Source organism: Micropterus salmoides, unplaced genomic scaffold (assembly GCF_014851395.1).
Source record: "Micropterus salmoides isolate LMB-PRFRI ecotype aquatic unplaced genomic scaffold, ASM1485139v1 Ms_hic_scaffold_10, whole genome shotgun sequence".
Lineage (NCBI taxonomy): Eukaryota > Metazoa > Chordata > Actinopteri > Centrarchiformes > Centrarchidae > Micropterus > Micropterus salmoides.
In genome coordinates this window covers 16,748,183-16,812,997 of record NW_024040041.1, presented here as the reverse complement: position 1 = coordinate 16,812,997, position 64,815 = coordinate 16,748,183, and the positions used below count along the sequence as shown (strand labels likewise).

The 64,815-nt window shown below is 40.3% G+C and overlaps 5 protein-coding genes across 6 annotated transcripts in view; 4 read left to right on the top strand and 1 right to left on the bottom strand.

Annotated features, from left to right (window-relative positions):
• pvalb8 (parvalbumin 8) overlaps positions 1–448 on the top strand; it is a 2,731-nt gene extending 2,283 nt beyond the window's left edge. Inside the window, exon 5 of the mRNA XM_038737509.1 lies at positions 157–448. Coding sequence (XP_038593437.1) covers positions 157–182 — 26 coding nt within the window. The 3' untranslated portion in view covers positions 183–448. The remainder of the gene's footprint in view (positions 1–156) is intronic.
• Positions 449–19,472: 19,024 nt separating this feature from the next.
• On the top strand, positions 19,473–23,481 carry aimp2 (aminoacyl tRNA synthetase complex interacting multifunctional protein 2). Of its 2 annotated transcripts, none has more exons than XM_038699456.1 (4): positions 19,473–19,627; positions 21,080–21,298; positions 21,659–21,893; positions 22,608–23,481. In XM_038699456.1, exons 1-4 carry the CDS (start codon positions 19,613–19,615, stop codon positions 22,994–22,996), a joined length of 858 nt encoding a protein of 285 aa, XP_038555384.1. In that variant the 5' UTR covers positions 19,473–19,612; the 3' UTR covers positions 22,997–23,481. The 2 variants fall into 2 exon arrangements, with proteins under 2 accessions (XP_038555384.1, XP_038555375.1); XM_038699447.1 differs by having other exon boundaries at positions 19,481–19,741.
• A 1,524-nt stretch (positions 23,482–25,005) lies between these two features.
• zgc:161969 (uncharacterized protein LOC569044 homolog) lies at positions 25,006–27,804 on the bottom strand. The gene is made up of 2 exons (XM_038699436.1): positions 27,471–27,804; positions 25,006–27,150 (listed from the first exon to the last, which is right to left on the bottom strand). Exons 1-2 carry the CDS (start codon positions 27,660–27,662, stop codon positions 25,423–25,425), a joined length of 1,920 nt encoding a protein of 639 aa, XP_038555364.1. The 5' UTR covers positions 27,663–27,804; the 3' UTR covers positions 25,006–25,422.
• A 2,853-nt stretch (positions 27,805–30,657) lies between these two features.
• cacng4b (calcium channel, voltage-dependent, gamma subunit 4b) lies at positions 30,658–45,088 on the top strand. The gene is made up of 4 exons (XM_038699428.1): positions 30,658–31,282; positions 40,179–40,262; positions 41,736–41,876; positions 42,330–45,088. The coding sequence occupies exons 1-4, from the start codon at positions 31,060–31,062 to the stop codon at positions 42,854–42,856; spliced, it is 975 nt and encodes a 324-aa protein (XP_038555356.1). The 5' UTR covers positions 30,658–31,059; the 3' UTR covers positions 42,857–45,088.
• A 4,392-nt stretch (positions 45,089–49,480) lies between these two features.
• cacng1b (calcium channel, voltage-dependent, gamma subunit 1b) lies at positions 49,481–63,553 on the top strand. The gene is made up of 4 exons (XM_038699421.1): positions 49,481–50,036; positions 58,106–58,180; positions 59,946–60,083; positions 60,490–63,553. The coding sequence occupies exons 1-4, from the start codon at positions 49,796–49,798 to the stop codon at positions 60,720–60,722; spliced, it is 687 nt and encodes a 228-aa protein (XP_038555349.1). The 5' UTR covers positions 49,481–49,795; the 3' UTR covers positions 60,723–63,553.
• Positions 63,554–64,815: the final 1,262 nt, after the last annotated feature.

Below are 64,815 nucleotides of genomic sequence, written 5' to 3'. Positions count from 1 at the left end.
CACAATGCTGTCTCTCTCTCTTTCTTTCCATTGATTTCATATCTTCATTGGTTCTATATATCAAATAAAAATATTTTTACGTTGAGGCAGGTGAGGCAGGTGTCAGACAGATGAGGTAAATAACCATCTGACTTATGCTGTTTTTTTTCTCCACAGAGTTCCAGGCCATGGTCTTGTCCTAAACAACTGGACTCCATGTCAACTTAATCTGACTCCCCGAACCCACCCCTATTCCACTGCTTCAAAGGCTCTCGCATAGTCATTTTCCATCTAGTTAGATGAAACCTTTACTATATTTTTTTATTTTGCAAGACTCTCTCTGGTCCATGGACATACATCATCATGTTTTTCTTCTCTTTCTTTTTCATATGTTTTAGACAGATTGTAAAGCTGTATTTCCCAATTAAATGCACAATTTACCAAATTACTGAGAAAATAAAATAATAAAATCCAAGTCCTGTGGCTCTTTTCATTATTTCTATTCAAGTGGACATTTTTGTATACTGTATGGTAGCCAAGGCAGCATCGAAATGTATCGTATGCACAAGATGGTCTAATTAACCCTTAGGAAGTGGGAATCCATTTATGCACAACATACTGGTCCAGGTGCGCCATATGCATATAACAAAAACTAACTCAGTGGTATATGAGGCAAGGTCACGTATATGAGAAGTGAGACATGTCCTGAAAACACAGAGTTTCTCATTGAGGTGTACAACATATGCAGTATAGGTGTGTGTGTGTGTGTGTGTGTGTGTGTGTGTGTGTGTGTGTGTGTGTGTGTGTGTGTGTGTGTGAGAGTGTGAGTTTATACAGTCATAGAGCTAGCGCTGGGAAAAAGCAGAGGTTGTGACCTTGATGACCACCTGAGTGTCACTGCGGCTGCATCGAGTGACACCTGACCTCAGCTTTGTAAATAAACCCAGCTGAACCTTAGTGCTGCTCATGATAGGGCAACAAACACACACACACACACACACACACACACACACACAAATCTAATCAGACACAGACGGCCATCCACGCAAACACACATAAATCTCAAGTATGCATATTGTAGGAGATGCAAACTCTGCAGAATGCTATAGCTGTAAATGCTAGCCTTACACGTATTACTTTGCCAGGTCTCCTTGACAGCTCAGGATGGCTTGCTTGGACGATATCAAGGAAGAATGATTTTATTACGCTCAGGCACAGAAAGAAGATTGACCGTCTCTTTCACTGCACTTAAGGGATTCATGGGATTAAAATTAACAACTACCTCACGATTCACCCTCTCACTAGAGGCACCAAAATACAGAGTGCCACACGTTCTTCCAGTTACTCTCATTTCAATTACCTGTATTTTACATGGAGAACCTGACCATTACAGCAGACACCTGCTACTCAGAACTATGGGGCATACCCTGTTATTAGCATGAGGTCGTGGTCAAGTGTAGGATGAGCCGTCATACCTATTGCTGTTTGATTCGGACCGTGTGCTGTAATAATGATAGAGGTTTTAAGAGTGTTCTTACTGTCTGTTAGAAGCCTGTGTTCCTCTTAAATTTCACTGTCAATATAAAGTGACATAAATATGATGAAGCCACTATGGTACCATTTCAGAGAATATCAGTCAAGGGCATTTCTGTACCTAAATGACAGACAAAAACGTAAATCATTTCTAAGTGCCGAAACGTGACTAAAGCCAGAGACATTCACAATGTTTCATAAGAAATTCACAAAAAAAATGTTTTGTTCAAAAAGGTTTTTTTAACCCCAATGAACCACTACATAGTTTGAATGAACTTGGTTGTTTTACTTCAAGTTTGCCCCATTATGAGCTAAACCAAAAACTGCCTTTTATTATAAACACAACCTTCCTCTTGCCTGAACTTTGCTTTTTCACTTATGTGACTATTACAGTGTATTAATCAAATACATTAACAGACAATAAAATGTTGTCTATCAAAACATTGGGCATGCACAGAAATATACACCAGTAATTAAATCATCTGTTTCTGAGCCTCACCTCTGCAGTGGAGGAGTGAAAATGGGAGCGAGGGGGCGCGGTGCTGAAAGTGGGACAAGGTTGGGGAAGCCAGTAGGTAACACAAGCCAGGGGACACACAATGGAGGCGTGAACCCTGTGGGTCAGGAGACGCGAGTGGCAAACAGGAAGGAAATGTGAGCCAACAGGTTGACACTGACTGCTGGATGTGTAGCTGTGGGACAGCAGTACAAGATAATGTGACAAGCAGATTACCCGGAGTCAAGGGCAGAGGGAGGGAAAGAGGGAGAGAAAGACCGTAGTTCTGCTTCTCACTGGGAGACCGCAGCTCTGACAGGCCAATAATGTCCGACAGTCCTGTTGGGCTGAGAATGTGAGAGTAATGACAAACATCAGTTGTTGCACTGCAAGGTGAACATGGAGGAGGTCTTAATATGGTGTCACAAAACTGCCTTAAAAAGATGTCTCTATTGTCTGTTATGGGCTAAAATAGCAATTCAAAGCATTATTTCGTACTTTTTATTCTGTTGATGGAAAAATTGTGTCATTTCGAGCAGGGTAAATTTATATAATGTAGTAAATCATGCACTTTAATAATGCAATTTCTGAGATAATTAAAAGGGGTCATGAGAAATAAATACATATTGGGGATGAGGAATATTCCTTAACCTGTTATCTATTAGAGGAACTGTACTCAGAAAAATAATGGTTCTTAAATGGTTCTTCAAAAAGCTTTCTGGTTCTACAAAGAGCCATCACCATTTGAAAACCCTCTTTATTTAGGGGATGGTTCTTCATATACTATATGTGGTTCTAAAGGTACTAAAGTACTAAAGGTTTTTATAGTCAATAGAATGAAATTAGGGCTGCAACCAACAATTCTTTTCATTATGGATTTGCAGATCTTCAGATTATTTTCTTAATTAATTGTTTAGTCTATGAAACATCAGAAAACAGTGAAAAATCACAATTTCCAAATTCCCAATTGACATCTTGACATATATTGTTCTGCCTGATCAACAGTCCAGAACCTTAAATATTAAATGTATTTAATAGGCTACCTGAAATGCAAGAAATTCTTACATTTGACAGTTTTGCTTAAAAATGACTTAAACAATTATCAAAATAGTTGTTGATTAATTTTCAGTTGTTGGAGCTCTACTGTATGTGAAATGTAAAACTGTACCTCTGAATTGTTTGGGGTGGTTGTTTGATAGTGGAAAGAAACACACACAATAAAATAAATACAATAAATATCAAGCATGAGTGTATGACTAGCTAATGTGTTCTATGAGGTCCACTTGTTATATTTTTCAGTTACACTGATTATAATTTCAAAAATGTTCTTTTTCTCCCTCACAAATTCATACACACGCACACGTGCAGATAGACACACCTTCTAGTCTGAGATACGTTGCAGAAGAACTAGCTTACACTATGCCAGTCCTCGTAACTGAGGCCAGCACATACACTGAAAGTGACAGACTACTTCCTCAACCCACAACCTCTTGGCAACAGCGAGTTGCAGTCATCATACCTTGGCTCGGACCAGCATTTCCTTCCTGCTTCTGAAGTTGTATGAACTAACACCTTGGTTCCTGGGGCAGGGAGGTGCACACCTACCAAACCGTTTTTTCCTGGGATTTTCCCGTACTTCAAGGCCATCTCCCAGCACCCTCCTGTTTGTTGTTTCTTACGGGAAAAACCCATAATTTGCATGGCCCTCAAACTTTATCATGAATCACTGTCATACACAGATTCACGTTTTGGATGTGAGTCTGACACAAGTTGCCAGATTGTCTTTGAAACACAATCTATCCACCTCATCCACCTGGCAACTGGCACCATGACCCTCTCTGTGCACACACTTCTCAGATTCGACGGGACAGTGTTCCACCTGAAAAAATCTAAATACAGCTGCAAATTTAAGCATAGTTGGACTGGACAGTTCAAACTAAACTTTGATCACACTTAAAATAAAATTGTAATATAGTATTTTAATAAATACATTGCTGTGAAATACACTTTCAGTTGAAATTGAGTGTAATTGCAAAAGTCCACTTTTTGATTCTTGTTTACAAATGTATTTATTGTATAGTATTATATGCATATTTAGTGTGTAAAACTCAAAAAGCATAATAATGTACCACAGCACACTTAAAACAAAATTTAAATGTTTTATTATTGCATTGTTAAAAACATACTTTGAAAATGCTTCAAAGTTACACATAATTTAAATATAGATGTTGTGGAGAAAATAAACTAATATATTGAAAGAGCTTTAAAAGTACTACGAACTACTTTTTATTACTATAAGTAGATTTTATTTGAGTAAGTTACAACATTCTGTAATTATACTTGAAGAACATGTTCTGATATTTTACAATACCAATATCTTATTAAAAAAAGTACTATTTTAGTCTACAACAAGTACAAGTACGCTTCAAAGATGTTTTTAATTGTGCAAATCAACTCATTCTACTGATAAACGTTACCAGATAAATAATTCGGAGAACTAAACAACAAACAAAAAGAACATTTTGTCTTTAAAACTTTATGCACATTTATTGAGAAGAAATTTACTTCAGCATTATGGAAGATTTGAGGTCATGGTTTAGTTTATTAGATCACTTGTTTATTTTTTTTTTATTAATTCTGCCATTATTCCTTAAAATCTCCAAATCAGAAGACACATTTTCTACTGAATGACTGATGTGTGTGATGTTTACAAGATGAAACTTGGAATGACATCTCATTCAAATTAGTAATCAAGAGAAAATGGCTGCTTTAAATGAGGGTTAAATGTACTTCACAACAGATTCTTGCCACTGTTGATAAAAATGTTACCATACAGTAAAGACTCGAATATCACCCCATATAGCATGTAATAGGGCTGAACGATTAAACAAAATCTCTTTTAAATCGCAATATGGCCTATTGCAATCGATCAAATCGCAGGAGGTGCAATATTTGTTGAAGGTCAAATTTGTGTCAAAATACCATTTTAAATTAAATATTGTCGTGCTGCAGAGATATCCTGGCCTCCACATGATAATCTAGGGACTTAAGAAAACATCAACAAAACACACCATAATTCATTTCAAAATGTGTTTCAATGAAAATGAGAATAATTATGTATAAATGATAATTCCCCAAATCACATTGCTATTGCAAAATCAGTCAGAATAATCGCAATTAGATATTGTTTCAAAATTGTTCAGCACTAGCATGCAATAATCATTAGTCCATTTCAACATTGTTTGGCAGTGGAATAACATAGATTCAGGCTCCTAAGAAAGTGCGCATGCACCGCAAATACATTGTTGGTGTCAGAGACTTCAATCACAAATGTAGAGGAAATATTCAAGATAATATTTCCACAAAGCTTTCCTTCAAAAACAAAAAGAGATGTTTCCCGTACTTCTTCTTCAGAGAGCCATTTGAGACAGGCAGTGCATTAAGCAGGCATACAACCTCCACTCAGATGCTTTCCAGTAATGTTTTGTCATCGATTGACCTTGGTGCCCTTGTGACCTCTACAGGGGGGTTAATAGCAAGCAACTCCATTTCTATGCTGTTGGTTTTTGTGCCCAAGTAGTCTTTGTCATGGTGATTCGTGTCTAGAGATGCAAGCTGCCTAGTGGTCCCTAAGCAGACATTTTGTTTGTGCTCACCAATCATAAGGTTAAAGTTCTCAAGTTCCATTAGAGGGGATTATTTGCTTCAAACTCACCCTGCCTATATTTTGGACAGGCCTTTAATTCCTTTCGCACAAATCTCTTGCTCAGCAAAGATGGGAAATAGGCCACTAATTGTTTATTTCAACCAGTATTAATATTACTTGTATAACAATTTGACTTTTTTAGTGTCTCTTGTATACACATAATGGTAAATCTGAATTGTTTACATAAATTGAACTAAACGATTAACATGTCCTTCTTGGAAATTGATAACTCCCTACAAGCCGGACCGATGCCTGAGATCCTCTGGCAAAGCTCTACTAATGGTTCCAAAGTCTCGTCTTGTCACTAAAGGTGACCGAGCCTTTGCTGTTCGGGCCCCTCAGCTGTGGAACTCCCTGCCCGGAGATCTTAGGCAGGCAAACTCAGTGGCCTCTATTAAATCTCTTCTCAAATCTCACTATTATCGTATGTCGTTTTTATAAACTTGAATTATTGCTGTTATCGTATTTTTTAATGCTGATTTTATTGTTGATTTTTAATTTAATTTTCATTTAGTTTGTTTCAATGTACAGCACTTTGTAACTTGGTTTTGAAAAGTGCCATACAAATAAAGTTATTATTATTATTATTTACAAAAGTTATTTGCAAAAATTATTTACATTGATATTTTTATGCACAATTTAAGCAGCTTAGAACAAGCTCAAGCAAGTGACTCTGTAGGCTTTAAGAGGTTTTACACATCTAAAGAAGTTCAGTAAAAACCAGACCAGACGTCTAATAGAGACCTGTGTTTATTTGTCAAAACAAGCAGCCACACCAGGCCAGGAAAAGGGACAGGAGTCTAACTGGCACTAGGTTTGAAAGTTTTACAGTAGTTTTTTATGTTACAAACCTACCAAGCTGTTCATGTTGATTATGTCCTGGAAGTATCATATTTGACGGACTGGAATGCTCATCTGTAATGCATCCATGTCCAATTGGTGTAAGAGGAATCTTAAAAGAGAGGAACGGATGATGAGGGTTTGTGTGTGGCCTATATACTGCTATAATTAGGTTTACAGTTATCAGAGCAAATGTTGCCTATTAATCAATCATTGTTATTACAGTTTAATATTTACACAATTAACCACAACTTCAGTTATGCTAAGGAACCTATCTAAGTGTGTTTTCAACTATTACTAAATAATACTTTATGCTACTTTCCTTTTTATAGGCAGTTGATTCAGGAACATCACTGCATTTGTGAATAGAAACCTTGTATCTTTTGTCTAGTTTGCAGAGGTACAGCAATTAGATCAAATACAAAAGTAACTTGTAGTAAGATCATTTTTGCTAACTACCGTAACATTACATTGATATAACTTTAATACTTGGCTAGTAGTGGCAGAACTATAACAGTTGTCCATAACTGCATTTAATTTGCTCTATATAGACGATTTTGATGGACAGAGGGTGCCCTACTGATGTCCACACACACTTATTCAGGTGCAGTCAAACCACAACAGGCCAGTAAGTGGATACTTGATTCTCACATGGGGTGGTGATGGCGCAATGGATAAGATACATGCCTTTGGTGTGAGAGACCTGGGTTCGATTCCCATAGTGACCCATCCACCAATGCGTCTCTGAGCAAAACACTTAATCCCTCGTTGCTCCAGAGGAATGCGACCTCTGAAATATAATGCAATTGTAAGTCGCTTTGGATAAAAGTGTCAGCTAAATGTAGTAATGTTGTGAATTTTTCTTAGTAGGCCTTATTCAGGTAACAGGTAAGATATGCCCAGGAACAGGTCAGTCTTGGGGTCACTAGCAGACCCCAGCAGTTGCTCCCTGAAATTCCCAGCCATAGTTCTTTGCCTTGTCTTGTCGAGATGACGACAGCTTGACCGATATGGAGACAGTCAGGCATCAGGCCAGCAGATAACAGTGTTCTCTTGGAATCATTCACATTTACAGACTCACAGTCTCCGATGGGAAGCAAAGACATGAAACCACTGGCTGTTCAGATTTAGGCCAGTTAAAGATAGCCTTGCAGGGAAAGACACTAAGGAAAAAGCAGAAAATAAATATTTCAGACCAAAGAAGGTTTCTTTATGGTGTTAAACTCTATAAACTGATGCCCAGGTCTCCTCGGCCAAGTTTCAATAAGTCATCACGAGTCTCCGAGAACTTCTTTAACATGCCTGACACCTGGCTAACAATAATTTTCACAATAGTTACACTAATCCTTTGTTAGAAAGACAATTATGTAAAGCTTGGTTCTCAGTCTGCAGTTTATGGTCACATACACTCTAAATCTTCTGCAATTTCTGACTAACCCCTGTGCATTTTAAAAAAAAATTGCTCTTTAATCACAGATATAATTCCTATGTCATTTTATTCTCTTTTCTTCTTCTGTGCTCCTTTGGCCTTTTATCTACCTTGTCTGGTTATACTTCCTTTTGTATTGCACTTCATAACATTGTTAAGAAATTTGCTTTATAAATGAAAGTGTATACTACTACTAATACTAATAATAATAATAGTACTACTACTACTACTACTAGTACTTCTACTACTACTACTACTACTACTACTAGTACTTCTACTACTACTACTACTACTACTACTACTAATAATAATAATAATATACCATACCATTTATTATTATTTGCCAAAAGAATAAAATCAAGTCACTTTACTTGCTTATGATTCCTCATACAGGAAATTCTAGCTGTTTTCTCCTGGTATCATCCATGTTGATGGCTTAATGGGTTGTTTAGCTTGTATGTGTACACTGTGTAACCACATGACCAGCTGCTTGATTAACATTTGGCGCTAATCCCCAAAGTATTTCTCGTCAGTTTTAGAATAACAGACGCATTCATGGAAGAAGTACTAAATATACAAAATACAGTTTAAAAAGAAAAAGATGAAACTTTGATTTGCTTGATTTTTTGTTGTTGTTTGATTTGACAAAGAGCCAAAACTTTTTAACTAAAGGGAGATTGTTCGATTGTTTTATGTGATATTTTTTAAGATTTAAGATTTGTTATTGCCCTCAGAATATTCTTTGTTCTAAAAACAAATAACACTTTTTAAAATGTTTTTTAGGCTAAGGAGTCTTCTTTTAACATGGTGTCAACTCATGGACTCATGAGCAGCATTATTTCTAGCACAAGTAAAACACAACACTTTGTGTGTATGGTCCATGCTTCTCGAACAGCCTGCCAGAGGAGCTGAGAGCATCACAGTCTGCAAACACCTTAAAATAAATCCTAAGATCCATTTTATTTGAATCTATCCTCTACTACTGCTGCACTAGTCTTTCTGTTAACCCATGTTTCTAATTTACTACATTATTATTATTTCCTTATATTACTGTTTATTTTCACTGTATTATCGTATTTTCATTGTATTGTTATATTTAATTTTATTGTTAAGCACCTTGTAAGGCAAGGCAAGTCAAGGCAAGGCAAGTTTATTTGTATAGCACATTTCAACAACAAGGTAATTCAAAGTGCTTTACATAAAACATAAAAGCAACTCACTCTCTTTATCTTTTCACTCAATTACCTACTCATTTCTCACCGTGTAAATATTTAATTAAAAGCAATGGTAAAAAGCTAAAAACAAAGAAAAAGAAAACAGGACAGTAAAAGTTACAGTGCAGTGTAAGTTATCAATCTACTAGTTAAAGGCAGTGGTAAAAATAAAAATCTCAAATATTTAATTAAAAGCAATGGTAAAAAGAAAAGTCTTAAGTCTTAATTTAAAAGAACTGACAGTTTCAGCAGACCTGCAGTTCTCTGGGAGTTTGTTCCAGATATATGGAGCATAATAACTGAATGCTGCTTCTCCTTGTTTAGTTTTGACTCTGGGGACAGAAAGCAGACCTGCCCCAGACGACCTGAGAGGTCTGGATGGTTCATGACGAAGCAGAAGATCAGAAATGTATTTTGGCCCTAAACCATTTAGTGCTTTATAAACTAACAGCAGGATTTTGAAATCAATTCTTTGACATACAGGAAGCCAATGTATAGACCTCACAACTGGAGTGATGTGATCCATTTTTTTGGTCTTATTGAGGACTCGAGCAGCGTTCTGAATCAGCTGCAGCTGTCTGATGGATTTCTTAGGGAGCCCTGTAAGGACGCTGTTACAGTAGTCGAGTCGACTGAAGATAAATGCATGGATATGTTTTTCCAGGTCTTGCTGAAACATAAGTCCTTTAATCCTTGATATATTCTTCAGGTGATAGTAGGCTGACTTTGTAATTGTCTTAATGTGGCTCCTGAAATTCAGGTCTGAGTCCATGACTACACCAAGATTTCTGGCTTGATTTATGGTTCTTAACATTACAGATTGAAGTCGAGCACTGACTTTCAATCGTTCCTCCCTGGCTCCAAAAACAATAACTTCAGTTTTATCTTTGTTCAGTTGAAGAAAATTCCGGCACATCCAATTGTCTACCTGCTCAATACAGTTACTCAGCACCCGTATGGGATCATAGTCCTCTGGTGAAATGGTTATGTAAGTAGGTAGGTGTTGTTTTTCATAATCTGAGCCAGTGGAAGCATGTAAATGTTAAACAAAAGAGGCCCCAGAATGGAGCCTTGGGGTACTCCACGTCATTTTTGTCAGCTCAGATGTATGATTACCTATTGACAAAAAGTAGTCCCTGTCCTTTAAGTAGGATTCAAACCATTTTAGTACTGTGTCAGAAAGTCCAACCCAGTTTTCTAGTCTGTCTAGTAATATGTTGTGGTCAACCATGTCGAATGCAGCACTGAGATCCGATAATACTAAGACTGAAATTCTGCCACTGTCAGTGTTTAAATGGATGTCATTGAAGACCTTAACAAGAGCCGTCCCAGTGCTGTGGTGTGGTCGAAAACCTGACTGGAAGACATCAAAACAGTTATTTAGTGCCAAGAAAGCACTAAGCTGTTGAAAAACAGCCTTTTCAATGATTTTACTTAAAAATGGGAGATTTGATATGGACCTATAATTGGTCATTAGTGAACTGTCTAGATTGCTTTTTTTTAAGAGTGGCTTAATGACTGCAGTTTTCAGGGCCTGTGGGGAAAAAACCTGAGAGGAGAGACATGTTGACAATTTGTAGAAGATCTGAGGCCATGCATTTACAAAGATTTTTGAAAAAACCTGTTGGCAGAATATCAAGGCAACATGAAGAGGATTTCAGATGTTGTATTATGTCCTCCAGTGTTTTTATTGTTAATAGAATCAAAATGTCTCATGCTATATGAATTGTTTTTAAGTGGACACAGGGACAAGACATATCCTGTAACTGATATGGAGGCACTGATTGCTTGTCTAATTGTTTGAATTTTGTCTGTGAAGAAGGAGGCAAATTCATTGCAGGCCCTGGTGGATAGAAGTTCAGAGGCTCCAGACACAGGAGGGTTGGTTAGCCTGTCGACAGTAGCAAACAGGGCACGTGCACTATTAGTGTTTTTGGTGATGATGTCAGAGAAGAAGGACCGCCTTGCATTTCTCAGTTCTAAATGATGAATGCGAAGTCTCTCTTTATAGATGTCGTAATGAACCTGGAGATTTGTTTTCCGCCACCAGCAAAACCAGCTTTTTGACACTCTCTTTTTTGAGTTGTAACCAGTGTGGCATTTCTCCATGGAGATCTTCTCTTACCAGAGACCACCTTCACCTTGGCTGGTGCAATGGCATCATTAACATTTGTAATTTTAGAACTGAAATTATCTACAAGCTCATTCACTGAGACCCATGAGAGGGCAGGTGTCGAGGAGAAAGCCTCAATAAATTTTTCACTAGTGTTTTCAGTGATATGCTGTTTTGTGATCACCTCTGTTTGTACATTTGTGTGCACGCAGATAGTACTTTCAAAGAAAACACAGGAATGATCAGAGAGAGCAACATCAGTCACCACAACCTTGGAAATGTCCAGACCCTTGGAGATGACTAAATCCAAAGTGTGCCCCTTATTGTGTGTGGGCGCCTTCACATGTTGGGTCAGTCCATAATTATCAAGAACACAACAAAGTTCTTTAATCCCTCTGTCCTGGAGGTTGTCAACATGGATGTTAAAATCACCAACAATAACCACACAGTCAAAGTCAATACAGATTATAGACAGCAGTTCACCAAAGTCATCAAAACAATTTTATTTTTTAATTTAAGTATTTAGAGGGCCTGTAGATATTTAGAAAAATAGCTTGAGAAGAGTATAGTAACTTTGCAGAAAAGGTGCTGTATAAATGATTAAATTTGTAAACATCCAAATCTCATAAAGTACAGCTGTAAGCATTGAATGTGTTGTGTCAGGATCCATTGAGCCCAACACCCACACCATCACCCTGAACAGCAGTGACGGAGAGCCACTGAGTGACTGCACTTAAGTGAATGTCCAGATGGATGGGCACAAAATGATAATGGGAAATGGAGCGGTTGACATTTCCTTGGCTGTGAGTGTTGGCTGTATTGGCAATACATCAGATTTACAGTGTTGCCTACTCAGGTCAGCTGGAGAACATTATCATTTTTGGAGGTATATATCTTGAACTACCAGAGTAACAATAGCTGTGCAAATGCACTTCATGTCCCTTTAGTATGTCACTTTAAATGGAGTTAGGCGTTTGTAAGCCCGAAAGATACTGAGAGCAGGTTCTTGGTGCAGCACTTTCAAGTACAATATAATTGTTTTTTGGACATATGAAGCTGTCTGACAGTTGCCACTTTTTACATCTTTGTCTCTTTTCTAGATGGTTTCTTCTTTTAACTTTGAAGGTTTGCACATATGAATTTGTATGCATTTGTTCAGGTTTTTACAGGTCTTGAAAATAAATGTTTTAAGTTTCCTCCAAAAGATGTTATTTTATAGTATTTTCTTGCCTGCTGTAGACACTAATACCAGATACAAAAGTGTGTCCGAAGGAGGCTATTAAATCCTTTATTGTGGAGTACTGGGAGTTCAAGATCACGTCTTGGCTATGTTCCTGTTTTTCATCATGTGTTCATGCTTTGGCTGGTATGATGACGGTGGGAAATGGGTATTAAATTACAGTATGTGGCATGTAAAAGGTCCAAAGGTGGTTTAACTTGGAACCTTACAGAAGCCTGGTTGTTGCAAAGCTTTCACGTTTTGTGTGACAATGTGTCTGTTAAGTGCATTGTTTCTTGATTTTTAGTAGGATCCACAAGTTAATTTAAGGTTTTAGGGGTAAATTTTCACCCTCATAGTTATTGATGTTGTGTTTGTGTCTTGCCAACAGGTCCATTGGACGTACTCTGTGCTCCTCTGAAGCTGACCTTTTTAATACCTTTCTTGTTTGTAATGAAGTGTTGATAAACATCCATAAACTATGCTCAAGTACTTGTTTTTCAACCTTGCCATAATAATTTGATTTAAAACGCTCAAAAAAACATATATTCTGAAAAATTAATAAAGAACCATTTAAAAGAGGTTCTTTACGGAACCAGTTAGGTCCAAAAAGGACCATTGAAAATGGTTCCTTTAAAGAACCTTCTTTGGAAAACCATTTTTGATGGGCCTTTGAGGAACCTTTGGGGGTTCTTTAAGGATTCACTTGCAGAAGTTCTTTAAAGAACCTCTTTCTAGAAGGTAATTTGTGGAACAAATAATGGCATCACTTTGAATCCATGTTTTGTTCCAGTTGGCACCTTTAGTGTATTTGTGAGTGGTGATGGGCAGTGAGAGTGTTATTTTGTATTATAATAATAGAGAGAGGACAAAAAATAAAAGTATTCTGTAGAGTAGAGTTGCAGTGGTAGTAATTATAGTAGTAGCGGCAGTAGTTACCTTGAAATGTTAGGATGCAGCATTGGGTAACAAACAAAGGATTAACTACTAGAGGAGGTAAAGTAAGAAAGTAAACTTAACATAAATTAACCTTTATATTAAAACTGCGACTGCGAAGACTGCACCATGTAATTTGTCTTTATAAGTGCTGAAGGATTTACACATACTGTGGGCCTAGCCCGCTTGTCTGCTTGGAACTTCAATAATTGATGCCTTTGCTTCATTGTCACCAAAAACTCATAACAAGAAAGGAGTGTCAGGCTCACCTTACTGATTAGGTCTGTGTGAAACTTTAATGTGACGCACATCTTCAACTGATAACAAATTGTGCTTGAGCAAACAAGGTAACGGGAAGCTGAACTGTTTGGACGTCTGCTGTGCATTCCCGTGTCTGCCATGACAAACACACCGTTCATATTTTGACTCGTTCCTAGACTTTTGGAGCCTGGAGGTATCAGAGATGTTGCTACCTGATAGTCTGAACAGTGAGGAACATCGTAAAAGATTTAACTGGCGTGTTAGGATGACTGAATGGGCTTTGTGAGCTCTGCGCAGGAACTCTATCCATAATGCAGGGGATGGCAGCATTGCCTCTGTTCCCCAACAAACAAAAGTCCTGAGCCTCTACTTATGATGTCTGTGTGCAGCTTCCATTCATTAATGAATGATAGGCCATGCACATATCAATGGCCCCTCCAGATACACACAGAGCCTTCGTGGAAGTCTATTTCTCCCCTGGCAATTGATGCGTTTTATACATTGAGCTGTGTCCACACCAATGCAAGTTTGCAATTTAAACTAGAAGCCACACCCTGCTTAAACCCCTGAGCAGCTGTTACACGTGCTGACTCAACCTCAGATGGAGTAATGCTTTCGTGAAGCTGTGAACAGGTACTTTGCAGACTTTTCCAAATGAGAAGGCACAATCAGTTAAAGATGGCGACAGGACATCCAGAACAAACTCTGACTGGGTGACTGAAGGAGGCAAACTGTCTGGTTGGAGAATGTTTGTGTCTATGTGGCGTTTGGTCGGTAAACACTTTACAACATCCACAAAATGTCAAGTTAGATACACAGAGTCAACTAAAAAGCACTTTGATAAGCTTGGATTACACCCATAGTGCATTCAAAAATTCAGACATTACTTACAAGCGTCTGCGTGTGAAAACATGGTTTACGTCACATCACAGTTTTTTTTGCACTAGTGTATTTGCTTTGTTTTGTCCTTTTATGCTTGTTCACCAGCTTTTCATGATGGTATATTTTACAGGATAAACAACAAATGAGGATAAACCCCTTACAGCTGTACAGATAAGTGTAAAACCAACAAATCCTCGAGTATCAACATCATCCTATCCCAGCACACACACAGACTACATACTTCACATGTGCAGGGATATGATCGATTCCTTTTCCCTTTTCTAATCACTTAATGCACCTTAACTATGCATTGAAAACTCTGATATTAATCTTCAAAGTTAGTGAGATTCAATAACTGCACTGAACCTGTGTACCACATACATATGCTTACTTTGAAAATTTCTTGGCTCTGATCTGTTGCCATTCCCAGTCAAGAAAAAGAACGCACATAACCCACGGTAAAACTGCTAATTGTTGTGTTTTTGTGAGTTAAATAAAAAACATATAACATGTTAATTAGTAAGCTTTAGAGGTGCTGGTAGGCCAATTTTCTACTTTTGGACAGCTGTTTCCCCCTGTTTCCAGTCTTTCCAGGCTTAGTTAACCAGCTTCTGACTGTACATTTAACGGACAGGTATGAGAATAATAGCAGTCTTCACATTTAACTCTCTGCCAGAGAGCAAAAAAGTTTCCTAAAATGTAAATGTAAACTATTCCTTTACGGCACAGTAAGCAACTCAAAGCAAAGTATCCATTGCCCTCTATCAGTTCACACACTCTTTAACTGTCAGTGACCCAGTAAGACTGTCTCTGAGCACCTACATGGCCTATGTCACCCCCACCCTATACCCATGCTACCTACACCTTGACAGACTCCATGTCCCTTGTTCCTACATGATTTAAAGAACTACTGTGAACTGTCAGGTTTCAGCTTCCTCTGTAGTCTCAGTTTCACGCTTAGGTCTTAGTCTGGCCATCAGATCTGCCTATTACCTCAGCAGAGTTGCCGGTTGATGTCAGGCGAGACACAAGAAAACAAGAAGTAGACAGACTACATGAGTCATACGGTTCAAAACTCCACTGTGGACTAATTGTCATGGTAGACTATGGAAAAGTTCACTTATATTCCTGCTGCACAGCACAATGCTCTTGTACACTCGCACATGCACACATGGCTACCCATGCAAGCTCAAACACAAGGTTTAAAAAAACATCACAGTTACATACATACAGTACAGTATATATATATGTGTGTTTAAAGTCAAAAAACAAACTACCACACACTGATCTGACTTTACTACCTTTATTGTGAGCAATGCGTTTCGCCCATTGCTTCTTCAGGCTCACAAAGTGAAATTACAATAAAACTTACAGGTTTGCCACGTAGACCCTGTGCAGGTCATGTGACCAGCACAATCCATTTTTCAATGACACCTTTCTCATGTATATACAATCTATAAAATCAACATCTTATACAAAGTCTTATAATATAAACGGCAAGAATGTAATAATTATCCAAACAGATCAACAAACATCAAAACAAAATATATATATATATATTATATATATATATATATATATATATATATATATATATATATATATATATATGTATATATATATATATTTATATATTAAAAATTAAACATACATAGGTGACAAGAATTACAACATTACAGGAACTCATAAGTATCTTAAGGCAAAATAGCCTGACGTTCCTACCTCTATCAGATATCCCTACAAGGGAGGGTAGGACATTTAGTATCTTAACTTTCTCTGAAGGAAAAACCCACCTCAAAGATTGACATATAATAATCAACATCACAGGAATGGGCTCAAATCTAGTGTCTCATTCAGTCCATGAGGTTCAATTGTTATCAATTTATGAATCCAAAAAGCTTCCCTTCTCAAAAGTTGGTTAATCAAGTTACCCCCTCTTGGATTAGGACTCAATCTTTCAATGCCAATAAATTTAATGTTGCCAGGGTTTTTCTCTCTATAATGTCTAGCAATGGCATAATCCATGTTCCCATTTCTAATGGGAGCCTTATGCTCTTTTAAAAGATGCGGTAGATAAAAGGTGGATTACTAAGAAACAGTATGACTTTTTGAAAATTGAATAGCCTCTCACTCCTGTGTTTTATTTATTGCCTAAGATACGTAAAAGTTTATTAAATCCTCCTGGCAGACCTATCGTGGCCAGCAGGAATTCTTTATCAGACAGTGCCTTCATATGTGGCTGACACTGTGAACTTTTATCTTGAAGCCCAAAAAGATACACTTCCAGGGGAATTGCTTATGACACTCACTAAGTTTATTTTGAAGTCTAATTATTTTATGTTTGATAACAAGTACTATTTGCAATTTCAAGGTACAAGGATGGGTTCACCATTTGCCCCTAATTAGGCTAATTTGTTCATGGGCTTGTGGGAAGACAGACATAGTTTCAATAATAACCTCTCTGTAAACAACATCTCGTTCTTTAAAAGATATATTGATGATATCCTCATGGTGTTTAAAGGTTCTGAGGATGAACTTAGGGGATTTAGTGAATACATCAAACACTTATCCAACTCTGCATTTCACTATGGTACACAGCCTGACAAAAGTTCAATTTCTGAATCTTTCGATCACAGACAACTAGAGACATCTATTTATCGAAAAGGAACCGACAAGCACTTATTGACCAGGCTGTGGAAGAAACCAATAGAAAATATAGGAAAGAATTATTGAAGCCTTCCCCTAAACCTGTTGAAAACAGAACAACATTTGTGTCAGAATATTGTACTATCTCTAGACAAGTTAAACAGATCATAAATAAACACTATGAGAATGTGACCTAAATTTGAACCATTTAGCAGTGTCTAGACCTCGTTTTTGCTTCAGGAGAGGCAGAAATGTCAGAGATTTTTTTGTCAGGTCCATGTATAAAGAACCCACTCAAACTAATTAGCTTTTACTATAGCTTTATGGGAACTATAGCTGTGGCAAACGTGCACATTGTTCAAACACATCTGACACAAAAACATTTAACCATCCACATTCAGGAAAGAAATACAACAAAAATGAATTCATTAATTGTCTGTCTACCCATGTTGTCTATATATAGATGGTCTACATAGCACACCTGTAAGTGTTTTTGTAATTTCACTGTGTGAGCCTGAAGAAGCAATGTGCTTCAATTGCTCACAATAAAGGTAGTGAAGTCAGATCAGTGTGCGGTTTGCTTTTTGACTTTACACACACATATATATATGTATATATGTATATATATACTGTACTGTATGTATGTAACTGTGACATTTTTTTAAACCTTGTGTTTGAGCTTGCATGGGTACCCACGTGTGCATGTGCGAGTGGATGTGTGAGCATTGTGCTGTGGCCAGCACAATGCTCTTGTAAAGTCAAATCAGTGTGCGGCAGTTTGTTTTTTGACTTCTCATAGACTCATCCTGCTATCTACCAGCACCTGATTGTTGTTGCTGTGCTTGGGGGAATTTCTTTTTACATATATATGTATTTGACAATTTTATTACCAAGCACCTGCTCATAAAAGGGCTATGAGGTTAGAAACAGCTTGCTAAAACTGCGCTTGAGAAGTTGACTGTGTATTTTTTAAATGCAAAAAGACTAGAATTTCACATTCCTTATTTTTGGTCAAACTGTTGCACAAGGCTGAGCTCATTTTACAGCACGTTGTGGGGAACCGTGGATCCATGCTTGATTCACTGCAAACATTTTAAATGGATTAACTAATTTCATCAAAATGTAAATCCACACTGAATGACAGAAACCGGCAGCAGCACTGCTCTCTGTGGGTTGAAGATTTCACTAACTTTGCACTTCTGACCACGCCCTGTTCCTTGACGTCACCGCAGGTATGCTGCCCTAATAGGAGATGTAAAAGACCTCACAAGATGTTTTCTCTTGTATCAAAGACAAGAAATCTTACATTGAACTGCATGTGGTCACTTGTAATGAAAGCAAACATTTTGATCACTAGCAAGGACCATACCATAGAACAAATATTCACTATCTGCAAATACAACAAATACAATTATTTCACAACATTCAAATGGTCAGCTAAACCTTAGTTTGCATCATCATCAGTTAATCAGGTCTGTCTTTGTAAAGTTATGGTTAAGTTCACAAGTTCACACCAGTGTGCAGTGGTGGAATGTAACCAAGTAGCGTACAGTTAATCAAGTACTGCAGTTTTTTGATTACTTTAGTTACTTTGCAGCTTCAGATTATTCATGCGAACTATAATCAACTAATAGATTATTAAGGTTTAAGCCATCTGGTACTAAATAAAGTTATTGAAAGTATGAAAGTAAGTGAAGTTAAGTCCCAATTTTAGCACATGCAACCTACACATTAATGTATCAATAATTATGATGAAATAATTCTGCATATGAGTGCTTTTACTTTTGGTACTTTAAGTAGGCTATGTTTTTATTATATTGTTGTACTTTTACTTACGTAAGATTTTTAATGCATGACTTTTACTTGCCGCGACCCTGTACGCAGGATAAGCGGTTGACGATGGATGGACTTTTACTTGTGACAGAGTATTTCATCTGAGTACTTATACCGCCAGCCCTCTGCCGACAGCTGACCTCCTCTATTGCGTTTGCAAAGATGGGCCGTGAGAAATGATGCTGTTGCGTCCTCTAGTGCAATCTGAGGTGGTACATGCAGAGAGACGTGTGGTGGCATGTAATGCGATTGTGAATGTGTGAACATTAAAGCAAAAACTAAATTAAAAACTCATCTCCTCTACAATTTAATAATCTAACATGCAGATCTATTCTCTGTCTATCTTTTATCTATTACTTCAAGTCGTCTTTAACTTTCACCGGATGTGACGTCACTGCGGCCTCTTTCCTGTGTGGCCGGGAGCTGCTGTTAGCTGCTGCTGCACCCCAGAGGACCCCTGTGTAGCGGGATTTTGTTTTTGTTTTTAACTGTTTGTCTCTGACAGTCCGCTAACTGTCCTCCACCATGCCCATGTACCAGGTAAAGCCCGTCTGTGGTGGTCACATAAAGACTGATTTACCAACCTGCATGTACAAGTTACCAAATATCCACGCGCAGCAAGGGAACAGCTGCCCCTCTGAACACGCTCTTCAGGTAACTGTTGACCCATTTCATTTCGACATAGTTTATTTTTTCAACTAGTTGGCTTGTATTTGGCTCTCGTTGTTGCGCGCAGGTCGTCTTGTTTCTCACGCACTGATACACGCGCACGGTGTTTTAGCATTAGCTGTCTTTAGCCGAGCTAGCTGGCTAACTTATTAGCTTGTCAGGACAATGAGTAACGTTACTTCTGGCTGATGCTACAATTACTAATTACACGTCTCGGCCATCAACATTTAAAGGTTATTAAACGATATAAAGTGCCGACACCATTTAAGTTACGCTATTTTGTCTCCCCCACAACTTGATGCATTAACTGTTAATAATCGTTATTAATAGCAAATCAAAGTATAAGTCATGATGGTGGGACTGTGCATGGGAGACCCTTAATGTTACTCCATTTGCGCAGTACTGGTATGTAACAGTTAACTGTTTACTCAAGCCCTGAACTCAAATACAGTTTTAAAAGTACTTGTCCTTTACTTGAGTAGTAGCTGTGCAGTGGTGCTTTACCTTGTCCAACTGCAACTGTAAAATGCACATTAATGCATTGGCAATATTAATGCAGTATATAATACTAATAGTACAACTCTCAAAGAAGATATTTTTCTGTGTTGAACACATTTTCTTTTGATACTTTGTGTACATTTTATTAATGTTGCTACTAATAGTGGAGTATTTTTTTACGCAGTGTGATGTTGCTACTTTGATGGAAGTATGTGGATACTTCCTGGGGTAGATTTTGTGGAACATATCGCCAGTATATAACCTAATCTGATGGTTTAGTCTGTCCGCTGAAGCAAAATGGATGACGGTTAAAGTAACTTCAGTATTTATCTCTGCGATGCTGCTTTTTTATAAGGAATTCTAAGGCTATATTTTGCAAGGCAGGAAGCATAAGAGACCTGTTATGACAAGGGCTTGTTGATGGCTCAATCAAAGGTACTGACAGAAATTGTTAGTCTAACACACACTGTACACCCTCCACCCACTTTGTGCCCAACATGATCCTGTTCTAAATGTGTCTGTTAATGTGTGGTAACGGGTATTACTCGGGGTTTTCAGAAGTAATACTTTGTACCATTTGTTTTTCGGAAAGCATTAAAACTTTCACTTTGGATCAAACTTTGAACTGGGGCCTGGGGTGTGTTTTAATCGACTGTTTTATAACTTTAAAAACACTTCCTCGAGAAAGTGGTACGTACCGAAGTCCAACCGGGTGGCGGGTGTGCAGACTGTTAATATGTTAAATATGTTCTCAGTACTGTCTCTGTGCAAGGTCAGTTAAATGTGGTTTCAGCCAAACTGAGCGATCCCTCTCTGTCTCCCCAGAATGGCGAGGTGGACCCAGCGGTCAAAGCACTGGAGGCCCGGCAGGATGAAATCATGAGAAAACTGTACGAGCTGAAAGCAGCTGTCGAGGGCCTGGCCAAGACGGTGACCACCCCAGATGCTGATCTTGACCTGACAGTAAGCAGCAGCCTCTCCTCCCAATGCTCCAGCTCCACAAATTTCAAAGGTGTCGCAGAGCTGGACACACTACTGGGCAAGGTGAGAAATATGGTGGGAAGAGTGCCACTCTGCCTCCAGGCATCAGCACAAGTGGAAACTGTATTTATTAGCGAGGCTAGATTTTATCCTACATCAACCATCTACTAGTGGTCACTGCAGTTTCTCTGTGGCAGTAGCAGTCTGTAGATGTTTTCCTGATCACACCCTGTTATTACAAGTTATAAATACTATGCAAACATGCAGAACCTGCTAATGTTGGGAGTCGTCTTAAAGCAGATATGAGGGTGTGGACTGATTACAGTCTATTTGTTAAGCTTAGTAATGGTAGACAAATGTAATACTATTTTTATTTTGGACGCTGCACCTATTTACCTCCTTTTCTCTTGTTTATGCCACAAGGACCTCGGTGCTCTCCGCGACATCGTCATAAACGCCAACCCGGCTAAGCCACCCCTGTCCCTGCTGGTGCTCCACAGCCTGCTGTGTCAGCGCTATCGGGTGCTCTCCACCGTCCATGTCCACTCCTCGGTTGACAGTGTGCCGTCACAGCTCCTGTCCTGCCTCGGCCCACGACACGCAAACAGCTATGCCCGCCAGATGTTCCAGCTGGGATTCACCCTCATATGGAAAAATGGTAAGGAACAGTGAGAAAGGCAGTGTGTGTTGGGGGGTATGGGCAGAAGACGAGGAGTGTAGGAAGACTCAAAGTGAGGCGGAAGAGAGGATTTTATCCTTGTGTACTTGTTTAGGGAGTGCAACAAATGCATTCTTGCACTAATGTGTACTAACAGTTGCATGCACAGAGCGCTTTTTAAATCAAATCAGAAGGCAAAATTTAGTATGTCTGTGCTCTACCTATACCAGTTTTTATTTGCCGGTGCCAGGCAGTCCTGATACAACCATGCTGTTTAATTTAGATGTCATTTCTTGTGAAAGTGTGTAGGCGGTTTGCTTCTTTTTCTGAGATTATAAAACTAATTACAACACCTATTGCCCTGCCAAAATTGTTACAACAAATTATAACAGCTGCAGTCACACAAAGCCATTTGAGTAGGTGGCTTTTAATGAGTGTGATTAAACCAGAATGTCTTTCTTTTTTTTTTTTTTTTTTGTAATATGCCAGTAATTTAATTATAAAGAATAAATCTTTGCAGCCTTTTAATTTGCCAAAAATCATGTTAAGGTTTTTTAATTACATAAAGTCAAATATAAATTTGTGTCATTGTGTTTTAGGAGTGCTTTTTATATCCATTGCAAGCTTTGTATACATGATATCATATTGACACGATCTTGATGTTGTAATTACTTGTTTACCATGAGACATGTTTATATTTTGAACAATCCACAGTCCCCAAACTGCAGATGAAGTTCAGCGTCCAGAACATGTGTCCCATCGAGGGCGAGGCCAACGTGGCGCGCTTCCTCTTCAAGCTGCTCGCTCCCTACCCCAGTGATCCTGCTCTCGCCACGCTGGTGGACAGCTGGGTGGACATAGCTTTCTTCCAGCTGGCAGAGGGCAGCGCCAAGGAGCAGGCCACCGTCCTGCGGGCCCTCAACTCCACTCTGGGCCGCCACCCCTGGCTGGCCGGGCCAGAGTTCTCCCTGGCCGACATTGCCTGCTATTGCTGCGTGCTGCAAAGTGGCTCGGCCTCCTCAGCTCCCGCTCATGTCCAGCGCTGGATCAAGTCCTGTGAGAACCTGGGACACTTCAGCTCTGCCAAGCTGCTTCTGCAGTGACTGGGGCTGTCCAGACTCCAGAGGAGTTTCTTACCCAAGCAAAGTGAGAGAAGGGCATTAGAATATTAAACTATCCCAGCCATGTCTAGAGCACCTTCTAATGCTTCCTTCCTTAGTGTACTATATCACTGAACTGACAAAGACTCCGTTGAAGCAAAATGGATGACGGTTAAAGTAACTTAAGTATTTATCTCCGTGATGCTGCTTTGTATAAGAGATTCTAAGGCTATATTTTGCAAGGCAGGAAGCATAAGAGGCCTGTTAAGACAAGGGCTTGGTGATGGCTTAATCAAAGGTACTGACAGAAGTTGTTAGTCTAACACACACTGTACACCTTCCACCCACTTTGTGCCTAACATGATCCTGTTCTAAATGTGTCTGTTAATGTGTGGTAACGGGTATTACTCGGGGTTTTCAGAAGTAATACTTTGTACCATTTGTTTTTCAGAAATCATTAAAACTTTCACTTTGGATCAAACTTTGAACTGGGGCCTGGGGTGTGTTTTATTCGACTGTTTTATAACTTTAAAAACACTTTCCTCAAGAAAGTGGTACGTACCGAAGTCCAACTGGGTGGCGGGATTGTCATTTATAAACTGACAACATATTGTCATCCATTGACTTGTTTCACCTGCTGGTCTTATCCCCACGCAGCTGTACCTAATCCCACCATACATGAAGTGGAAAGCAGGGATACACAAGAACGCACACCTTTTAGAAAATCTCTGCTCCACCTGGCTTGTAAAAAATAAAGAGGAGGTAATCACCTATAAATTATAACATTACACTGAGGGGGAAGTCCTCATTCAGACTCTTTGGCTTCAGTGTTTGTAATTTATATCTCCAAAACACCTCGTCTTTGTGAGAGCAGATCAAGGTCAGATTTTTGCATTCCAGCTGAAACGATGTCACTTAAAGAACTTATTTTATATACAACATTTAATACTTCCTGACCCTTATTCACTCGGTGTGAAAGTAGTGAAAAAAATCTAAGCCCATATAAAAACCTTAATTTAAACATTTTCATTACATGTTCTCACAGATACGGAGCTATAGTTTTCTAAATGTAATACGGAAAACTCAACCAGATTATCTTAAAAGCTACAAATTGTTTGTGTCCACGATCTTAAAGTACTTTTTAAACTTCAAATGTGATTTAGTCATGCAGCAGTTGGTGACGTATATTAAAGCATGTGTAATGTAGTTGCTGCAGCTTTTTTTGTCCGACACCAGCCTGCTGTTCGCTATTTCCTTGTTTACTCTATTTTTTACTGCCTCATCCTGTTCAACGCTGTGCAATTTCCATCTAGAATTGTATTCTTTTGTAATGTGACAATTGCATTTTCTGCAGCAATACTTTAGCTACGCACATTTACTGTGTTCTTTCCCTGGAATCAGTTGTCCAAGCAGCAGTTTGTCCTCATCAGCTTATGCGTTGTTGAATAGAATCCCAAGACCCTGTCTTAGTAGATCTTGGTGGATCAGTTTCACAGCAATCCACTGATGGGAGTTTAATTTCTCTGCCTTTCTGGCAGTTGCAGGCAAGATCATTTACACATAACGAGAATATATACAAATGGAGTCATACATACTATGTTGAAATGAAAGAAAAGCAAATCCCTGGGGTTTTCACACTCTCACTGGAAGGGTTTCGCATCTTCAGAAAAGTCATATTTTCGACAGCTCAGGTCCAGACAGACTATGTGCGTGTGTATTTGTATGCTCTGACAGCCTACTGTTGGCTGCCTGCCAAGACGAAAGCTCTTAACTGACATCTGGGCACATGGTGAGGAAAACACTGGGGACTCGGCAGCACTGGAAATATTGGTGTTTGTGTACCGTCTCCTTACACACACACACATTCTCAGGCTACTTTGAAACAGTAATCAGTATCTGTTGATGCAGTCGGGGCTGCATGCAAATAAGGCAGCCTATCCCGCGCCGTCGCTAATCCAATTACATTTGCTTTCAAAATGGTTTTCATGAAAAAAGGCGAGACACAGAAAAACTGGCTGTTTCCTTGTCTCTTTATATATGATATAAAACATACAGACAGGGAGATGCATTGTCATTGAAGAGCTGTAGAAAAAAAAAAAACTACCTTAAATAAAAGACAATCACTTCAGTTTAACCCTGTGGCTACTTTAAATCACAACAATAGCACAGATAGAAATATGCTTTTGTCAGTATATTCAGTCCTTGAATGCCATTGTCCATGATTGTCAATTTGATATTTTCATTAGGCCATTCAGGAGCGGGAGATATAATGCCTACCAAAACAGGCAGGGGAGGAATATAAGAAAACAGATATCTCTAAAATTTGATTTTACTCAGCGGTTTTCTGTAAGGATGTTAGCACAATGTGGTTTGATTCTGAATCAATTAAAAGGCTGAGCGAGCGAGAGAGAGAGTCACTGTCAGTATATTCACTCAGGCACCAAATTGCACACGTTGCTGTTGTATCTCAAGAGCTGAATGCGTTCAAAGTAGTCGTCAGTCAGAAAGTTTCTCTGTGAGGTGACCAGGTTGCCTTTCTGACTGAAGAGACGCTGGACAGGAGCCGTGGACGGCAAGGTGGTGTTGTATTTTAGGAAAAGCTGCTTCACTCTGGGGAAGTCCTGCAGGCACTCCAGGCTCTTCCCTGTCCCTTCGACATACTTGCGGATCTCCTCCATCACTCCCCGCTGCTGGATCTGAATGGCAGGCTTCACTGGCCCGTAGCTGAAGAAGTCATCCTCAGATTCAATGGTAGACAAGTTGCGACTGGACTTTGCCTCGGTTGCATTACGCAGCGTCACGTTGCAGGGCTCCACCTGGGACGCCTCTGTGGCCAGCAGGGCGCACATCTCCTCCCTCTCAGACGCCGCAATCCACCACAGGCGAAACTGTGGAGTCGTCGCCGTCGCAATCTTTGCTTCTGTGCTGTCAAACAGCTCCTGGAACCGCACGTCAATTGCCACCACGATGGCGTTGACGACGTCGCCAAAGTAATTCGCTGCGTCTTTCTGCTCATTTAACTTGTTCTTCAGACTGAGTACGGTCGGGATGACCAGACCCAGGTAGCATTTCTGCTCCGCTTGGAAAAGTTCTAGTGCAAAAGCGAGCGGGTGGAACACGGTCACATATTCTTTCAGGAAGGCCATCTCCTCTGGCTGCATGCGCGGGACCTCCAGGCGGGCGCACAGCTCCGTCAGCTCTCGCTCACTGAGAGAGACAATCTTCTGCACAGCACAGTACTCCACATTCCAGCGTATGACAGCAGGGACAACAAGTGCCATCTTCCCTATCTCCTCTGCAGCATCCATACCGACCTGGAGATGGTGGCATTTGCTCCATATGGCGTACACCTTGGCCATCACGCTGTAATGTAGCTGGCACATGGGCCCTTGTGACACAGCCTGCCAAAAGTCCTCAGTGACAATCAGCTCGAGGGTGTGTGATGCACAGCGCTGCACAGTGGGCAGAAACAGCAGCATGTCCTGCTCCGGCTCCCCCTCGAGGACGGCGCTCACGTTCTCGTAGAACCCAATGTCGTCGTCGCTCTCCGTGCTGTCCACCGCAAACTCTTTGAACACGCTCATAAAGGGGCTGCCATTATCGGTGACCGTGGTCTGAACTTTGCTCTCAATATTGTACGCCACATGGATGTCATGTATCCGTCCGGCGATGGTGTCGTACGTGATCCTGCCCTGCAGCCGCGCGAACCCCAGAGCGGCGGATTTCCTCTCCAGAGAGCCTGGATCGATCCAGTGACAGGTCATCCCGAAGAAGCTTCTGTTGTTGGCTGTCCAAATGTCGGCTGTGGTGCACACGTACTGGATGTTGGCGAGTTTCGCCATCAGATCCTCCCGCATCCTGGAGAAACCCTGGTCCACCTTTGTAAACAAGGTCACCCTGTCCATGGACTTTAGCCCTTCAGTTAAGCCTGCAATCAGCCTCCTGAAGCCGGGTTGCTCTAGCACATAAAACGACTGGCAGTCTTCCACGATGAAGTTAAAAACTAGCTCATCGATCTTTGCCTGGGTCAAGCATTTGGAGATGATTTCTGCCTTGAGTTTCTTGAGCTGGCAGTGCCTGCTTTCCTCTCCATTGTGCTCTTCTCTCTTCCGTCCCCTCTTGGCATCAGGCCTGGCCTCACAGCCCAGGTGTGTTCTCTGAAAGGCAGAACATCCGACAAAGTTTCATGTTAGTTGCTGGAGGTGTGCCGTTTGTGTGTTCTGAGTTTTCATAAGTTTGCCAACTTCAACTGCAATGACAAAAAACCCCACAAAAAAACACCTGTGCAAAGTAAAATGATTGGGGCTTTTTTTTCCCAGCGACGTTGAACGTAAAAGAGCCTCCAGCGCCACGAGTACCATGCAGCTACAATGTAACGTTATTCATCAGCAGGACAGCTATTCATTCATGACTCTTTCAAACATTAAGCTGACGGGTACAGGAAATAATGCCAGGGAAACGACTTTCTGTAACTTACATCTAAATGCTTCTTTAGGTTTGATGTTGAGGTTTTCGACGTGGACAGCAGATTGACCCTCGGCAGACATAGATTACACTGGACGATGATATTTTTTCCTTGATCTGCCTTGTACGTGAAATGGTGGCGATATCGCCAAGTATGCATGGCCGATTTAGTCTCACCGTAGGTCTCATGCTGATCCACATCCATTTCGGACGCTATCTCTACTGTTACCGACGTCTTGAAATATAATAAAAGTAGCGTAATCCGATTTAGTAATCGTGATTACACGTAAAGTAACGATGGCGGTAGAGAAATCCTCATGAAAAGGGGCAGGCCTTTGTTCAGATGTTGCCCAGGAAACGAACAAGGAGCCAACACCGTCGTCACTGTTTTGTTTTGCACATGTGCATTGAGAGACTGCGAAAGCGACCAGAAAAGGCACGGTCGAGCACTACGCATGCGCCCTACACACGTGGGCGCCCACGCCGTCACGTCACGGTCCTGTCCTTGTGTTTTTTACTCGCATACATGGTAGTCGTACTTTTACCAGCATTTCCTTTTCCTCCAGTATTGCAGCGAGTTGGCGCCACCATCAGGGCTGCGGAAGGAAAAATGCCACAACCTTTTAATGGACACACAAAGCAGGCAGAAACCCTGCATTAAATGTTAAAGTACAGGAGTATTGACATCAAAATATACTTAAGGTAGCAAAAGTGAAAGTACTCATTGTGCAGAATGTGGTGATAATGGTGTTACAAGGGAGAAAGGAGGGAGTTACAAACTCAATTTCACTACTAACCTGTAATATTGTAAAAATAAATAAAAATGGAATAAACAGATGCAAGTTATGAAAGAATAATAGAACAATGTGTAGAGAAAGAACAATGTGGCAGATATGGGGGGGGGGGCATGATTATTAATGATGCAGCTGGGAAAGGTAGGGCTAATTTCAACTACTTTATAAACTGGTGGCTGTAGTTTAATCCATAATAATTCACCATAAACCACTACTTGATTTATATTTTGTATTAACAACCTGAATCTGCAAAGTAACTAGCAACTAATGATGTCAAATACCTGTGGTGGAGTAGAAAGTACAATATTGGCATCCAAATTGTAGTGGGGCATAAGTGTAGCATAAAGTGGAAATATTCAAGTAAAGTACCTCAAAATTGTACCTAAGTACAGTAGCTTGCAGTAAATGTAGTTACATAAAAACGCATCTGAGGGGCATATACAGAAATAAGCAAATTATAAATTAAGAAAAAAAAGTATCAACCATTGCTTTACATAATCGATAACATATGTAGATTCTAATAGCATAAAAAAAAATTAACTTTGCTTAGATGTTTCACTGTGCAGAATGATGCATGTGCACAGTTTGACACTAGGAGGCTGTTTTTCACATTCATCTGCTGACAGTTATCTGCACACCTTAAGTCTGAATTTAGCAAGAAGAAGTACGAGCTTTGCTTTGGGACATCACAACTAGTTTGGGAGCCAGTCGTGGTCCAGTATGTAACCTACACATGTGTGAGTGTGGAAATGTGAAACTTTCCACATATACTTGTGCACATACTTTATACTGAGTGTTTACTTACAATCAGGCAGGACACATAATTGTTTTATGGAAAACCCGTATTAGACACTATCATTCCAAGCATGTTAGGAGTATTTTCATCTTCAAATACGTCTGGAGGGGATCTTTAAAGATTTGAAGTACCTTACAGATTAAAATTGACACCCTAATTGTATTCATTAATTCATCTGGCAGCATGTGGGAACTTGGCTCTAAAAAAGAATTGTCCTAATCTCATACCACTCTTTCTTCCTGCTCAGACTACTTGCCATATAGTCCATATAATATTCGGGGGGGCAGTCTGTTAAGCCTTGGCTTGGAAACCGGTGGGTTGCCAGATTGAGTCTAGCATGACCCATGCCGAAGGTGCCCCCTGAGCAAGGCCCTGAACCCCGAACTGCTCCCCGGGCACCATGCGATGGCAGCCCACTGCTCCTAAATAGGATAGGTTAAATGCAGAGAACAAATATCCCCTTCCCCCTCCCTTTACAGAATTTCCCCCCGGGGATCAATAAAGTATTTCTGATTCTGATAATATGACATTGTATTATTATTACATAACATTAAGGCACATAAAACCCTGCGTCCATTACCTTTTTATTTTGTCCTGTCCTGAGGGCATTTCGTGTTTTAGCCTTATAAGAACAATGACAGTTGTAGACAGTTTCACTGAGTTGAAGCAAGGCCGTCTGAATGTTGTACAAGTTATCTCAGGTGGTTCGGTTTATTGAAAGCTTTTATCTGTGAATTGTTAGTTTTACACAAATTGCCAAAATTGGGTGAAATTAGCCAGTTAGCTGACCAGATTTCTACAGAAACGAGGCTAGCAGTAACATCAAGAGTTGTTTTTGTTTTTTTTATCAAGCCTGAGGCACTTTGCCAGTCGAAGCCATCCCCGCTGGTTTGACAACCTCCCATCTGGCTCAGAGATGCATTAAGTATGTCTCTAATTTGGTGTTCACATGGGCATGAGTGCTGTGTTTTTTTTTTTTGCATGTTTAATAAACCAATTTGTCAGCTCCATGATCAAAATCAGAAGTAGAGGGAGGGTTCATGTGAGTGTGTCTGTTATTCGCATTATTTTTATGAATCTCCTGAAACACACACTGACTTAGAACTGCTGAGCAACACGTGTCTGTATTTGTACATCTCTATCTATCTATCTATCTATTTATCTATCTATCAGGATCCCGGGCTCCTGTGACACTCACCAAGCATCTTATTGCTTTTTTAATGCTCTCTTCTGTGAGGGATTGGCTGTGTGGCATTAGTGCACCACAGAGAATGACCATTTGTGTCAAAGCTCTCATTATTTCCCACCTGCCCCCCATCTTCACAGCTGACTGAGTTTGGTAATATTCAGAGCTTCTGAATTCAGTGGGGAGTGTCCAAATATCTCAAATGAGAGAAAGAGGTTGTTTGTCTAATTACCCCCCCCCCCCCCCCCCCCTCCAAATATTCCACATGTTTTAAATGCATGTGACCCGAATGGAAATTGTAATGTCATACACATTTTTTTTTCTTTCTTTATTCAACAGCACATCTCTTTCATTGGTTAGATTTGGCGAGGGTGTGGTCTCACTTAAGAGCCATTGACGTAGTCCTCTTTTGCAATGGGTTTTAACAGGGGCGCAGTCTGTGTTGGGACAGAGAAAAGTGTTTGAGACAAAGATAACGGGTGGGAACCAGAAGCATGAACTGGTGAGAAGGTTTGAAGTACTCAGATTTGCTCCACGATGCTGCTGTCCTGTTGTTTTGCGAGCTCCGAGTCTGTGTGGAGCCTCTGGAGTGGGCACAACTGGTGTCCTCTCATATTCACAGCAGCCACCAGTTGGGTTTGAGCAGCAGGTGAACGTTTGAGACAATATTCCCACTTCTTCTTCCTCTTTCTCTGGGCTACACTTTTAGCAGAGGAGCAGCAGAAAGACTGTGGACGCACATAAGTATGACCAAAGGATCCGCGCCCTGACGCGCGCCGGTGAGTGCATGTTGGACCGGTGAGAGTGAGGACTAGTATGAAACGCCATGGCTTGGTGTGACCGCGGGGTTCAAACGCTGCTGGCCACCGTGGGGGCTTTCGCTGCCTTCAGCCTAATGACTATTGCCATCGGCACGGACTACTGGCTCTATTCGCGGGCGTACATCTGCAACACCACCAATGCCACCACAGACGAGACGCAATCGCAGCCCAAAACCAAAAAGGGCGACCTCACCCACTCCGGGCTATGGAGAATCTGCTGTATTGAAGGTAAGCCTGCTCCAACGCATGGCCGCCGTTAACATGTGCAAGCAAATGAAACATGGACTGCACGGTCCGGTGTTCTTTTCATACAACAAATAGTTTGAAATCTTTCTTGTTTTTTCCGAGGAGTCTTTTGTTGCTCAGTGCGCACGGACACTAGAGCGCACAAAAGGACTCAATACCTTTACGCGCGCCAAATGTCTCAATCGAAAGAGGGTGGCACAACAAGAAAATGATCATAGAGGTGGAACAACTTTTAGAGGTTACAAGTAGGCTAGGATGGAGAAAGCATTGATACGCATACCTACTGATTTTAAAACCGCTGATCTGCTGAAGTAGCTGATTAACGAGGGACAAGCGGCCGGTGTCCCGCCAAACGCTCATCTCAAGCTGTCTTCCAGCTGTTAGGTCTCATTGTTCAAGCATGGGCCTACACAGTAAAAACGGCTGTGTTATAGTCTGCGAAGGAAGGCGATGCCGAGCCGGCGCGTCTGAGCCCATTCACCTTTAAGCCGGTAGCTGCCAGGAAATGCGCGCGCGATTAGTCCACTTTCATTCATGTCTTCATTGTATCCGATGCTGTTGCTTGGCAACATCCTTGAAATTGCTATGGAAACATGCCCGGTGATTTAAAAATAGATGACTCTTGAGTTCACGTCCTGTCCAAGCGAAATGGAAAGAAAAACATTTTATTTGGTAATAGAACATGAGGTAAACATCATCTTTTCATCCTCTTGGAAGGTGTTTTTAGATAATTATGATGTTTGAAACGGAGGTGCGCTGACAGTGACGTCTTACTTCAGAGGCAGACGGAAACTAATTCACCTCTTGACTTCTCACCTCAGCTATCAATGAATTAGTCGGTGGGATTAGATGGATATGTTCAAGTATCAATCGTCTGTTGTGACTCAGAGATAGAAATATATTTGCAAATAAATAAAAATTACATATCTTACTGCAGAATTTGTTTAGAGACGTTTTGAAAAAACACCAACAGACTAAATGTATTTGCACTGCTGGCATCACATACAAAAAAAATCACTCACATACTTTGATTTGTCAAAGAATGTGCCTGCCAATCTGTCTATATATAATTTATGAGGGCTTATAGTTTGAACCCCTATCTTAAAAACATTAATTTAGCTTTTATAAACAGCAGAATTAAGAAGGACTTTGGTTAACTCAGACAGGCACTTGTGGCAAATGTATATAGGGCCACATGAAGAGGTGTCCAACCCAAACACAGCGCACAAGGCAGGTACAATGGAGCTACCATGAAATGTGACACAAAAATTTCTGGAGAGATTATTGCTGATATTATGTATTGTCTTTTGAATGTATTGTCTTTTTTTTATTGATGCCATGATGTTTAGCCTATTTATTTATGAAAAGGCATCAGAGTCTGTTTCTTTTCCCCAAAAGCAGCTGAATATTTTACACTTTGCCCCCTAAAAAGGAACAAAAAGAGATGCTTTTATTGCCTTTGTCAAATCAGTTTTGTTTTTGGACCAGGTGCTTTTCACTATTTAGCAGTTTATTCTAAAGATTAGCTTGCTTTCATTCACACTTGTAAAGACTTAATGTCACCAGAGCCCACATACAGGAAGTGATTCAGCTGCCATCAATGATTACTGTCTCTGGGCTTGTCCTGTGGTGAGGACGGACGCTTCAGACACATGAGAAGGACATCCCGGTGTGTTATGACTCTTGAAATTTATCATGTCATGCTTGGGTGGGCACCTGTCTATGATGTGGACAGACACAGTCTGCATTATATATCCCACGAGAACACTAAGAACTGAAAATGAATTACAAATGCCAGCCAACTATTATGTCAAGCATGATTTCCCATCTTTGAAGTAAATAACTGTACTGAGTGTAGAGACTGAATTGATGTTGATATGGTTGGGGACAAAGACCGGCTCTGTGCAGTGAGACTTCTTTTTAAAAGCGTAATTTGGACAAACAAAGGCCAGCCTATCATATCATTCTCTCCCGGTGCTAAAAGTTTCACTTCTGTGCCTCTACTTAAAACTACAAGATGCTGGACGGTGGCTCAGTTGTCATGGGGACTCATGAGTATAGAGGAGAAGACAAGGAAGGAAGACACACACAAACACAAACACACTCCCCTCCACAAACACACATCCAACCGGTCATAATGACAAACACACTGGGTTATTGACGGGGACAGCTCTGTGTGTATCACAGCTGCTGGGGTACATCACCACGTTTGGCTGAACAGACTGCAGCGACAACATGTCTTTCTCTCAGCGATACATCGGCTGTAACACACATAGCAGCCACTCTTCAGCCCCTCACTCTTCTCCTCTCCCTATAGTGAGTGCGTTCACCGGGCTTCTTCAGCAGGCCTGCGTGACCTTTAAGGAGCAGGCAGGGTCATATGCTACTTTACAGTAAGGTAGTATGACTACCCTCATTTGTGGACCTCCCCCCAGTGTTTGTTTTCCCACATGAATGTTGCGAGGCCAGGATAGCTCTGAGTGTGCCTAATTTGCATCACAATCGACATTGCATCAAAAGGCTGTTGCGTATGTCTGACACACGTAAATAAAAGCAACTCTGACAATGAGGAATAACATTATGACTAATCCAGTTAGCAGGTACATATTTACAGTAAACATCCTAGCTGGAGGTGGGTCGGCGTGAGCGGCGAGGCAGCTGAATTTCTTGGGGGGACAGTGTAAGCGTGCCTTTGTAAAGACGGGTTTGTTTAGGTGGGGTGGGGGTCACTTTGCCATTCCCGCCATGCGCCACAAGACTAATTAAAACGCGACCACTGAAAAGCTATGTGGGGGCACTAATTAGCAAGCAAACCCCAACTTCCACCTCAGCCACTCGGTCCTCCTCTGCTTGATTTGCACGCTCTCTTTACAGGTCTAACTCCTCCATTCTCATCATTCTTTTATCCGCCTCATGGCTTTCTCTTCTGCTATTCTGTTCTACTTTTTTAATTAACCCCCCCCGTCACCCCCTTTATAGCCTCAAACTCCCATCCCTTTTTGGATGCATTTCATTTCTCTTCCCTTCTCTTCCTAAATAAAGTTCCTTTGAGTTATATGCAAGTTATTAACATTTTCAGGAAATGGCTTTCTTACTGAGAGTCAGATGAGAAGATTCATGCCACTTTCATGTTTGTATGCTAAATGTGAAGCTACAACTAGCAGCTCGCTTCCTTATCTTAGCACAAAGACTACCTAGGTAAACAGCTATCATCTCTCTGTCCTAACGTTGCAAAAATCATTTTATTGGCACATAACATTTACAGTGGTGAACTGCCATTTTTGCACTTGGGTTTTTGTAGGGATTACACAAACATGATACTATGTGTTGCTGAGCTACCAATCTGGTAGACATATTTTGTTGACTTTGGACAGAGCCAGGCTAGCTGTTCCCACTTATTTCCAGTCTTTTTGCTAAGCTAAACTGATTAGCTGCTACCGTACAGATACAGGAGTGGTATCTAATCTTCTCACTTAAGTCTCGGCAAGACAGCAAATAGGTTTATTCCCAAAGTGTCAGACTTTTTATTCAAACACACAGTATGTCACATCAGAACAATAACAATAAAGAGCATAGAACTTCCTTCCTCACTCTCTGATGTATCCCGTGTTTTTCCAGAAGTTATTGCAACTAGAGGGGGTTAAGGAGAAATGACACCACTGACAGGCGACCAAATGAAATGCACCGTTACCTTGAATAAAATGACAAGGATAAAGGGATGTATTCTAAATCAGAGTACCAATCTGAAACCCTTTTCAAAAAAGGCAGGGATTTGTCCTTGCAGTTTTATAATAAACACAAACAACACTTGAAAGTAACAAAATCAGACTGGAAGTAAGAAACAGCAACAATCTATTTATATACATCTATGTTCATAAGTGAGACAATTTCAGGTTTTCAAGTTATGAAAGAGAGAACCAATAGGCTGCAATGCTATAGGCCTTTTGTCCAAATCAGTGCTCCAACAATAAAATCTTAGGCATCATGCTGAGAATCCAAATGCATTATATATGTACATTTTTATAAGTAAGTGACAATGCATAACAGTTTACATGGCACCCCATGTAGTGTGATGGTTTTCTTCCAACAACTTGGAAACACATGCACAATCTACCCAAGCAGAGCTGTGTTTGAAGAAATTACTGTCTGGTGACAATTTAATTAACCAACTGTCTGTCATATCAGCACCGAATCACTGACGTCTTTCGCCAAATTGCTTTTTTTTCACCCTCACTGGGAATGAAAACAAAAATTGGAGGGGTTTGTTTGATTACACAGATGCTTTTTTCTTCTGTTCTGGCGTTCCCTGCTTCCAAAGTAATAAATGTATGTGTCGCTGTGTGAGTTGTGTGCACAGTACATGTCTGCATTTGATATCAAGCCCCCAGTAACAGAGCTCAATCTGTTTACAGCTTCATAAAACCTAATCATCCCACCTGCTGTAAACCTCGAGGCGCTCTCCCTCATCAGTGTTCACACTCTCAACCCAACGTGGATTATAACAAAAGCAAAGGGTGCTGCTACTCTGTTTAGCTGTACACCTGATTTGTGCAGTATTACTGAAAGTATATCACCCCCCGGGGGCTATGCAGTTCTAGTGAAATGTAATATTAAAGTAACTTTTGATTAGTTTATTCATCAATCTATTTGCAGAGCTATTGAAGTGTTAAAATGCGGAAGTGGGGGCATCTGCCGTGTGTGTGCTATTGGTGTATTCCACTGAGGCTGCTTCCTTATTGGCTGAGCAATTCAAAATAATTATGATGTGCATCATCCTGTTGCCAGTAGCATCGCAGCTGTGACAGCTGCTCCCAGTGCAGAGTGTGTGTATGTTTGCATGCACACGTGTCTGTGTGCATGTGTCCAATGTGTTTACAATAAGCGGTGACAGATATGTGAAGGGGGAAGGGGTCTTGCCAGGTGGAGTGCCACTGCTTATTTGGTGGGTATTAGAAAACAAAAGACGTGAAAAGAATCCTTGGAGATTGTTTATGTAAATGAGCTTATTAAAGGCTAACAGGGGTTACCATGGAGAAGAGGAGCAGATTCTCAACATGGGGCTTTGCAACTCCGGGGAACCCATTATTTCCCAGTAATGTGTTGACTGTGTAAGATTAATTCTCAGTATGTCACAACACCAATCCTGTCCACAACAGTTTGTGGATAAGCATTTATTCGTTACACACATGCGTGGAACATGCGTGTGACCAGATGTATGTCTGTCTGGCCCAACCTTTGTCTCTGTCCTCCAACCTTCATTGTACGATCCACATTTTGCCCTTTAACGCTGCCTTTCCTGATTTCTCTCTTGGTGATTCCCTGCTCTCCTCTTTTGGGTGGGTCCCTCTTTAATGTGGCCTCCTATCTTGTTTTCATCCCCATCATTCCTCTTCTCCTTCCCTCCCAGCTAGTCAGTATAAAGACACATACACACACACACTCTCTCTCTCTCTCTCTCTCTCTCTCTCTCTCTCTCTCACACACACACACACACACACACACACACACAGTCTAAACGTAGACATTAAACTGATAACTGTCACTCATAAATTATGAGCCTCGAAGCCTCCACTTATAATCAGATTCCCAATCAGATGCAATAATGTCTTTTATTTCATCCATTCTCCATCAGACATGCACACGCACACACACACACGCACACACACACACACACACACACACACACACAGAGGAGACAAGACAGAGGCGTCAGACCGGCTGGAGTAGCTCAGATCTGGACGGGGGCAGAGGGTGGAGAATATTGTGTCAAAGTCAAAATGAATAGTAGTTCTGTGTTCACAGTTAAAGATGTGTTTTTTTCTGTGCAGTTTTTAAAAAAAGTGTAAAAGCAGTCTGACATTTCAGAAAAAAGATTTTGCGCTCTTCCATACTTACACTGACAAGTATACAGTGCACTATGAGTACCTGCATGGTAAACAGTAAATGTTGAGTGTGGCACACTGGACACTTCTCACCCTCAACGGTCGCCATCTTGGCTACGTTGTAGTGGATGGTCAAATTTGAAAATGGCAGAGGATGGTGCCGCTGTTGCGTTTGCTATAGTAGAACTAAGTAAAGATAAAAGCATATTCATTTTTTAATGAAATGTATTGAAGTGAGGTGAGCAAACAAGCCACCAGTGGGTTTAAAAGAAGAAGCAAAAGAAGAAGTGGTCAAATGTTGTGATGGCATTGTTTGATTTGATGCAACACTACCCTGTTCAGCACACAGTGTGCTACATGGATGTGTACTAACAGAGGTATCTGAAATGAGAGACAGCAGCACACAAACACGCTGTTACAACAATGCACATACAAAATCTGCCGCAAGCCCTGGCACTGCAGCATGATTTAGTATTTACAGAGAAATTACTAAGACATCAAAGGTGTCTGTATTTTTGTTATCTTCACAGTTCTCGATCTAACCACAAGAGCCACATGTGTTTTATTTCACACGGCACAAAGTCTCATAACGCTGCTTAAAATAGCCCATCACCCTTTTTTTTTTCCATCAGTGACAATAGACACAGAAACTTGTGCTCCATTTCCACTGACTGATTTGACACTAATTAATTTGATGTCCTTTATTAAGCACCAGACCTAGTTAATGGAAGCAAGCGTGCCCTTAAAAGCTGTGGCACAGACAGTGATGGTTGTTGACCCTTTGGCATCTGGGAAATGGAGTTGCCAGGTGTCTGTCAGTCTTCAGCACAGTCAGTCAGTGGGAAGGTTGAAATGTAGTGATAGGTTAGCTTTAATCTCTGTTGCCTGGTGGGTCATCAGACACGAAAAGAAGACTTATTGGGGCATTTTTTACTTGGGACTAGGAAAAGTCTTTGTTGCTTATGTAAAGCTTGACATGAGCCAATTGACGTTCCCTAAACCACTCCTCCCAAACAGTGATTGTCCAATCATAGCTAAGCAATCATAACTAGCCCCAGCAGGTTTGTCAAGCTTTGGATTTCTTCAATTTTAAAGGCAGTGTGCACAGGGCTGAAGATACTTGGCATCTAACATGTTTGGAGGGTGGTGGGTTTTTTTTTTTATCCCTTTCAAAACCAAAAACACAAGGGCAAAAAATGAGTACACCTAATTATCTAACTAGTTTGTGGCATTATAAGTTACATGAAAAAATGTCCCACTCACAACCTGCACATCCACTTTGTTAAACTCTGTATAAATGTTATGTTAGATGTTAAAAAGAGTCAGATACTGTACGTTTTTCTTTTCTCATACATATAATACCATAACTTACTAGTTCTACATCTGTCACACAATACAAGAGCAAAGCTGTTCCTTCCTATAAATGCCCTGCACATACAGCTGTAAATCAGTGTTTTAGCGCAATATCGTGTATGTAGCTGTCAAGCTCATATTACAGACCCTTGTTACAGAGTTGTTATTTTAATATGAGTCAGCCCACAGGAAGACACTGTTTTAAACCAACTCGTGGAGCTAACATTAGCTTAATTAGCATGGCTAGCTACAGCTGAGAAATCTGCCAGTTGCTGATGTCATTTTAGCAAAATCGGTTAGCAATGAGAAGCCTACATTTGTCCACCTTTATATGAAATCGAAGTCTCATTGCTTGACAGGCGTGGCAAAAGTAATTAAGGCTGGGGGAGCTTAGTGAATGGTCAATTGCTTTCCTTAATCTGGGATGCAGACAATATGCACATGAACACATAATGCACACAAAAAACATAGATATGCTCCATGTTAAAATATGTTAAAGAAATTAAGCCACAGCCCAGCACACCTTTAATTCCGTTGGTGAATGTTGTTGAGGGTATTTACAGCCCAAATGATGAATGAATAGGCAAAGAGCTCTCTGCATTACCACCCCTGCACGGAGCACAACCATTAACCCTACCACCATCCCCTTTCTCTCTAGACAAGGTGTTGTTTAAAATCCTGTTCAATTACAGCTACAGGTTTCTCTCTGCTTTAACCTCTCTGTCTCCATTCTCCTATTGTAACTCACTTGGGCATTGGTCTTTTGTTGTTCAGACCGGCTTCTTGTTCCTCTCAGCAATGAATCATTGACCTGAGCTGGATTTGGATACCCACCACAACCCATCAAATCCCTCTGGGCAATGCAATCGTAATCCCACCACTATATAGCGTATGCACTGATCCTCGAAACAAACAAACTACAACCTCCCCTAATTGGTTTTCTTCCTCTAGTATGTGTTCCTTGAGCTGTGATCTTTAGTTTGTGGGATTTTAAAGAGTTTAGGTCAAAGGTCTAAGTTTCATTTGTGGTTAGAGATGGGGTTAGGGTTAGGGTTAACAAGTTAATCCTAGAGAATATGTCGCTTTTGTCCAGTGTATTCCATCCAACAAAAGCTAAGGAAGAGTCCAAATACACCACTGAAAGAAAAAAGGGAAAATAGTAGAATATAACAATTTCCTGATTGTGGTATCCAATTGCCTGAATGGAGACAAAGTTCAGTTTTAATTAATCAGAAGGGCTGTGTTTCCCTTTCTATTTCATGCTGCTCCTTTTGCCTCTTCTTTCTGAAGAAGCAGCACTGTTAAAACTCATCAGAGACAAGAGCACACGAGTGTCTTACTCCAGTGGACACAGTTTAACAAAAGAAAACAGGTCACTTGGTAGGGAGCAACTGTGGCTCCACACATCCTTTAACAAGCTGAAGCCAACTGGAGTTTGATAGAGTCACATGAAAGGTCTATAACCCCCAAGCATCAAATACATCCAGTTTAACTTCAGCTTACCTCAAAAGGCGGTGAATGCATGTATTTGTTTGCTGGACATGTATCAGACTGTTATAGCACCTTGATGTGTAAGGTGGACTATATATAATTCATTGTTGTTGTTTATATGGAGACTCTTTGTGCTTGTCTTTCTCCTGCAGGCATCAATCAAGGCAGCTGTTACAGGATCAACCATTTCCCCGACGACAACGACTACGACACTGATAGCTCTGAATACCTGCTGCGTAAGTGCTCCCCACTCGTCCTCTTTGTCTGGCATTGTGAGGGCTGTCTGTGCTTTACTTTTAAGGGTGTGCAGTAAGTCCACTGACCTTCAGAGTCTTATTATTTGGTTCTGAGAGCAGTCTCCAAACAGGCAGTTCTCTTTTATGCAGAGACTGAAAAAATGCAGAACAAAGGCAGCTGAGGAATGTGACGGCATGCATGCTATTTTTCATTTATTTATTTTTTTGTCTGTTGGGATGTCTGACTCCTCTTGCAAAGTATTTCAAACTGAAGAAGTCCTTTGGATGAGGGACGAAACGTCTTCCAGTATCTTCAACCAAGTCCAGTCGCCCTTGATTTTAACCTTCGTTGGATAACTATGACCTGGATGACTGAGAATCTACATAGACAAAGTATTTTAAAGCAATACTTACATGCTATATAATGGGACAGTTTGTGAGGTCGTATTCTCCCAATTTCAAAAGAGTTTTAATTTACTCTCATTCTTGAATGAAATGTTCCTTATTTGCAAATCAGTTTCGCTCCAACCCCACATAAGGTAGCTTGGCACTGTGGTTTCAGACTTGGAGCTCAAACATAGAAAAAGCTCATTATTATTTGCTTATTAAAATTTTAAGAAATATTTTTTATAGGCATGAAAAATGCTGTAACATTTGCAGGGCAAATAATAAATTTCTTAATTACATCTTCTTCTACCCTGTATTACATTATTGGCTGTGCTCACCACAAGAGGAATTTGTTTACTCTAAATTGTGGTGAAGAGTCTTCTTGCAACATAAAAGTTTGTATATTTCTATGAAAACCGGTTAAAAATGAAAATGGCACAGCTTGTACATAGATTGAAATTAGTTTGATATAAAATGGGAATATTCAATCAGCAGAGGACCTTCATTTAAGGCACATTCAGTATCTGACTAATAGGCAGAAAAGAACAAAGAAGACTTTTCAGACTTTGGACAAAGTCCACACTCAGTCCATTAGCGTATTCAACTTTACAGTTGAATGAGCTCATCCATCCTTGGACACTTGTAAAATGGCACAGTGATTCATTTCTGGGGAGGTGATAGTCATTGAGAGCTCTTGTTACGTCCCACAGCTAATTAGCAAAGCTTTATCACAACAAGGCCCCAAAGTATAAAAGATAATGGAGTTCTCAAAAAATGGACGAGAGAAGAGGTGGGACTGGATAGACGAGGGCTCAACAGGATAATGGAAATTCTACTTATTTAAAAGAGTCCATATTCTTTTTTAAAACAGTGTGTGTGTGTAATTTTATAATGTAATTTTATCTATAAATTGCCTTTTAATTTGATTGATGGTTTGATTAATCTGTATTCCTCTTTTACTAACCACCTTCTCTTTTGTCCAATCAAATATTGATTAATGAATTGTGTTAAAACCATTTACATTGACTTAATTACTTACCCAATTAATGACCTCTTTGCCATGTGCTCCCTCCTCCGTCACCGCAGGTATAGTTCGTGCCTCCAGCGTGTTCCCCATCCTCAGTACCTGCCTGTTGATGCTCGGAGGGATGTGTGTCGGGGTGGGCCGAGTCTACAACAAGACGAACAACGTCCTCCTCAGCGCAGGCATTCTCTTTGTAGCTGCAGGTGAGCTGGAGGATTACACTGTCGACCGTGTTCCCAACCAGGAGTAATCATGTAAGAGCTGCGGTTTTAAAATGAAAAATGGCAAGCCTGATGTGGCACCTGTGGTCACATATTGCACTTCATCAGTGGTGCAATCATAAAGATGAACTCGGTATTGAAGGTCAGGATCTCCATTCATCACACACCTCACACACAAGTGATGAGGACCCATGTCATTAACGACCTCGGTAGTGATTAGAGTCTTGTAATCATTGGCTGATGAACAACTTATCAACACAGTGGGAGTTCATGGGTATTGTGGTTACTGGATAATGTCATGGATCACTTATATGTTCCTTCACATTTTCACTTTTCTGCCTTGTTTTTTTAGACTATTTCATCCCATGTGACTGAATCAAACAGTTTCTTTTTCCTGTTTCTACTTCTTTTTTCTTTATTTCTCTTGTTTATCAGGTCTGAGCAACATAATTGGCATCATCGTCTACATCTCCAGCAATGCCGGAGACCCCAATGATAAACGTGATGATGACAAGAAGTACACTTACTCCTACGGTTGGTCCTTCTACTTTGGCGCCCTCTCCTTCATCGTGGCCGAAACTGTGGCGGTCCTTGCTATCAACATCTACATTGAGAGAAACAAGGAGGTTCGCTGGAGGGCACGGCGTGAATTCATCCGCACGCTCTCTTCCTCTTCCCCATACTCGAGGATACCGAGCTTCCGCTACCGTAGGCGGACATCGCGTGCCAGCTCTCATTCTACGGAGGCATCGCAGGAGAACTCGCCAGTGGTGGGTCTGAAGAGGGCGCCATCTTCCAGTGGGCCCCTGGACGAGCTGTCCATGTACGCCCTGGCGAGGGACAGTGTGACGGAAAACACGTACAGCCCTGAACACGAGGCCGCTGCCGATTTCCTCCAGGTTCATAACTGTTTCCCCAATGATTTAAAGGACGGAGTGAATCGCAGGACCACACCAGTGTGAGAGGCACATTACTGGGCCCGCGGTTCACCTGGAAGTGGATGAACAGGACACAATCTGTTAGAGCCAGAGAAGAGAGGACAATCAGCTGGACAGAAGATGAGCCAATTAACAGAACCTGAGTCATTTATCTGCTTTTAGGGATCATCACAGCAGAGTTACATTGTCTGTGCTGTGCCCGATGCGAAATTTTGTTTTCCTTCAGCTGTCGAAATGCTTATTTATATGAGCAGTTTGTGGATCACAGCCCTTCTTTGTGTAATGGTGACTGAACATTGTGGGTAAACTTGAGAGTGAAGTGTTGAGAGGTGCCAATCAGCAGTATTCTACCTGTAAATTATTTAACAAGGTGCTAAATGAAATGTACCCTTCAACTTGAAAGTGTTCCATTTGTGTGTGCAATTGCTATAAAGTGTCGACCTCTCGCCAAAGTTTGGATTGTGTCCTCATAACCAGTTTGTTCTTGCCTTATACTCTAATCATAGGTTCTCTCAGTACTGTCATTTTAAATAATGTACGGCCTTTTAAACAAACTCAAATTATAAATATTTTTAACACGTCTTTTTTTATGGGAGTATTGCGCGGGAGTCAGTGTGTTTACAAATGATTGACTTGCTGAGTTGTATTGAATGTTTAGTATTTTAGCTTAGTGTACAAGTCGACCATCCAGTCCTACTGATGATATGAAAGGTTTTGTCTCCCTCGCTGCCTCGTCCTTAATCCTATTCTTGTCTGACATTTGTCAGAGGAACAAAATGTCCCCTTTTGTCAGTGAAACACCTTGGCCCCTTTTTATTCACTTCATATCAGTCCGCCATCCTTCCATCACACCCCCTGATGGATGTGACATTGTGTCACAGCAGAACAGCAGCTGACAAAAAGGGGGGTGCCCAGAACTGTGAAAATGGCGCAGGTCAGGACTTCCTTTTGCTCAAAATGAAGCCTGGCATATCCAGAGTGTTTAATGGATCTGAGCCAGGCGGAGAATGTTTGTCCGTCTGTCACATTGCCTGTGAGTGCATCTGGTTGCCTTTTCCAGCCTCTCATGTCAAACAGAGGACCCAGACAGAAGCAGAGGGAGCTGTCTGTAACTGCGTCCCTGAAGGATTTGTCTCCAGCAACCAGACGTGTGTGTGTGTGTGTGTGTGTGTATGTGTGTTGTCGTCCATCACTGCTCTTTTGTTTGGCTCTCTCAGGAAATATTGTATTCTTGTGGCAGGTTGAACACTTTGAGGTCCTCTCCCTACTTCATGGCAGTGCTGGGAAATGGACCAGTGATAAAGATAAACCTGGTGAAAATGAGTTGAGAAAAAAAAAATGCCATTTCTGTATTTAGTAAATGCTGTGAGTGATTGTTTGAACTTGCTCCAAGAACCAGCTGGGGTGATTTTTTTCAGTCTTAGGGCTATTCAGATGGTTCGGGTTTGGCGAGCTCACTCACTCAACCACAGAATAGTATTTGATTGTATTTAGTGTGTTTGATATTCCATTAGAGACACCACTTAATATGTGAGGCTGAGCAGATGTAAAAGAAAGCCGTCAGTATGATCCATCCAGACTCTAGATCTTTTATATTACAGTTTGGGGAAAATATCAAAATGTGTTTGTTTGTAATGTAAAGCTGTAAAGTTGTATATAAAAGTACAATAAAAAATACAAAAAAGAAAAAAAAACAATGTGAATGTGCAAAGACATGAGCAGAGGATTCAAACCATTATTTTACTGAACAATGTCTCAATAATAATGCCTTGATGCGATATGGCATTGGTCATGCTATTCAACTTACCATTCTGTATTCAGGTAAGCACTCACTGGTTTTGCTGTTATCAGTCAAACTAGTTAAATATTCTGTTTTGTAAGGTGAAGTACAATAAATACATTTAGCAGACAAAACTAGATTTCCTATTTCATGCGTATGCAGCAGCTTTACTTCACTATATGCTGTAATATTCATTTTTGGCTTACTATTGTTGTAAAATAACCTCAATAAGCACAAGACAATAACGGTGGACGTTACGGATGTTTAGAAGGGAGGCGCTAATTGGTTGCATAATAGAAAAAACACGGGGAAAGAAACTGTAAATGTGCTGTATACTGTATTTCCTGCTTTTAGTGTTCCAATCAAACAAGCATTTTTATTTCATCTGAACCTAAATTGTTTTTCTCATCATCGCTTTCCAGTTACAACCCAACACGTACTGTACATAGACAAATAAACTAAATCAGGGTTATATTGTTGTGCTTTGTCTTTTACAGTTTTACAACAAGACAAAAAGTCCACAGTTATGCTAGGGGCTCTGTGAGGCCCAGTGGTGCTGTGAGGTAAATGTTAACATCAACATGCAAACATGCTCGCAAAGACAACACTAACATGCTGAAAGGAAAAGCAGAATATTATCTTTATTGCATTTTCTGCATCCATACACAACGCACAACCACATTTTCAAAGCTTTTTTTTTGTTAGATTGCAAAAGTAGCTCAATCAAAAACTAAAAAAGATAATAAATAAGTCTCTTCATCTTCAACTAATTAGGCCAAGTATTTAATATTTTCTTTGCCTACACATCCTGCCAGCCATTTTGCATATAATTTGGTAAATTCTGACATCTCTTACCTACATCACGGCATTTCCTGTAAACATTCATAACCTTCTTTCATGTTTTCTGTCTACTTCTCCATCTTCAATTAACTATTTCACTTATTTTAAACAGACAATCATCAGCTAACCAGCACCACATCCATTCAATATTCTCCAATATAACCCTCACAAATCCGAAAACACAGATGGGCCTAGCCTGCACACCTATAGGCTACTAATGAGAGCGATTGCAATTTTTTGATTTAGTGATGGAAGAGAAGGTCATATGAAGTGGGAGCAATCCGCAAACAGTAATGCTCATTTGTCAAGGAGGTACGAGCATTTGTGTTTGTTCATGGGATTCATGGGCCAGAACAGCAGCATGTAAAGGAGGGCTTTCATAATCAATAATGCATGTTTGCTATTGGCTGTTACTGACAGCACATGAGTGCTCTGCTAGTTTGAAGGATTTATTGCAAAAATGTCTATTATTCATGTGATTTTTTTTCCATTCAGATTTTAAATTGTATTTATTTGTAAATAGAATTTATCCAGTTGAATAGGCCTGGTTTAGAGTGTTAGTATGCTAACATTTGTTAATAAGCGCTTAACACAAAGTACAGCTGATGTTTGTTTTGCAGGTATTTTGTCATAAACCAAAGTATTGGACAAACTCAAAATTTTACATCATGGTGGCACTGGAGGAAACATCAGGGGACCACCAAAGTCAGTAGGACTGTGAATGTCTGTACAACATTTTATTTTGTACAGACATTTTAATCCATCCAATAGTTGTTCAATAGTTGTAGATATTTCAGTCAGGAAGTAGTAGATCAAGCGACCAACAGACTGATGATGCTATGTTGTTAGCATGGCTAAAAAGCCACACATCTGGTAATGTAATGTAATGTTAACAGGACAACCCTCCTGCTATGCATAAAAAATACATATACAGATGTATACAAAATGTATAGGATTCAGGCCAAATAATTACAGCCATAAGCATTCATGTCAATGGAGCTTGATTTCCGTCGAAGACCTTTGATTGCAGTGCTTCAATCAGAATTTTGTAGCTGACCTTCTCTGAGTCCTGAACGCCTCTTCAGTTTGGCTGCATAACACTGAATCACTGTCATCTCAGAGTGAGCTATGAGCCATTTCAACCACGGAGTCTCAGTTGGCATCTTGCTGATGGCAGCACTCTTCGATCAAAATGTTAAAAAGCTGCTCAGAGAGATGCCACCTGATCAAATAAAGCCTTTTTTAAAATCCCAACAGTCACCTTGTTGAATCAGTAAGTGGGTAAAGAACCCCTATATTCTCAATGTGTGTGTGAATTTCATAAATATACTGAAGATATATATATTGAAGAAAAGAACAGCAGTTCAATTATTTTGCTAAGTTAACATGTTTTTACTTCTTAAGGAAGAATGAATGCTTTTCCATGTTACAGTAATAAATTCTTTTTTTGTTCCTGCTTTTTGAAGGTCTCTGTGTTTGGTCTGCTATGAACCAGCAAGGTAAAGCAGAATATCACCTATATTGCAGTTTCTGTTTGCATAGTTCAAAAGCACAGATCACTCTCTATTAGTAGTACCACTACTTAGATAAGCATATGCAGTAAGGTATGGCGTGCCTCATATGAGAGAACAACTACATTGCCCTGTCTGATATACAGTTTGTAATCATGCTGGTGAGATTTAATTTTGGCACAAAAGGGAAACAGAGCTGTTTATCTAGCTGGGGAAATTATCTTTTGACAGTAATAACTGATGTTGCCATACAACCGCTACATCAGCCCCTTGTAGTTTCCACCTAATTTCATTTCGTTTCAATGTGTGCTCATTAACTCACAATTCACCGTCCCACATAACCTGACCTCCTGCTTCATGTAGATCGACAGCTAAAGCTTTTTGCTGGGTCAAATGATTGCGGACGGCATCACCGATCCCGTTGTTTTAGAGAAGAATATTATTATGACCCTCATAAAAATGGCCTCGGGGCATGGGTAATCTAATTTAGATTGAGTAATGTTGCCTGCCATTAGCAAATGAATACAGTCGGGTCCCTCTGAAGGCAGTGCAATCTATTCTGCTATGTGTAAAATTAGCCACCAGTAAATGTTGTTTTTCACCCTAGAATGAAAAGTCTAACAAGGGAAGCTGGCAGCTGTAATCGCTGTTAATCACTGCTGAGTTTAGATGTGTCAATACTGATTTCAGCAGATGTGATTTTGTATGTTTCACTGCTCTAACAGTTCCAGCACTGACAGCTTGCCAGTAATATTCCTGGTCATGTTGATGGCAATCCAGCGAATGTCCGTCACAGGTGAGGTGCCTTCTTGCCAAATGCAGTCATGAGGTGATCCTTCCAGTATGACACACTGATATCGTTGATGACATGCTGCCACAGTCATCCACACTGGTGGCTGTTGCTTGGAGACTGTGCAGCTGAAAGGTGTTTGGTCTCTCCGCAAGTCACCAGGGGACCGTGAGCAAATGAAACAGGTCAGAGGGTCACCCAGTAAGACAGGCTTCACTGAAAGACACTATTATTACACTCTTAGAGACAAGCGGCAGCACTCACAGCCTCAGCAAGGGATTTGTCCTCTGGGAGAAAAGGCACTTTTGCTGCAAATGCAGCCAGGTGTAACTTGATAATGAACACAACTGTCTCTCATCTCCTCTCAACCCCCTCAGCATGGGGTATCTTTTAAGCTAGTGAGTGAGATGATTTCTCTTTAATGATCAATTTCCTGGTTCAGTTAGCTACTGATGGGGTTTACAGAAAGCACATTGCATTCATTTTCTAAAAAGTATAATGCTGTGGTGCTTCTTTTGCATACATGAACACAGTTGTATACAAACAATCCACAACCTCTCTTTCTCTGTTTTACACTCTCACACTCTCACAGACACAAACACGTTTCAGCATTGTATCTTGCATTCTCTTGACAGACTTTCTCTTTACCTCTAGCTCTTTAAATGCCTTGCCATTTCTTGTGTTTAAAACCCAGAGCTGCTTGAGCGTTGTCAGAGCTGAAAATGGGCCAGAGTCCTGTCTAAAGTGGGGCACTGCGGTTTATAAAAAGCGTGCCCATTTACTCAAGTATTTCATAGGGAAAAGGTTGATTGTGCCTTTGAGATGTGGCAGGTTTTTGCTGTTTTTTTCCCCCATCCTCAAATTGCGTGATATCAATTTTTAGTAAAGCCGTCAACACCATTTGTGTTCCGAATCAGATTATTATTTAAATATATCATTAAAGATAAAATTTAAAGTCTTAAGATGTTGGTTTATAAAAAGGAATCAAACATTCATGTGCAGCCTGCAGTACGTCACAGCCACTTGTTTGATTTTTTTAGATCTTCAAAAGTTAACATATGGGCTAATTCATTAAACACAGAAATATATATAGTAATATGTTTTTAAAAATCAACAACTCTCTCTACAGTGCTGCCAAGCATATTTAAAGTTCCTATAAGCCCTTTTTTTTGTCTTTCCTGAATCTGGATCAGCTGCTGGCATCAGTTGGGACCCTTGTCTCAAGCCTTAACTGCTGATTGGCTGGGTAAGTAGATCAGCACATTCAGACAACAACTAATAAAGGAAATCTCCCCCCCAGGTGTCCTCTGACACACAGTGCCCGAGACAATTGAGCTGGAAAACAATCGGACTGCATAAGATTATAAAAGAGATGTGACAGAGAATGTTCCCGATCAACGGTAGATTGATATCAGATCAGATCAGTATCTGGCATGGCAATGAAATATCGAATAGCACTGTTGAAACTTGCTGGAAGTTTGTGCACAACTGGAACACTCACAATCAATACACTGTGTCTAAACTTTAAATGAAAGCGTCTGATCTTGACCTGACAAATAGGTGTAATAGGTGCAAGCACTTCCCAGTGCATCTCTATCCCGAGGCTAAATGGCCTTAGCCCACCAGAGGCAAATAGGGAGGGAGAGGAAGAGAGGAAGAGAGGTAGAAACTAGGGCACTGTTATCTGGCCCCGTTTTACCAAGCACCAGGCACAAGGCAGAGAAAGACAGAGCTGTGGACAGGAGAGCAGTGAGAGAGGAGAGGACATCAGAAGTAGTGTAGTGAAGCTGTAGACAAGACGGGGGAACCTCTGGAGTCAACATCCAACGTCCAGGAACTGAAGACACACAAGACAAAGGCAACCTTGACTGTCTTTTCACGCACACTCTACCTTTCCACAGACACACACACACACACTAGCATCTCACTTGCTTGTACACGCGTACACACGTGCAACCACAGGCACGCGCACGCAAACACATCCATAACTCTGCGCACACGCGCACGCGCACACACATACACATACACACCGGTGCAGCAACATGTTTGAGGAGCAGGCGACCAAGGTCAAGATCACGTCCGTGGTGATCGTGGTGGGCATGTCGTCGATGCTGGCGGCGGTGGTGACTGACCACTGGGCCGTGCTCAGCCCCCGGGTGGAGAAGCTCAATGCCACCTGCGAGGCGGCCCACTTTGGCCTCTGGAGGCTCTGCAAGAAGAGCATCTTCATTGTGGAGGAGGACCCTCAGGGCAAAGGCTGCGGCCCCATCAGCTTACCTGGAGGTATGGAGGCTCTTGATCTTACTGTTGTTGTTGAATAAAAACCTGCTTTTTGCTGTGCTCATGATTAAGGTACACGTGAAGGTGACAAACTTTATGTATGGCCTCAACATTTCTATTTGTCATCAAAGGGAGTTTGTCATGTGGATCATTGTAGAAAGACAGAGAAAGGGGAAAATAGACTTTTGTTGGTGGAAAGTAAAGAAATCTTTATACTGCATTTCTGTTTTATGCATCTATGTAAACATACAGGTCAAAACTGACAAAAACAACAGAAAAAAATGGACTTGTATACGGTGGTATCTTTTATGTAAATGTTCTGTATTTGTCTTTTTGACCACTCAAAGCGCTTTTACACTACATCTGCATTCACCATTCATTCCCTGAGCCTAAGTGCTCAAACAGAAACTAACATTCACACACTGGCAGAACAGCCACCAGGGGCAATTCGGGGTTCAGTATCTTGCCCAAGGATACTTTGACATGCAGCCTGGACCACCAGAGCCACAGCTGCCCCACATTTGTCTACTTACTTTTATCACAGTTAGAATTCATTCTTGACTTTGACATATGTGTGTTTCAGCTATGCAAAACTGGTGTCTTTGCCATCACTTTGCATTTTTAAGCCCATGATTAAGCCCTTTATATGCACCAGAAACAGAAAAAAACAAACTTTTAAATTTTTTTTGATAAATCTTGGCACACCAAAAATGTTGTTGCTCTGACAATATCGTACAGTCTCAGTGGAGGTAAAGGAGGAAAAGAGAGTCTGAGGCTGAAGTGTCTGTACTTAAGAGCAATTTTGTTCAGCCTTCCATCTGTGTGTCTGTCATTTCCTCTTTTTTTCTCCTCTCACACACAAAGGCACACTCCTCAAACACACACACACACACACACACACAAACACACACACAGATGTGTGTTTGGACTGAATGAACAGTTCTATGGCCAGCTTCTCGGTGAACTATCATTATCTTCCACAGAGGAAGTCTCTGAACAGACTGCCAATTAAGCACAGTCGAACAGCTGAAGTCAAGTGTGTAATTGAAGAGTTTTCCTGCTATGCTTGACAGTTAACATGACGTAAACATGAATCCGTTCTGTCTGGGCTGATGGACTCTCCATGTAACATGTGAATAAAATCCATTTTACCTCTAAATTTTCTTTAACCCTTTTTTTTTGCGTGATTTCTCAGATCACAACAGGAAGTGTTGCATCATTTGTCAGCACTGAGAATCTGACTCTCTATACAAAAATGTAAGATCATAAGATGCTATTAACTTCTACGTATCTTGTTCAGTGTGGCTCACAGTTTCACAGCAGCAGAACTGACGTTGGCTTTGATCAAACCAGACACAAGACTGCCTTAAGAGAATGCATGCACCTAATTCAAGCAGTCTTTTCTGATGCCATTGATAAACCCTGGTTTACACAATATTTAAATGCAATCTCTCACTCAATTACACGGTATAAAAAAAGTAAATCTAAAAAGTGGAAGAGACTGCCTGGTGCAGAATCTGTGTCAAAATGTAGAAAAGTGATCTTTGACCTACAAGTCCATTTAAAAAGTTCTTTCCGCTTCTTGCATGACATTACATACAGTAAGTAAACCCCCAAAAAGTCAGTCAAAGGCCTTCTGTCTTGTATTCAAAACTCTACTTCTTCAAAATGGCCGTGTAGCTTTAATTACAAGCTCTCTAGAACAGAGCCAGCCCTGGGGGTAAACAGTGTCTCGCTGGCCTCTGGCTGTGTGTGCGTGCCTTGCAGCGTAACAGAGATATTTCACTCTGACTCTGTCATTGACTTAGCCTTCAGCTCCAGCACCTCAGGATCAGTACAGGACTTAATGAAGTGTGGCTTCCCGCTTCAACTCATGAGTTAGAGTACACCTGGGAGACTCAGGAGGGATGAAGGGGATTGGCGAAGAAAACAGAAGTCTGCTTGAGTGGAAAGAGGCAGGGATGCCTCTGTTGACGGGGAAAGGGGGAGCACATTTACAGTGTCCAAAGCCGGAGGGGGTCTTTCAGTGGGGGGAGGTGATACTGTTTCAAGTATTACATGTTGTAAGAACCAGAAAAAGAGGGCTGTTAGAGAGAGAGCTGACAGGCAAGAGTTGTGACAGCTGCCTGACATAAGGATGTGACGAGGGCCTCCAGAGCATCTTCTTGGTGTAAATTCAGTTCAGTTCAATTCAGTGGGGCTTTAATGGCATGGGAAACATGTACATAAAACATATGTATATATTTATACAGATATGTAAAATAAGATGGAAAGATAATAATAAATGTACACTTGTAGTTAAAAAATACAAATACAAATATGGGAAAGCAATATAAACACTGCAACATTTTTTGTAATATGTGGACCGAAATTTCTATCTGTTAAGACCAGTGGTTGGAGATATTTTATCCCCGTACACAGGTCAATCACCTGTGGAATGTATGAAGAGCATACTGTAGCTGACCGACTCAAAACTCAGATATGATGAACGATCCATTTGAGACCTCCACAACCTGACAGCAGCAGTAAAACTGTCATATCTTTTCAGAGTCCCAACTGCTTTTGTGAAACGCAACGCGACCTGCAAAGGACAGGGATGACAAGAGAGAAGCCATCTGACAGACTAGAGTTGTCAGATGGCTCTCACCTGTCTTACTTCCAGCAGCAAAGGGAGTTCAGCTCAGCGCACAGGGCTCCACCCTCCCTTAGTCTGCTGCCACCTGTCAGAGTGTGCTGTGAGAAATATGCAGCTGTTTTGTCAGAGACCCCCTTGGCTACATTCCCACAACCACAGTAGTGTTTCAACACTTGTCATATGAAGGTAAATGAGTCATTCTCTGATATTACCATAAAATATCTAGTGATATGGCTACGCAGCTCTGCCATTTGCTCCTACGCCAGGCTCAATAGTTTAGTTATACAAGCCCATCTCTCTCCATTTGTGGCCCTGGTGCTGTCAGAAATGGATCTGTGAGTGTGTTGGTGTGTAAGTCCTATTCCTCTGTGCCGTCTAGTACACCCACATAATGTGAGGATGACAGTTTCTTGTTCAGAAAATGGGTTTCGGTGACCATCCTCACCAGGCGAAGGTGGTAGTCCTTCTCCAGTGACTGAGAAAAGGCGTCTACAGGTTTCTTCTCAACAGGTGTGTTCGCTGCTGGCACCCAGTAGGTCAGTCTGATTCAGTCTGCCAGGTTGGTGCGATCTGACAGCAGAGAGGACCTGAGAAAAATACAGCCACTCTCTGGCTTCAGCCATTTGCTTTCTACTTGATAGAGTGATATCAGGAGTGGCAGCGTGCCTGAGTACTGAAGGCTTGGCTGGATTGCACACTATGTGTCTAAATTTCAAATGTAAGATAGTGTTTCACATGTGATAAATTCACAGGTGTTTTTTTTTTAATGAGTCAGTGTTTGCACTTAACAAGCCAGGCAACCTGTTAACAACATTAACGCCTCTTAACATGGACTTCATCAAAAAGTCATTTTGACTCTTCCCATAGATTGAATACTCCAGAACTCAACCTACAATACCACAACAATATATCACCACTATCATCATCATTAACATCTACTTCTTACCTTCATGTTGTAGGATGCATCATCTTGTGAGGTTCTGGAGTCAAAGATAACTCTAATACTGTTTTTGATAGATCTACAAAAGTCACTGGCCACTGAGTTTAGAGCGTAATGAAGTGGCTGACTGGCTAACAACACCACACCAGCGTCACTTTGTCTGCTTCTCAATTTAACGTGTGTTGTGGGTTAAGTGTTTAGCACACAAGCAAAAAACCCGAGTTGGTAGAGAGTGCACTTTAACATATTACATCCTTCACGAACAGTATACCCCGGCAAGCAGCGGTGATTGGACTTAATAACACACATTTGCATTTTCCCAAACAGAGGGGGAATTAGTCGACAAGAGGCGCGTACACAAACACTTTTTCATATAGGCGCAATTACACTGCTTTTGTGTGTTTGTGTGGTTGCATAACAACGGTAGCAAAGCGGTGAACCAAAATGACTTTTGAAATTAGCTTCCCACAAATGACGCATGACAGCTTGAGTGCTGTAAAAATCAAACAAACCCTTTATGGATCACATCATGCTGCTCGGCTGGGAAATAAAGAGCATAAATGGTGCTTTTGTGTGCATGTGTGCCAGGAAGAGGTGTTTATAATCAGAGATGTTTTAGAGCTTCCAAGTGGTCAAACATCACTTTTCTAGTCCTACAGTGGAAAGATTTTAACACCAGAGCACTTGCACCTTCAAAATAAAACGTCCTCCTCCTCTTGCGCCCCCAATTCAAACCCTCAAAAGCACTGATGTCACCTTGAACCACCATTTTCACTCTGTAGTGTGCCAGGTTCCTGCTCTGGGTGCAGAGCCAAAACTGTGGAGGTGTGGTGCTCAATTGGCATTCAGAAAACAAGTATCAGGTTCAAAATTTGAATGAATCACTCCACATAATATACATAACAGGAAATGCAGAGATAACTCCTGCCATCAGTTACAGAATGGGATGTTTGAGATGATGAAAGTCAAAACTAAATGTTTTGAATTTAATGATAAAGGTCAGGCCACACACACACATAAACGCACATACGAGATCAGGCCGTGAAGACTCTCCTGTGCTGCTGTGTCCCGGTTATCAGAGGTCCTTGTGGAATAGCCATTCAAGTACCACCACCACCACCCATCCTATTCACATTGACCCAGAATTCGGTCATTCTGCGTGGCTAGAAAAAGAACAGCCCCCCCTCCTATCACCTCAAAAACCCATCTTGTAGCTCCTGCAAAAGATACAGAAGTGATTTTCAAGATCAAATGCGCATTTGTCATTATAGGTAAAAACAAAGACGTACCATAATAATTCAATTAAAAGTCAATAGTGTTTGATGCTAGTTCATGTTTTTCTAAACATTTCTTGAATAAAATTGGAAATGTGGAAGGAGGGACATAGAAACTAACTGCAAAAGAAAATAATGAAAGAGAAAGTTTAGGCGGAAGAGAGAGACAGGTCTAAGGCTGGAAAGAGGAGGATGGAGAGCAAGGAAAGGAGAAGCTGCATATCAAGGAGAGGAGGGGGCAGCAGAGTTTAATGGAAATAGGCGAAACTAAAATGGCAGGCAATACTTCGTTCTAATCACTCTCCCCCAGAACTAAATCCCCCCATTAGCAGGACAGCAAGGCCAATTATACGACCCAGATGTTCTCTTCCTCAGTTAATGCTCACCGTCTAAAGTTAAAGATTTGTTTTTAAACATTTCAGAGCAGTGTGTTCTACATTCATTACAAAACGTGATTGTTTATGATGCTTCCAAATTGTAGTTCAGCTTGGTTTGTTTAGTAACAGAGTAACAGCAAACTCCACCAGTATGTTGTGTCATAAAGGCAGAACTTGGCAACAAAAGGTAGTGAAAGTTTTCCAACTTTTTGGCCTAGCATACTGAGGCAGTGGAAGTAAAAAATTTTAAATAATTTGGATGAATCCCAAATGGGCAACTGCTCTTCCTGGCGTCTGTCTGTTTTAGCACCAACTTAAAGAATAGACTTTTGAGCTGTCCCTGACATTAGGCTTGATTTGGCCTGTGCATTTGCAGTCGAACCCATATATGTCATCTATAAAAGCTATTTGCCATTTTGTAATTAATCGAAACGTTGAAATCACATAACATACTGTAATGCTACTACGAGAGCAGTTTTAATTCTGCCAATGTAACTGATGTGAAATGCCTGGATCCATCCCTTACCCGACACCCCATACTGCGGAAAACCACCTATGCTAGCTAAAGTCTTCAGTATACTTTCCGCATCCTCAAATCATTTTCTCTCATAAAAGTGAAGGTAAACCTTTGAAAGTACAAACGTTAAAGCGTAAATCTAATCACTGTGTTGCAAGTATGTTTTTCTGTAGTGCTTTCAAAAAGGGTTATTACAACAGAAATCATTTTAACTTCATTTTTATTTAAGATACTGTATTATAGTGCTATGGCTGCTTCTTTCCATATCTTTTAAATTATGTTTTGCCAGTGACATGCTGCTTTAATCTCAGTCTCTTACCATTACATCATGTATGTGGCTATTAAATGCATATTTAAGACCCTTTTACTGGCGTTTTGAATGAAATGCAGGAGAAAACACGTTTTAGTGTTAAATTAGCTTACACTACCTAGCTACAGCTGCTAAAACCAGCTATAACTAATTTTTACAATAAAAATGTATCAAATTATCAGATGTGAAAACAATGGGACAATATGAGAGGGTCGCTTGCAGCGATTAATCTAATTTCTTATTTGTCTGCAGCTCTGCTCTGGTTTACAGTAACTCTACTATTTGTTCACTCTCACTGGCTTAAAGGTCGCAGCTGTTTTCAGCTAAAGAGCTCTAAAAACCCCACTGTACACTACCTGCTCAGCAGCAAGAAGCAGACGGACACAGTTAGTGACTAACTGGTGAACACTGTGGAGCTTTTAGCAGCTAAAGAGCCAGATGTATCCCTCAGGAGTTGATAGAGATTGCAGTAGAGACCATAGCTAGTGAATGGTCAATTACTCAACCTAAAAATATTAACCACTATGTTAACTCTCATTTTCTTTCACTGCTCTCTACATTGTCCCTATTAATTCATCGGGATCGAGCATAACCATAGCCATACCAAGTCCAGTCTTTTGAAGCTTCCTTTGTATAAAACAAAGGTTTTTCTGTCTTGTCTTTGTGTGTTGGGCTGATCATAGTCTTTATAGAGACTGGAGTAAATCTCATAGCTACACCCAAACACATATTATCTTAGATTAGCTTAGCCCCAGAGGTAAAGACACCTCATGAAGACTAATGAAAATAATATATTTACAGATTCTAGCTGCTGCACTGTGACCTCGCCTCCGGTTCTCCCTACCACCGGCCTGTCCATTCCCTCAAACACACACACACACACATACACACACACTCCTCTTGATATGCCTTTACATGGGTAAATAGATAGGACTAGGCAAGACCTGCGGCAGCCTGTTGCTAGGTTACCTCTTTGATTCTTTCTCATCCTGGGTAACAACCAGCTCGTGGTACACACACACACATACACAGTCGGCAGAGGGGCGTTGACGAAGCGTCTGTATTTGACGATCTGGGAATGAGAACTGCTTGGTGTACACACAGACGCCAGCACACAAACATTGTGCATCTCTGTGTGGACAGAGAGCGCCTGTCTGCCTTATGGATTTAATCTCAGCGAGAAAGGATGGTGAGTGGAGGAAAGAGGGACTCACTTGGCCTTTACGTCCTCTCCAACCCCCCCTCCCAGCTCAGCTGCCCTTAGAGACAGCAAATAGATAGATTGATGTGTGGGCAATGACGGCTCCCGTCAATGGCTTTTCTATATGGAGTTATATAGACAATTGTGGTCAAAGGACTAGAGCTTGGGCAAGCAAGCAGAAATGTATGATCCCTGTGTAGAAATGGGTGTGAACTGAAAAAGTAAACACAGCCAACATGGAGGATAGTGACTTTAAGATATTTTATTTTTGGATGACAGCAAGGCACAGAACACTGCTGTGATTTGGAGGCGGTGTTGAATGTACATCTGATGAAACAGCCAAAGAGGAAGTGCAAAACTTGCACATTCTTTACAGATCTAGAAATGATATGTTGCTTCAAAATTGTGAGCATACAAATGGATAATTTCAATTCTAGAAATTTATTTTAGTCAGAGATGTACAGTTTCTAGAAATGTAAGACATACGGTTTATTAAGATCTGAACAATGTATGATGATCTAATTACTTTTAAACTAAACTAGCAGTGACAGGCCAAGCCATAACTCCAGGCTAAAATAAATACATTAATAAACCAATATTTACTTTTTTTCATAAGTTTGCATCTCATTAATTTCAGTGCATTTGTTAGGTCCCTTCTTGCATCCATTGAGAGAATTTTTACATTGATTTGGTAGTGCAGACACACAGAGCTACAGATACAACCTGAGCCAGCTGCTCTTTCTCCACCTCATGTTTCATTGCCCTCTGTCTATCACTCTCTCACCCCCTCGCTCTCATCCTCTTCTCTCTCTCTGCAGCCCAAAACTGTTCCTACTTCAAACACTTTACCTCGGGGGAAGAAGCTGAAGTTTTTGAAGTCAAGACCCAGAAAGGTGGGTGCCTCCTCACTGCCACCCAGACTACATGTTAAAACAGATCCAGGTTGTTGTTTTTTTCAGACCAAACTGTCTGTCTGTGATGAGAAAAAAATGTAACCATTTCTAGTAAAATAAAATGGGAGGAAACCATTTCTTTATTTTACTAGAAATGGTTACATTTTTTTCTCATCAGGGAAAACATTTTCTTCGTGGATATATGCTCAGATATCACATATCCCAAAATCTAAGCGCAACATGTGCCTGTATGTCACATGTAAGAGTTTTCAAATACATGGTCACTGTTAATGCTGTCTGGTTTATTCTTTCTTTTTCTGTCAATATAATGAGGAAACACATACTCAGTCACATGCACACCGTCATATCTTATCAGATAAGAAAGATATCTGTTCCAATACCCTTTGATTTTCATCTTCTCATCTTCCCTGCTGTGGCAAAGTATTTCCAGGAAACAGCTCCTCTGTTCCTATGTTGGCTGGCTGACCCTTATAGCTTCTGACAAACGCAGACAAACACACAGGCAAGCACGAGGGAACACACAGCTCATAAAGCCAGGCAATTACAGATCCTTTTCAGATTGCAGCAGATGTATAGAACACGGTTACGTCTTGGTGAAATCAGTGAAGACATATTATACAGTGTTTCATACATAGTACAACGTCGGCAGGATCATACATTCACTGCATAACGTAAGACACAGAATATTATGGAGAAAGAATTATATCCCTTTACCTCAATTCACTGTCTATACTATAACAACATATATAAGCGAAACATGGTGTGCAGAAAAAAACAGCAAGGTCAAGGTCAGCAAGGCTTTACAATCTTCACCTTCTGTCCTTGGATCATCAATTCAAATGAGGAAAAACTCCCAGTAAAACCTTTTAACAGGGAAGAAAATGGAAGAAACCTGAAGAGCTACAGAAGAGGGATACCTCTCCCAAGAACGGACAGACATGCATTTGATGTACAGGATAGATTCACAACAGAAAATCATAGTATATACCAGGAGAAAGTATTACATAGAATAAAATACAAAAAATAAAATAAATTTTGTACTGCCTGAAAATCTGTTGATGGAAGATAACACACAATGCAAAAGTGAACATGACTGAGCAAAAACATGCATAAAAACATCCACAGAGACTTTGACACACATGCATACTCACACAGGCAAACAGTCCTCAAACAGACACTACAGACCTACACTTGAGATACTGAGTGTAAGGTTATTTTACACAGTCTGGGGGGCTGAAATGGAGTGCTTTGCTCCGAGGATCATTTCTATCACAGTTGGAGTGTTAGGGAGAAGGATAGAGTAGATGATCTTTATCTAACAAAGAGACAGGAGGGGAGGCAGGCGGGAAGAGAGAGAGAGAGGTAGAGAGAGATGTTGTAATCATCCTGTTATAAGCCCGCAGGATCTTATCTGTCATGCAAATGGCATTATAGCCAGTTTGGATAAATGTCTGTTGTTTTTAAAGTGAGGCTAATTTAAAGGCTAATTATCTGTGTCATAACTCGTCTGAGTGCAATATTGAAACAATTATTATGTAAACGATAGTGCAACCTTCCCCTTATGTTCCTACCCACTCTATCAATATTGAACCGCTACCACTTTGCCGTCTCTCTTCCTCTCTTCTCACTCACTCGTGCCTCCTCACTGTTCACTGTTTTTTTATTTCTGCGTCTTCTCTATCCCTATTTGTTTCCTTTCACATCCATCCAAATATATTTACCCTTTTCTTAAACCCCTCCTCAGAGTACAATATCTCAGCAGCAGCCATCGCCATCTTCAGTCTTTTCTTCATGATCCTGGGCACCCTCTGTGTCATCTTCTCTTTCGGGAAGGGGCGGGACTACCTGCTCCGGCCTGCTGGGATGTTCTTTGCCTTTGCAGGTCAGATATGGCAGATAATGATTCACAGATCAGGCTTTGTATGGTACTCTTGTCTTTGTGTTACAGCTAAAATTGAAATGGGGTATGTCATTGTCATCATCGTGGACACCTCTCCTTGTGGTAATGAATATTACTTATGCAGCTAATTTAAGGTGGCAAGCGCTGACAGATTTGATGTAGCTTTGGGGCGACATTTTAAAATATCTAAGTGTGAAATTAATTTTGATAGGTGTGACCTCCCACCTAGCATTGCATATACTGTCACAGACTCAAAGTTAAAATAAAACTGACAATCTTGCAGTGGAAATGTGGAATTGTAACAGCACCTGATGGAACACTTATGACACCACAATCGCCACGAAGGCGAGTGAAGCATCTGCTTTTTCCTTTCTGTTTTGGCACGCAGGTCTTTGCATCATCATTTCTGTCGAGGTAATGCGCCAGTCTGTCAAGCGAATGATCGACAGTGATGAGACCATCTGGATTGAATACTACTACTCCTGGTCTTTTACCTGTGCCTGTGCCTCCTTCACCTTGCTCATCCTCAGTGGAGGCGCCCTGCTTCTCATCTCCATGCCTCACATGCCACGTAACCCCTGGGAGACCTGCATGGACGCTGAGCCTGACACCTTGGATTAACCACAGGTGACACAATAGGCATGTCTGAAACCCAGTTAATATGACAAAAAAGTACAATTGATTTTGCATCTTTTAGCTTTTCCAAAGCAGTGAAAGGTTAATTTCCCTCCTTCCATGTCCATTGGTTTCAGTTGATGCTGGTGAAATATTTAAATCAACTTGGAGACCTTGTGAAAGAAAACCAGCCACAGCAAAAACAATGTAGTTCATGTTGTCTCCACATAGCTGCTAAAAGAAGGAAATGTTTTGAAAACTCTTCCTTGTTGGTGTGTTTAGGTGCTGAGTACTAAATAGTAACATAGCAGACTTAAGAGTCATCTGCAGAAAAGCACCTTTTTAAAAGCAAGAAATTGCCAAACTCACAATATCTTTTTTTAAAAGGTGTATGCGTGCTTATGATTTGTGTTTGGTGTCTGGTTTTGTGACTACATATCTCATAAACACATTGCTTTTCGGCAGCAGTGTCTCAAGTTTAGGATGTTGGAGCTTTCCCCAAGCACCTGAACTCACCAAGTGGGTCCTTCTTGCAACTGCATTAGGAAGTAAAATTCAATTTAATGAAAAAAACAACTAAATGTTCATGTTGATACAGCACCTGTTTGAAGCAATGTTACATTTTTTCCAAACTGATTTTGGTATTGTACTAAATTTAACTGCTGTCAGTGGACACCGGGAGAAAGGATCAATCTGGAGAATGGTATTGCATACTTTGGAAAGTATAAAGTATAAACTATTTGTAGCAAATTAGGTGAAACACACTGAATCGCCCTTTAGACACTTTATTAAACGTATGAAGTGCCACACTTAAGGGTTTTTTCACACATATTACAGTGCAATGAATGTCATACTGTTGGACAATCACGTTCACAAATAGAATGTAAAATTAGTAAACCTGAAATGTCCAACTGCAGTTGATCCTACTGTATCTGTCATTTTAATGGAAGTTAAGTTAAAGTCAGATACAGTTTTATATATAGAACACGCAAGACATGATCAAAACTAAAGACTTAATAAATCTAATTCCACAGGAATACAAAAGACCAGTCAAAATGAAAAAAGACTGGACTAAAACGGTACACACCAAACCAGATAACAACAGTGAGCCATTGCCCTGTGACGCTTTGTTTAAAGTGAATCAATTGTAATGGGCTACTGCAGTTTTTTTTTCTCCAAGGACTTTCTACCATCAGTCTGTGCCATTGATTGTTGAGCGAGAGACCACTTACCTGATACTCCCTTGTTGACATCAGCCATTTATTTCAGGGCAATGTTCAAGACCCCTGATGACTTAAGTCCAGGAGCTCTGTTCCATAATATTGTCTATTTGCTGAGCCTCTGGGTTATGTTTACTTGTTAGAAAATGTACTCTGCTTTAAGTGGGCATTATAAAAATTATCAAAACACCAGAAATTTTCCTATCCTAGCTTAGTAACAGTAATGAGGTAGGCAGGACTATCAAGCTAAAGATTTCTCCATTTGTTGGGGCAGTGTGCATGGGGCTGTACCATACGGCATAGATAAAGGGTATCAGTGGTGGGTTCTTTTTTTAAATGCAGCTTTAGCTTCACTCTTTTTAGCATGTAGCCACCTGCATATTTAAGACACAGCTAATGTTAGCTTAATTAGCTAGCTACCTACAGCTGCCTGCTTTTGTCTGTCTTTGTCTGAAAAGAAGAACTGGACCATTGTTGTGAAAATTACTATAAATTTTGAAGTAAATCCAATTAATTTGCATTCGTTATCATTGTAAACTGTGCTGTGTGAAAATGGAAAGCTTGAAAGGCATAGTAACAGTAGCTAAGGGGGTGTTTTGCCACATAAATGTGGGTTATGATGCACAACATCACCTAAAATATATTATAAACATCCATCAAACATGACATTTAGAAAAAGATATAGATGTTTGTGGTACGTATGTTCTTTATTTGCAATTCTGTATTCTCTTACTTTTCTTTTGAGGCCATATATGCCTAAAGCTACAATATTTAGGATAGGTATGACACAGTTTTTTTTCATTTAAGCATTTCCTATGATTATAAAATTATACCTTAAAGTTTAAGGTTTTTTTCTGCTCTTTAGATGATGAAAACCTCATTCAGATTGACTTTTCTTTAAGTGACATTTTAATTATTTTCATTTTCAAATCGTAGCTGACCTTTTCAGTTCTAGTACTGTCAATTAAAACACCAAATATCAGGTTTCACCTGACAGCACTAATTTTAATTTGGCTCTTTTTTTCTGTATATTGTTAGTGAAACAGTCATCTCCATCTAACATGTTATTTTTCAGTGAGTCACTCTGGCCTGAAGTCATTCAGTCGGTGCAGGTGCAGTGAAATTAAAGTGACGCTGTTTCACAGGGGAACATAAGAAGAAATGATTACATTTAGCTCTCAGGTCCTTCTGAGAGGAACATTTCCATTTTTCTTACCACAATCACAAAAGTTACTTGGTCATTGTACAGGTTTTTTGTGAAAATTGAAAAAAAACCCTGTATGATATTTTAATTATATTGACTATTTTATATAATCTAAATTATGACATAACTCTTGCCAACATTTTCAGCTTCACAGGAACCAGCTGTTGACCTGTATTTTAAATGAACAGCTGAAAAATAAGAGCTGTTTAATACAATGTATATAATAAAAACCTGTAGGAGTTTCATACACAAAATGCCCAAATTTTTTGAGAAAAAAAAGACTCACCTAGTATTTCTTTTAAAAAGTACACATGATTTGTTTTTTATTTTAGATTTGAAAATGCTCTGTTTAATGCTTTGTATATGTCCATGATTGTCTTTTTTCAAAAGATGTAAAATAAAAATTGACTACTGAAAAAGGTCAGCATTGCTGTTTGATGTTGACTAACTTTTTTTTTCACAGATTTTTCCGCATGGGTTTAGCATTGATTTTCTACCAAAATGTACTGATGTATTTTAGTCCCCCCCTGTTTCCAATACTGTGGAAATACACACAAAATACAGCAGGGTTACAGTCTTTCCTCCATACTGTTTTTTTTATTTGTTTACCTAGATAGAGCCAATGGATGCACTAAAATAAAAATGCCATTTCAAGTATTTTCTTTACCAAGAATTCAACCTTGTGTCATTGCTCACACATTCAGTTGCTTCAGTCTAGGAACCTCTCTGCCAGAAATGTGGTTGAATTGAGAGACAAACCCATTGTAAATGCTCCGGAGAGCTTACACACTGCAGGTCAGGGCTTTTCACAAGTGGATGTAATAGATGCATGCAGCTCCCTAAATCATTCATTAGAGCTTTACCTTAGAGCAACGAGAGCAACATGGGCAGAGGGTACACTAAGACACATCCATATGTACTATCTGCCTCCTACATTGGCTTTGATCCCTGGAATTCTGTCATGATTTTGTTTCATATTGTTTGCTCAAACATTCTTTCCATACATATTAGAAACAATGTGTAATATTATGGCAATTAAAGTAACATACACAAAAGTGCTTATGGGTCACACATGGTATACTTTGCTTGAGCACAAAATAGACAGATAGAAATGGAAATGGAAATTGGCAGTGGATGCATTTGGAGGCTCGCAGATAATTCTGAGTGACTGTACACACTCATGTGTATAATTTAAACTTTGCACATGCTAATGTGGGTCCATAAATAATTCAAACTTGCTTAAAAGATCAAAAAACAGACCAAAAAAAAAATCCCATTATGAATAAACTTCAATTTACCATGACAACAAACATCAAATTCTTGTTAGATTTGTAATTGTTTTTTCTGTGGAAAAAGGTCAGGGAAATACTTGTAAAATTGATTTCATGAGTAATTGGTGAGAAACTGGAGAAAACACAATTGTGTGCTGCACCCTCTCACTCATCTCTTATTCACAGAAGCTCCAGGTAAGACCAATAATATAATATTTCATTATCAACTGAACTGTCATTTTAAACCTTTCATTAGCACCTTGTGAAAAAGAAAACCTATTTTGAATCATATATTATATTAGATAAGTAGACATAATGATCTCTGCAGGGACAAAGACAATGTGAGATTTGCACATTACGAAAAATGTGCTAAATCCAAATTATATTCAGTGTTTATAGTGAGT

Coding starts and splice junctions, on each gene's coding strand:
- aimp2 (XM_038699447.1), top strand. CDS start 19,613: ATGCCCATGTACCAGGTAAAGCCCGTCTGTGGTGGTCACATAAAGACT. Junction 19,742..21,079: donor CCTCTGAACACGCTCTTCAG/GTAACTGTTGAC, acceptor CTGTCTCCCCAG/AATGGCGAGGTGGACCCAGC. Junction 21,894..22,607: donor CACCCTCATATGGAAAAATG/GTAAGGAACAGT, acceptor AACAATCCACAG/TCCCCAAACTGCAGATGAAG.
- zgc:161969 (XM_038699436.1), bottom strand. CDS start 27,662: ATGGATGTGGATCAGCATGAGACCTACGGTGAGACTAAATCGGCCATG. Junction 27,151..27,470: donor ACCTAAAGAAGCATTTAGAT/GTAAGTTACAGA, acceptor TCTGCCTTTCAG/AGAACACACCTGGGCTGTGA.
- cacng4b (XM_038699428.1), top strand. CDS start 31,060: ATGGCTTGGTGTGACCGCGGGGTTCAAACGCTGCTGGCCACCGTGGGG. Junction 40,263..41,735: donor TAGCTCTGAATACCTGCTGC/GTAAGTGCTCCC, acceptor CCGTCACCGCAG/GTATAGTTCGTGCCTCCAGC. Junction 41,877..42,329: donor CATTCTCTTTGTAGCTGCAG/GTGAGCTGGAGG, acceptor CTTGTTTATCAG/GTCTGAGCAACATAATTGGC.
- cacng1b (XM_038699421.1), top strand. CDS start 49,796: ATGTTTGAGGAGCAGGCGACCAAGGTCAAGATCACGTCCGTGGTGATC. Junction 50,037..58,105: donor CCCCATCAGCTTACCTGGAG/GTATGGAGGCTC, acceptor CTCTCTCTGCAG/CCCAAAACTGTTCCTACTTC. Junction 58,181..59,945: donor TGAAGTCAAGACCCAGAAAG/GTGGGTGCCTCC, acceptor ACCCCTCCTCAG/AGTACAATATCTCAGCAGCA.